General features: G+C 39.4%; 3 protein-coding genes across 3 annotated transcripts; all 3 read left to right on the forward strand.

The window, feature by feature from the left end:
- The first annotated feature begins 7,445 nt into the window (after window positions 1-7,445).
- pparab (peroxisome proliferator-activated receptor alpha b) lies at window positions 7,446-47,571 on the forward strand. The gene is made up of 7 exons (XM_042495547.2): window positions 7,446-7,683; window positions 25,085-25,336; window positions 28,194-28,357; window positions 31,954-32,092; window positions 38,367-38,566; window positions 42,407-42,860; window positions 43,678-47,571. Exons 2-7 carry the CDS (start codon window positions 25,129-25,131, stop codon window positions 43,920-43,922), a joined length of 1,410 nt encoding a protein of 469 aa, XP_042351481.2. The 5' UTR covers window positions 7,446-7,683; window positions 25,085-25,128; the 3' UTR covers window positions 43,923-47,571.
- Window positions 47,572-48,335: 764 nt separating this feature from the next.
- yars2 (tyrosyl-tRNA synthetase 2, mitochondrial) lies at window positions 48,336-54,291 on the forward strand. Its single transcript, XM_042496305.2, has 5 exons — window positions 48,336-49,163; window positions 51,257-51,424; window positions 51,543-51,698; window positions 52,458-52,628; window positions 53,894-54,291. Exons 1-5 carry the CDS (start codon window positions 48,376-48,378, stop codon window positions 54,051-54,053), a joined length of 1,443 nt encoding a protein of 480 aa, XP_042352239.2. The 5' UTR covers window positions 48,336-48,375; the 3' UTR covers window positions 54,054-54,291.
- Window positions 54,292-56,018: 1,727 nt separating this feature from the next.
- Window positions 56,019-60,441, forward strand: cdkn1bb (cyclin dependent kinase inhibitor 1Bb). The gene is made up of 3 exons (XM_042496643.2): window positions 56,019-56,975; window positions 57,224-57,346; window positions 58,880-60,441. The coding sequence occupies exons 1-2, from the start codon at window positions 56,534-56,536 to the stop codon at window positions 57,337-57,339; spliced, it is 558 nt and encodes a 185-aa protein (XP_042352577.1). The 5' UTR covers window positions 56,019-56,533; the 3' UTR covers window positions 57,340-57,346; window positions 58,880-60,441.
- Window positions 60,442-72,089: the final 11,648 nt, after the last annotated feature.

Consider the following 72,089-nt stretch of genomic DNA (forward strand, 5'->3'; position numbering starts at 1 on the left):
ATGGGAAAAAACAAACTTCAACTGTACTGTATCCGATTTGTCCAGACCAGTGTTAGATGTATTTGTATGTGGGCTGCACCAACTGCATAGCCTGTCCCCCGCCAGCCACCATATTGAATTGATTTGAGCCTTGGCCCTGGTGATGCAGCTAAGTGAGCTGAATATTAAGCCTGATGAGACAATGGCTCTGTGTGCATCCTGTCTCTGGGGTTGCATCTCTAAAGGCCTTGCTCCATTCTTCATCTCCTCCCACTTCACCGAAAACATTGCAAAAAGCTTTAACACTCACCTTGGGATATTATTTTCCCATGCAAAAAGGCACTAATGACTTTTGAGACTCCGTCTAAAACATGTAAGTCAGAATCCAATAAGATACTGTTGTTTTATCCAAAGTTGCCAGGAATTTGACGAGAATTACATTCACAGCGCCACTTTTCTAAGCCTTCATATGATGTCATAGCTTCATAAATGGAATAGTGTTATTGATCGAATGTAAGTGGATAGGATTGAAGGCTCTGTGTGGGCAGGCCCCTCAAATAAGCCACTGAGCAGAGTGCATTTGCTGAAATGAAGAAAAGCTGAGCTGGTGTTTAAATAGATCCAGCCACATTAATCTGTGCCACGGTGATTATAAAATGTATTATTCAGTCTGAAATGTAGGGCGAGGAAATGAAATAATTTGATTCTGATGCAATATTTTATCCATTTTCATACTTATATTTCTACAGTCATTTTAATACAGTTAATCGCCAATATAACTTCAATCACAGAAGGCCTCATTCATTTAGAGATATGGTAAAAGCTCCACCTAGTGGATGCACGTTCAGTGTTCTTCATTGACAGTATCTTTGCACCTTATTTACCTTACAATAGCAGGAAGTACTGAGGCCTATACGTTTGTAAAAGTGAAAATAACATGGCCTAAAAATACTTAATTACAATTAAAAGTTCTGATATCAAAATGCAAGTTTTATCAGCTAAAGGGATTTAAAGTATCAAAAGTAAAAGTACTCATAATGCAAAATGCCCCCTTCAAAGGGTTAAGTTATGTCGCTAGCTTATAGAGCATTTTGATGTTATAGTTCATCAATGTTTAGCCAGTTTTAGATATTTTGTATGCTACTGGGTAAAATAGGACTATAGTACTGCATTATATCATATCCACTAAACACATCATAAGTAAAAAGTAACAGGTAACAAGTTCTGTCAAATAAATGTAGTGCAGTAAAAAGTGCAATATTTCACTCTTAAATTTAGTGGCACATAAATATAAAGAATAAAATAGGAATACTCAAGTAAAGTAAAAGTACCTTAAAATTGTACCTAAGTACAGTACCTGAATAACTATATATAGTTGCATTCCACCACTGCCACTCATTAAACAATGATACAGGAATTGATTTCAATTTCACTATTGTTATTTTTACCTAATCAACCTGTAACCACCAATTTTTAAAATAATAATTGTTTCCTTGAGACCAGTGAAAAATGCACATCACAATTACCTGAACATTAAGGTGATGTCATCAAATCTCTCGTTTAACAGTTCAAAATCCAAAAATATTCTTATATAATTTAAGAACATCAAAATAGCAAATTCTTACATTTGAGAACCTGAAATGATTTTTGAAAAAAAAAAAAAAATTCTTTACTTACTTCTCTAGAAATAAAATAGTTCCATGTTGCACAAAAATGGGATATCAATTAACAAAGCATCTATTTTGTTATGGGTGCTTAACTGAATTGTTCCATAAGCCTAGACTATTTCTTGAATGAAAATCTTAAAATATTGTAGTGTGCCTAAAAACTGTTTCAAAACAGACTGAAGTAACCATCATCTGCAGTTTTTTAGCAGCAGGTGGCAGCAAAGATCTGCATGCTGTTAAACTTTGTTGACCCACTTACTGTATTTCAGTGGGTCATCATATTAACCCCTGTCAAACAAAGTGCATGCAAATTCCTCAAATGCTTCAAACGTATTCTATAAAAAGTGACAGTTTTATATGTGGCTAAAAATTTAAGTGATTATGATGGTTGAAAAAAACATTATCTTGTGACTCAAATGTTTGATTTGAAATTGCTTAATATCATACACTATTAATGTGCATTCATACTATTACCAGAGGACTTATTAGGAATAATTGTATGCACATCACATTGGTGCAAGGCTGTCAAAAGTCAGTGCACATATTTTTATTTTTATTTTTGTCATGAATGCTTGCTTAAAACATGCCCAAAAAAAAGTTTAATCAAGACAGTGTTTCAGTCCTGCTTAGATTTTTGTCCAGTCAAAATGTTTCCAGAGGATATCATGCAAAGGTTCTCTTAACACTGAGATAATTATATTTGCAAAAATCCATATTTTATAATTAAGGTTGAGGCAATACAGGCAAATCCATCTTGTTAAGCTCAACAGTGGAGCAGTATGCTGCCCCTGAAGCTGCAATTCTCAGGATGGGTGCCATTTTTTATCTATAAATTACTTCATCAAGTGTTTGCTTCTTCATAGGCTGTTATTTCAGAGCCAGGTTCACTTCAGGGACAGACATGTTGTAAGCGAACACGGCAGTTGTCATTATATTATCTAGATGTGGAAAGCATTCTGAGTCTCCCCTTAATTGGGAAACCAGCTGTTGTCCAGACAGAATGTCTTGACCGTAGCCCATTACTGCGGACTGTCATTCTGTCTGCTCTCTTGAGTTGTGTTGCAACGAGCCGTAGCTTCTGAGTCTAATGGTCCTCCACGTCCTCCTCACGTGGAGAAATCACCAGCGGCCGTGCAGGAACTCAATGCACTGCTGCTGACATCTGTGTGGGTGTTTTTGAGATTCATCTATTTCGACAAGATTTTGCATCAACTTGCTTTATATTTAATGCAGAGCTGGATTGTTTCATCTTGATGCACTGGTAGCAGTTACAAATAGCTCTTCATTCATAGCATTAATCAAAGTACTTTTACTACTATACTTTAACTGACTGTGCTTTACTTTAAAGTCCTCCCCAATTTATTTCTACTATGCAGATTAACATTTAAGATCCAAGACACACAACCAGCCTGGAAAATATGATTCACTGTTCCAGATTTAACCACACAACAGTATATTAAGTTTGATGAACCAATCCCAGCTCAGAAGTCCAAAAACTGCTGTAGATAAAATCAGCTTGTATGTCAACAGATCCATGACAATTGGGCAAAGGCAACCTGCTGATGAAAATTGTGGAATATGGCTGAAAGCTCCAGAGAGAGCTAGTAAGTGGACCTTGACTTTAAATTGTTTTAACAGAGCAAAGGGTGGTGTCTGGGGCCCCAGCCCTGAATGTTTTTCTCAAAAACTCCAAATTGTGCTATTCCCTAAAAAGAACTGTCCCTTTATTAGCCTAATATTAAATCCAGTATACAGTAGACATTGTTGTAGATCCTTGATTTGTGAAGAGCCTGCATCATTATGACATTGATTCAAAAGTAGCAGATTTGTCAGCAAAACATTCATTCTGTGAACTACAGCAAAGTACAATAAAATCCCTACCTGTTATGAAACTTGCAAAAACTAACATCAGACAATGTTTGTGTTTGTGTTTGAGTCAGTTGTAGAGCAGTTATACACAAGAAAGGGTGTAGGCTCTGTAGGAGGATTATTTTTCCCTATCAGTGTTATGATGTCCTTTACTGTTTCCAAGGTCAAGCATTACATTAATTTTTTAAGGTAGATTTAAAAAATCCAAGTATTACACTGAAATGCTGTAATGCACCAATAATACAATATATCACACTCACAAGAAGTATTTTTCTATATAGGTATTACTTTTATAAATCTAAATGATCAGAATACCTTCTCTACTCTACTGTATATCTTTAGTCTCATGTATATGTCCTCGTCACATGGACACTCTGACTTGTTACAGATTAAACTGCAGACCCCAGAGGCTCTGTGAACCCAATCTTACATGCATCAGTACTAATACATTGTACTGGTATATACTAGTAACAGTCACACTAAGAAGCTTTGAGTTAAGGTGATGCACTGCTGATAGGGTGCGGACGTTTTTCCTTTGCTAACTTCTAAATACATGCAGAGCAGAGCTGTCCACCCTGTCAAACAAAAGCACTTCAGCAGGCTGGATGCTGGCTGAAACAGGCTGATATCATCAGACTGACATTTCTAAACCGCTTCTCTCTACACATGTTAAGAGTCATCACCATGCAATATGTGAGTGTTTGAAAAAAACAGTACGTACAGGCTTCAGTACAATTGGAAAAAAAAAAAAAGATTTACTTGTGTATTTGAACAGTTTTGCGGACAATTCACAACAGTTCAGAAGGAAATAATGTACTTGATTTCTCCACACATTTTTTTGGGTGTGAAGCTTTAATTAGTGATTGCTTTGCACGTCAAGAATTTAGATGTAAATCAGATGGCAAGCTTTACAAAATATGCATATGTTGCCTGTAAATTATCAATATCAGCTTCACCTCAGCCAACTACCAATTTCTATTAGTTGTGCTCACATGATGACACATCAAATAAGGCAATGGTGGCATATCAAACATTTTTTTTCATTGTGGTATTTATCATTGTGGTATTTATCATTAGTCTTCTTTAATTAAAGCTTAAAGAAGACTTTAACTCCAGAAAAGTGTCTGAATACTCCTTCCAACACTCTGTATGTAAGTGCTGAGTGTGCCTGGAGGTCGTGAGAGGTCCACTGGGGTCCCAGGACTCATACAGAGCAGCCAGTATTTGCTTCCAGGCCTTGGGCCAGGCTGCTGAGTGACGCCCACATTGCTCTGCCAAAGACGTGGACAGAATGTGAGGGGGAGCTGGGACGTGGAACTGACTGGATGAGGAAACGAGAGCAGAGAGATGCAATCTGCAAGTGGGGTCGCACACTCAGCATCTGGCATGAGCCGAGAAAACAAAGCTGCTTCATTAATGGGCAGTTTATCGCAACAGTTTGACTGGAAACCCTCATGAGTTGGCCTGGTGTCAGCGTGTGCGACACAATGTTTTCTCCAGCTGTTCTGTGATTCTCCTGAAAAGTGCAGAGGTTTTCTTGCACACAATTAGCAGGACCATGCAATGGCCCATATGCCACCATCCTGCCGAGGCATCTGGGAATTTAGAGACGTGGTTCTTTATCTCTGAAGTGAGAGAGCTGTGTGATTGACAAAAACTTGTCAGGATCCTTCAAGTCTGTAGTTTTCATATGACAAGCAAAATATGTTAACTTCCCTCTACATTCAAACATATATTTTGAATATCTGATGCTTGTGCTACACTGTACACAATGACTTTGTGACATCAACACTAGTTTGGAAGCCAAACTTGGTCCAGATGCAACTTACAGAGGTGCTTGCCCTGTAAGCTGACCTTGAGTGCTTTGAAAGGTGCCTATAAATAAAATGTATTATTATTATTATTATTAACTGTGAAGTAGAAACTTGACGCATCCAGTGTGCATATTCCAAGAATGGACTTGTCAGTGAAGTTAGAGGCATCTGGCATCTAGCAGTTAAAAGGAACAGGGGTCCAACGTGTAAGGGAGCCTCCCTGGCCCTCACCTGCAAAATGTCACTCAAATAGATACTCAAAGATAAAGAAATAATTCAAAAATGACCACAAAGAGATATATAAAGAACCAACAAAGAGACACAAAGTGTTAAAAGAAACACAGAGACACAAAACCACAAAAAGGGCGAAGGAGACATTTCATTTTTCTAGTACCGAAAGTGGTCTGTGGACTAAACAAATGATAAAACTGTGTTAGACTGAGATATTGGGAATGTGTTACCACTGTTAATACATCAGCTACTTTTTGTATAAGATTTGGAAGTCAGTGTGTGTGAGTAATGGAAGCTGGCTAACATTACATCACAAAGTTGGGTTAAAAGTAAGCGAGTTTGGTTGGCACACTGATTTTGGGCTTGTGTCAACCAACGAAGAAAACTATTTTCAGTTAAATCGCATCGGTTACTTCATTATTTAAATCTATTGCAACACTTTACCAACCAGGCTTGTGATGGGGCTTGTTGGCACACATGCACAAAATGACTTTTATCACAACATTTATGTAGCCTACATTAAAATGTGTTTATTCAACTTTCATTTGCTGCTGGTTAGAATATTCTAACATAAATAATGCCAGTGAAGTTGGCTATGGCAGAGAGTCAGAAGTGTGTCAACCAACCCCAATCTTCCCCTAGAACAGAGATAATCAACTTGCTTTGCCCGGGGGCCACTTCTGCATAATGACAAGGCAATTTTTTAAAATTATTTTTTGGATAAACAAGCTTATTTAATGTTTTCAAAATGCAATCTTTTTCAAAGTAAATAAGAAACCCAGTGTTTTTATTTTCCATGTGAAGTAGCAAATTATTTGGGGGCCACCTGGCACCCTAACGGGGCAGCTGTGGCTCAGGTGGTAGAGCAGGTTTTCCTAATAAGAAGGTTGGTTGGTTCAATCTCCGGCTCCTTGGGAAAGATGCCTCCTGATGGCCGTTCCATGGGTGTGTGAATGTGTATGAATGGGTAAAGCACTGAGTAGCAGGTGACACCTTGTATGGTAGCCTCAGCCATCAGTGTATGAAAGTATATGTTAATGTGACTGGTAGTGTGAAAGTGTTTTGAACAACATGAAAAGCACCAAATGACTTGAAAAGCTCTATAAAAAGTCCAGGTCCATTCATAGCAGGCCAGATTTGGCCCGTGGGCCAGAGGTTGAGTTTTACTGCCTTAGCCACTGAAATCAGAAATGGATTTCTTTCTCCATTTAATTAATATTTTTAAAAAATCATTCCAATTATGATTTAACCACTTGTCGTTAAGCAAGAATCATGCATCAATCAGGACTTTCTTTAATTTATGGTTTTATACCGTAGGCTTTTATATTTTCCAAAATGCTCCTTCTTTATTTTTTTACAAGTTTTTAGTGTTTTGCAGTATCAACAATAACTAGCTGTCTCGTGTACGTTTATGTATTCATTGTATGTATCCCCCCCCCCCAAAAAAAATATATATATACTTGCAAACGTGTTCAGAGCTTAATCCCATTAAAGCTTCACCGAACTGAATCAGAGCGCACTGAATTGAGAGCAAAAGGGAGCGAAACTCTTGGGAGGTAGAGGGGGTCAGATGAGGATACTGTCAGAGAAATGCAAATATTGCCAGCCTGTATGCATTCAGCTCAGCATCACTGAAACTGATTATCACTCTGTATTCAATTATCAGTCATTCTCTCTGACTCTTTTTTCGGCGGTCTGCGCCACTGTGATTTATTTGTTGTAGCATTGAGCGCGTGCAGAGCACGTTTAGAGGAAGGAGTTTGTGTTCCGGTCTCTCTTGCTGTCACCATGGTTAGGGGGCGTCCGTCTCAAGAGAAACTCGCTGCGCTCTCTCCATTCGCTGAAACTATAGGTGTGTCAGGGGGTGTGCGCCTTCTCCGCTCCAGCTGTCAGTCATGAGGTCACTTCCTGCGGGTGTGAGCTCCATGGCTCTGCTTTGTATGGACATGGTGGGGGATTTTTGACAGCGGCAGCGCTGCTGGGAAACAAACAAGGACGTGGTGGTCGGGGGGACTATTATTTCCCTCCTCGCTCCTCTCCACGATCTCACACCGATCCGTTTTTCCAGCCAGCGAGATTTCTCCGAGGATATGGCGGCTTCGGATTGGGCTGTCTATTGTAAGGTAGATGTCTTCATTTGGCCTTTTATGCAAGAAATGCGCCCTCCTGCAGCAGCTGAGAGACTATCTGTGGGGGAATTTGGCTTAATGCACAGAGATGGTTGCAGACTGGAAACAGCGCTGGTTTTAGAAATAGTCCAGTTTGCAGCTTGAAACCTGCACACGATTGTTTATAGGCAACTGGGGCACATTAATAAATTCTTCCAGGATTATAGAACCATTGTTATTGTATGGGAGGCAGGCTAATCTGATTTCAGTTTGCACGCCTGCGCAGCTAAAGTGGCGCTTGTTCATCAATAGGCAACATCTCTATTCATTAGTAACCCATGCACTCAACACAAAGGCTATTTATTGGCTTGTTGGTGCGCCCTATTACACTAATAGCGGCTATAAAGAAGCTGCAGATTGCTTAATAGTCTGGTGTTTGTTTTAGAGGCCTCTGGTCAGCATCTTTAATGCACTGGTGACAGTAAAAGGTCAATAATGTGTGAAATTAAGCAGAATAACATCAAAACTTGATCAGTCAGATCTGAAGCTTTTAAAACATGGTGCTTTAATCGATAGAAGCACCTGCACAACGCCAACATGGCTTCTTTAGTGTAAATCTTGTTTTCAAAGTGCATCCAGAAGCTTCATATTAGGAGTTTGGGGCCATTTTTCTAATCTAAAATGTTTGTATTTAGGTATATTTTTGGTTTTATGGTATAGTAAACAGATAACATATGGCAGGAAATGAGAGGTGTCAGACAGGGGATGATATGCATCAAAGGCTCCCGGCTGGCCTTGAACCAGCCCTCCAAGACGGGCTTGTAATATTGCCTGGAAACCATGGATTTTTATGATTTCTTATGGTGGATGATCGGTGCTTTTGTAGCACAAAGAGCCTTACTGTGAAGTGTTAAATGGACAAATCGGTGAAGAAGTGGTTAATGTGTAGCTGCAGGTGCTGTGAAGTCATCACTAAAATAACCCTGAGCCACCTCTCTCTCGGTCTCAATGACTTCTCCTCATGTATCAGTGACTTCTCTCTCCTCACAGAAGTGTGCCACAAGAACTTGATTGCATAATTATTCATTATTTAATGCCTCTCAAAGACGAAATTGTAGTTGTTCAGCATGTTCGTGAAGCCCAGAGCTCACTCTACAGTGTAGCATGGAACGAATGCATTTATGCAGAAACACGTCCTCATATTTAGATTAATTTGCATGATCATGTGAATACTGATAATTTAGTCACTCATTAGAAAGTTGACGACCTCGCAGCACTAATTTCTCAGTAACACTTGTGTTCTGTGAAAGGGAAATTTGAGCCAAATCCTGTTGTACCTGTCCTGTTCCCCTAAGCAATATAGGAATGTTGCCTCTCTTTTCCCACAAGGGGCAGGATCCTATGTGTAATTGTAGTTGTTTACTCTTTTAACTGTCTGTTGCTTATTTGCTTTAAGTTAAAACACTCTTGGCAAAGGTCCAGGGGGACCAAAATGTTAGTGTAACCAGTAAATAATGATGCAGAGCAAGAACAGGTAACTTCTTGTCTCTTTTTTTCCGTTAAAATTCCTAAAACGGGGTAACACAAATATTCAGAGGGTATCTAAGTTAAAAGAACACTTCACCCACAAAATGACCAGTTGTAAATCAGTTAGTCGTGCTGTGATACCTTGAATTTGTGAAGAAAACTTTGTTTTTCATGCATGCCCCCGTGAAAACAGTGAACATTATCGTTTAATTGATTGATCGGGGGCCAAATTTAACAACATATCAATCTCAAATCATCCATTTGCAGTATAATCCACGATGCAGTATAATTCTAGTCTCATTTATCCGGTTGTGCTTAAGTACTTCCCAAATACATAATTTTTTTCTGAAATAACTTAGTATTGGAGTCTGGCTTTGAAAAGCATCGTGAAGTTTGATTTTCATTCAAGTTCCTAACAGCACAGTTTTAACAAGAAATGCTTGTTTTTGGAAAGTACTGCAGATACAACTTGAATCATCCGCATGGACTGTGTAAGAGCTTGTAAACAGATGTTTTGATATAGTTTTGCTGTTGTTAAATGTGGCTCCTAATCATCTATACATCAGTATGTATGCCTTTTCCATGGAGGCATGTGAGAATTTAAGGTATAATGGCTTGACTAACTGATATACAAATGGGCATTTCTGTGTGAAGTTTTCCTTTAAAGCCTTTAACTTCACAGTTTGCTTAAGTAATATTTCATTTTTCTCTTGTTCCGTTAATTGTATGACATTACCCCTAACTGGATACCATTGACTTCTGACTGATGGGTGGTGGTTGAGAGTTTGTTTTAGGGCTGGATGCTATGCTATAGGAAATTGAATATCATGATATTTTTGACCAAAAACTTTTGATATTGTAGTGATATTGTCAGGTTGACTGTTGGTCCTTTACCAAATATTTACACAATGGAATTTTGATAAATAATCCTCAGTAATGTGGATATAATGACTAAGTGGGTAAAGGCAAATGATTGAACATCTAGAACAGTCTGGTAAAAAATTACATCACTTTCTTGTAAAGCAGCTTTTAAAACAAGGAAAAGACAATACTTACAACATCCAGAATCTGTGACAATATCGTTTCTCATATCACAGTGTAGATAATAATACCCATATCTTTTCCAGCCATGGTAGGTTTATGTTTTTAAATGTGCATGGTTAAGAGACTTTAGTTCTCAGTAACGATTAGAAATCGTTACCGGCTCTTTGCTGACATGTTTCCTAAAGAGAGACTTTGAAGGTGATCTGCAGACAGCTGCTCCATTCTGCAGTCCAGTTCTAAACACACCGAGATACAACTCAGTCCACTGTGCACCAGGCTTTTTGCATCAGCCCCCCTCTATTTGCTAACCCTCAAAACCAGTCTCCACATCGACGTGGCAGTTACCTTGGGATCTTCACTCAAAACCACCTCGTCATTCTGGTGATTGTGTGGTTAGAAATCCATGAATAATTACGTAATGTTTGACCACACCTCAAAGTGACAGTGTTTTTTTATTTGTGTTGACCAAATAAAGCAAATTGAAAACATCAAGTTGAGTATTTAGACTGAAGAAATAATCACTTTATAGGCTAAAATGCTACTGGTAGGGATGTCAGTTTTACTTAAGTTTGCTTTCGAGAAGCCAACACCCATTAACTTGTTCGTTGATTAAAAAATATGCCTCCCAAACCCTGATCAAATAGTTAGCAAATGTGTTTTTGAAATACCAGATAGGTGCGTGGTACTGCATCAGGATGGTCAGATAGTGTCAGTTAAAAATGTTTATCCTCATGATAAGTTCCACCTATTCTTTCTGTATTCCATGCAGATTTGGATAGACAGAGGATGTGGATTTAGCTCTCTCTGCAGAACTTTTATTGCACTAGCAAGCTGGCATGTGTTTTTTATTCTCTTTTCTAAAGGTGTGGTCTGTCAGCGCTTGTAATTCATCTTAAAACTTCACTATTGTCGTCAGAGGGATACAATGCATTTAAGATACTCTTATCTCTCATGCACAGTACATTAATGTCTAAAGAAAACGAACTGCCCATGCTCAAACAAGTGTTTGTGCTTCTTTGAGTCACTCTTTAGGAAGCTTTACTTGATGATGTTTTTTCCTTAGTTAGTTTCTGTCGAGCTGTGCTGCTGCACCCCGACAGCTTTGTCTGCAGGAACCCGAGACCTGTAATCAGTTTCTTTTTGCTTGCATTAACAGCAGAGTTTTAGATGCAGAAGAACAGAGTGAACTGCACTCCTCAAACAGGACTTTCAGGTTTTGCTCTCAAGTGCACCACAGTCTGAAGAATTCATCATTAGTCACAGTTGCGGGTTCATAAAGAGATGTATTGTAAGTATGTTTAGCAACAAGAATCTAGTTCCACTGACCCATTTTTCAATTCCCTACATCACCGCTGGGCAAAGAGCAATGGAAAAAAAGTGAGCATTGGGCATAGTTTTCAAAGCATGTGATTTGAGAAGATGCCATTGTATTAGATCCAAGCATCCTGCAGTTGTTTTGTGTGCATTAACAAATGGTTTTAGTTTTGGCAAGGAACAATTCTACCACTGCCTTGTTATTGGCTGTTCAGGTTCAAGGGCACTTCTGGTATTTCTCATCTGTCAGAGCAGCCCCCAAAAAAATGAGTCTACAGGTTTTACCAAGTGTCTTCCAACCGCATTTAGTGATTGCAATAGCTCTTCCAGATGGTTATACTCGAAAGTGGACTGAAAAGTCTACCAACACACAGCACAGTGAGGCAAGATGTGATAATCATTCAAAGAGGAGTAACGTACTCTTTTGGGCTTTCTCGTTCTCTCCTTGAAGAAGTTCAGCGGCTTACACTCATTTGAAAACAGCAAAAATCAGACTTTGTTAAGGTGTAGAGGGAGAGGTTTTAGGCACTGTTTGAGGATCTGAGGGTACATCCGTACCAATACATTTTCAATTTAGACTCATAACTCTTGCTACGCTGAGTGTCCACCTGCTCCAGCGTTTTTGGTACCCATGAAATGGAGACCTTTGAAAACACTGCTGACCCCTTTTAGTTTGAAAACTCTGGGGTTCCATTCTAGTCTGGACAGGTGGAAACAGAGACTTTGGAAAACAGTGAAGCAGACACCCAAGCTCGTTTCCCAATCAGATATTATCAGTCATGGTGTATAAGCCAGAAAGGGTATAGCTAGGTCTACAAACCTTATTTGATCGTATTCTTATTGTGTGAATACCTCTCTACCATTCCTTCCTTCCTTGCTGCCCATGGCGTCCTCCAGCGATGGATAATGCTTGCAGTGTTGCTCTGATATGTTGCCCATATTTGGTCTGCAGCTACTCCCAGTCTTTTGATTGCTGTCTTAATTACCTTATATTTGTGTTACTTTCAGTAACAGACAGACAATAGCACTCACAAAAAGTCACCTCTCAGTTTGTGTAATCAAAGCCACTGAATGGGGGTCTGTGGATGCCAAAGTGCACTGCAACAACATCCTTCAAGGTTGTCAATCAAACACAAGCAAACATTCGTAGATGAGTTAGTAAAGGATAAAGTTTGATTTTGCTGTTTACATCGCAGTCACCGAGATGGGGGATATAATGGCTTCCCAAAGTTGTAAAATCCCTCTGCTGACCAGTCTGTTGATGTCTGATAAGCCCTCAACCTCATGGTTGTGTCATTATAACCAGTCTTCGTGGTTCAAATTTCACTCCTTCATTGGTACCTTTAACACACCTACACCAACACAGTGTTTTTCTGCAGTGCTATTTTCAGTCTAACTGTTGTCTTTGTGGCTGTTTGTCGTCACTTTTCCTGTCTGTTTGTTTTGCAACATATGTCCTTTATCGCTAAGGCTTGACCTTCACATGAGCCAGGTCTATTCCTTTTGAGCCTACCTTATGGTAAAGTCTTTCTGGGTTGAATAGGATTGAGGCCCTCCAGCCAGACTTACAGTTAAGCAGCTCTGGACAAGAGATTGACCAGGGATGGATGCAGTTGTATGTTGACCCATAAGGAGACTGGACAGGAGGATTTGATGAGACTCTTGAAGAAATGTCTTTCTCGCAACAACCTCTTACTTTCTCCTAATCCTGTGTTTCAGGTCTGTGAGAATCACATCCCTTCAATACCTTGTTTGTCTAAGACTGACCCATTGTTGTAAGACCTGCTTTTTTGTCAACTTGAAATTGAGGCAATGGAGTCTGATCCTCATCCTCGTGAGCTGCGACCTGTAGAAATCCTCATCAATGACCTATCCATGGTCTTATCTACTCTCACACTCTAATTCCATTACTGACAAAGCCCACTCTCTTTCAGCTCCACTCATAAGCTCAGACAGAGACATATTCATGGGCTTTAACCTCATTTTACCCAAGGTCTCGTCTGTATTCAGCTTTGTTTGTTTTGAGGTCTTTGACACCAGCATGGAAATACACAGTGCTTATTAACATGGCACAGCAGAGACTGTGGAGATCGCTATAAGACTGGTGGAGATTGCTATAAGAAGCATCATAACCATATTTGTTACATATTGTGAGATAACGGAGTGTGTTCGTATATATGAAATAAATAAATAGGTCCTTGGATTTCCAAAATTGTTTTCAAGATTTGCCAAGTGCAGCTTCTTTATGTAGGAAGCCAAGTGCCATTCTTTGCTTTTTTTGTTCTCACTACAGTAGCATATTAGTGTTGTTCTGTCACCAGGCCTGTGTGCTGCATGCCTCCCCACAAACACGTAGGCTGGTTTGGCAGCCAGAAAGGGGGAACTCAGGACTCCAGTGTCATGCTGGAAAATGTAATAAGATCCACACAGCTGTCTGAGCAGAGAGAAATGCTTCCAGCGTAATGTTGTTCTCTTCTCAGGTTTGGTGATTTCTCCATTCTGACACTCCCCGTTATATTGTTGTTCCAGTAATGCAGGAACTCCCTTAAAACATTTTTTGGAAAGTTCTTGATCATGCCTCAGTGCAAAGATTGTTGTGGGAAAAGATAAAGGTAGCATGGGATAAGATTGAAGATTGTCCTTTCGGGTGCCTTATTAAAATAGAGAATGTAATAGTGATTATTTTTAATGTTGATAAATCTGTAGATCATTGATTGGACCAATTGTTTGCTCATATCCATTAATAGTTGCCAGATTTCCAAATTACATCTTTAAATAGCTTATTTTGTCCACCCAACAGTCTAAAACCCATATATAAAATTTAAATAGTATCTCCAAGAGTGATCTAGCATCAACCAGTACTTTTTCAGGGCGTCAAATATGGCAACCTGCTCAGTGGCCCTGGGCTTACGTTATCTACGCACAAAGCACCTTACAGTGTCTGTATGAGACACATCTGGCTTTCTACTTAGGCCAAAGGCAATCCCTTCAAGAAGCTTTTGTTTCCTGTAGAGACAGAGGTTTATTTTGACACTGTAGCATGCACCAAGCAGAAAGTGACACAGAAAGTGACACATAACAAATTTAAGTTATGAAGTAGCTAAAGCACCATAGTTTGAAGGATTGGGCCACCGAGCAAGCAACCATATTTGACAGTTTGGAAGGGAGAACATGCTGCTAATTTTGTGCTTATAATTTAAGCACCCCCTGCAATGTAGCACATGAACAGTCCTCCTAAATCAGTATGTAAAATGTTCTATATTTCTTGGCAGCACTGTGCTCAAGGTGGTCTGTCAATGTTCCCAGAGCTAAAGACTGTGAGCTTTGTCTGTCCTGGTGTCCTCGTGTTACCCGAGGATGAGGTTGTTGTATCTTGGCAGAGTCTCAGGAGGCAGAGCAACTGGTAGAAAAGTACACACAACGCACTCATTTGAACATTCCCTTCTTGTGGCACTATAGCCGTGATATATACATTGTGCTCATCACGTGTAATATTTTTATTTATGGAAGGGAATGTGCACTGTCTGTACCTGTACATTCAAACTTGCCTGCCTCTGTATTCAAGTCTTGAAACTTCTGAGAATTAGAATTTCTTCCTTCTAAAATCATTTACAAGCACTTACATTTAAGTTGTGGAGAAAAAGCTTTATATACATGTTGTGTCAGCAGAATACATTAAATATTGCAGTCTTTTGAAATTTTTGTACAGCATTGTATTACTTTGGTTGTTCTGCCACCCAGCACAGTTGCTGTATGTGATATGGAAAGGGAAGAAGTCAGATTTAATAAACATAATAAACCCTGAGCAACAATTGTGTAGATCATATAAAAGGTAAAGGTAAGGTGTTTTGCATGCAACACAGGTGACTCATAAAGGCGCTTTATGGTGTTGTTGGCCCGCTTTAACATATGAAAGCGCTGCTTGCTGTCTTGTTACCCCAGCCCTACATCTGTCAAGTGATAAAAGCAGCTGGAACAAATTGCAGCAGTTTTCCCCCTCTGAAATTTACAGTTTGGATGTACTGCAGGAAGGTTTTGTAATGGTGGCCTGCTTGATCCTTGTGACTGATTTGGAAATAAGTGCAAAGTGGCAGCCAGGAGCCCGCATTTGGCTCTGAATCGAGGTGTTGCTTCAGGACAGCGTTGTTAGTGATTGTTGATTTTAGCAGCTGGGAGCAATGAGGATGGAGTCTTCCATTCATTCAGCTGCAAATACATCCAACACACTGGGATAGCTAGTTAGACTGTGGCTATACTGTGGGTCAAGGTTACACAGCAGCTTGGCTTTTCTTCATAGGACCTCAGTGTTGTTGCTGGCACTCAGTCCAAAGCAGAAAACATAGCCTATACGCTAAGGAACAACTACCAATATATCATGACCTCTTGCTCAAATCCACTCAGACAAAGATGCCCAGTGCTATTAAATTAACCTCAAATCATATGCTTTTAGACATAATTTCTCCAAAGATTCATCACTCGATGCTTTAGCATGCAACATTATTGCCATTTTGGGGGTAAGAGTTTATTGGACACTAATATTTATCTAATTTTTAGGGTATGAAATGCTTAATGTATCAGCCAAGAGAAAGGCCAAAAATGAGTCATGGCTTGCAGCTTAACGAGAAACCATATTGAGATAATGGCAGTTTACACTTTGTGGAGAGAATTTTCACTGCTTTACCTTTCGGTCAGACAGCCGGCTTCGGCAAAGCAGCTGTTAATGGCTTCAGCTCTTTATCTATACCATCATCAGCACCACCAGACTCCGCTGACAAAAACAGTGATTTTAGCTTGCTGAACACAGGAGCCACTGTTCAAGTGCCACTTCAATCAGTTAGTTAGTGTATGTCTTTGTGTGACTTTAGTGAATCCAATCTAACCCTTTCAAAAACCAAAGTCACACAATAATACAAAATAACTGATATAGGCGGCCGTATGTTTAAGAGTATATCACTTCATTTCTCAATGGAGTCTGGCTTTGAAGAGAAAATGCTGCCTGACAATAAGGTAAAAGAGTGAAAATATTCTAAATATAGGGTACACTTAAACTGATACTGTTTTTTTTAGGTGGACTTTTTTAGATAGCTTAAATACTCCAGCCCCGTTCATAACAGTGGATTTCTCAGCTTCCATGTTGGAGCTTTAGCTTGCTTTTCCAAACTGTGAGCACGCCAACAGACATCTATTGTAGGTAATACACTGACTATGGATATGTACAACTCCACTTCCAAAAATGTAATCTATTTTTTAAACTTGTTCAAGCAAAACCTGAACCAAAACATTCACGATTAAACAAGTTACCGTGAAACATCTTAGGGTATTGGAAGTCATGACAACAGTGAGTGAGTCTGGCATGCAGTCAGCACACCCAAGTCCATCTGTCTAAATTCAGAGTTTGGAAATCTCTGTGTTGCCACCTGTTTACTGACAACCACAAGTAATGATTGTTTTCCCTTCATAGAGTTTTTTTGTCATCATATGTAATGTCAATTTAAATGTCACCATGAATTTTTATGTGCTTGTTTTGACTGCAACGCATGCACACTTTCCACCATGTAATGATGTGCTATAAACAGCCAGTATGAAGGGTCAGGTCACTGTAGATCTTTGAGGTAACGTGACACGCTGTCAATGCAGAGGTCAGAGTCTACCGGGGCTTATGTAACATACTGTTTTATTTCTCAATTGAATGCAGCAATGGATGTTTCATGTGCTGACAGCCAAGAAGACCTCATCTTGAGTAACACTTGTCCTCATAAAAATCACAATTTCTCTCCATTTGGTAGAATAAGTGAGAAACATGCAAGTTTCAAACTCCAGTAGTTGAAAAAGTTTTGACACATACTTTGTAAAATAGCCTCCGGTAACAAGCAGCCATTGTTCCCATTCAATTCCAAACACTATGGAAATCTCTTAGCAAACAGTTAAAACGTGTCTGCGTTGTGTAATCATTCACATCAAATCTCATTATTTTTAGAGCTGTGTAACAGCAACATCTGGCAATTCGATACCACAAAACCAAAGGTTTCGATAAAGTAATCAAGGCTATAAATTGCAATTATTTAGAAATCTAATTTTAGGAAAACTGTCAGTGCAAAAATGGCGCCCTTTATGACTTTATAATCTGTGTTCTTTGTGTTTGTAGAGATATGCTGGATGCTATGCCATTGTTCTTACAGCCAAAAATTCCAAAGCCATGTTAGTCTGAAAATTGTCCTATTAGACTGAAATCCCATGTCACCGACAGGTCGTTATACCAAAAACATACATATATTTTTAAAATACAGTTAGTTTTTATATCCCTGTGGCATTTGAGCCACAGATCCCAGGTGTTTTAACTTACCCTTCACAGCATGTCTTTGCTGCGTTTGAGCCACCGCCTGTGGGTGTTACAGATTCTTTGCAGTGTTTCCCAGCTGCGTTTCAGCCACCAATCACAGATGTTTTTACAGACCCATCCCTGCTTTTCCAGCAACTTTTGTGCCATCAGACATGGGCTCTTCAAGCCAAAGCATGATATTTTTCTTACCATAACCAAGTGTTTTTCTGCCTAAACCTAACCCCACATTCACCACAGCGTTGTTGCAATATAAATACAATAAATGCAATATATTTTTGGTTTACAGAAACGTATGGTGCAAACATTTATATTGGTGATTGGGTTGTCTAACTACAGGTATGTATGTATTTTTGGAGAACCAGAACTTCAGAGAAATGTGTTGTCACAGAAATGGATTTTCTTTCCAATGGGAATTTTTTTCAGATTACAGGGGCTTTGGGATTTAGGGCTGTTTACCCATTTGTTGTTATGTTGGAGTGGAAGAGTCAGATATCACTGTTTAAACACAAAAAACAAATTGCTGAATGTAAACAATTCATAAAAAAATCAATACATTATTACAAAACACGATATTGCCATACTCATGTATTGATATTTTCTCACTCTAACTTTTATTTCTTATTTTTGTCAATATTAGATCACTGTAATATACGAGGTAATATAGGACATGCATTTCAAGTTAATCTGCACTTGAACTGCATCACCTCATAACAATAATGTAACATTGTGAAAGCCAAGTGTAGGCGTAGTATTCATGGTTATGGATAAAGCAACTCAAGCAAGTTTTCTTATAGATTTTTGTTGTATACAAAAATGAATGGAAACAAACTAAAATATGGATTATGTGATTATTTTAAATAAAATGAGTGAATTAAACCTTTATTGTCCTTAAGGGAATTTGTCTTGCACCGAGAGCATAAAAATATAAATGACAAAAGACATCAACATCCATACTGGACAGCACATAATAACATAAAACAAATCATCAGAAAAACATCACTTTAAAACATAATTACAGCATCGCTTGACTACATGCAAGAAATGTCAAATAACATGTTCATTAAAGTACAAAGTGCTGAATGCGTACAAGCAATAAAAAGGTAAAGCATGCATGATTTGTGATTAAGGAGCTAAAATTTTCAAACACAGTTTGGACCTTCCAAGTCTTTAAATGGCAGGCAAAAAATGCCTCCTGCTGTACATTTAAAGGTCACTGACCCTGAAGTGACAAGGTGAGCGACCTGATAACAGAATGACTGAACTGTTAGCTATCACACGGCTCATCTGTCGCAGACTACAGCTAAAGTCCAATGTCAGTCAATTCCCCTGTACTTTGGTCCATCTCCATAACGATAAAGAGGGCGCCGGCCAGCAATATCAGTCCTGAGTGATAAGGGCTCACTCAAGTGTTTACACTGCGGGCACGGTCCAGACTTAGCTCATAGAGTGAACTCTTCAAACAAATGGACAGGCGGAGCTGACAGGTCAGCCCCATCAGCCCATATTCCTGCTCTAAGACCACCGTTATGCCCCCTGGGGCCCTTCTTCTGACAGGCCTGTTACCACTCAGACCACATGATGGGTGGATTAAACATTAACCTGTAGTCTGCTCTCTCTTACCGAACACACATACACACATGGAATGATCATATAAACTATTGAAAAGAGCTAGATGTCATGTTGTCAGGGACCAAAATTGCATGGAAGACTCCATATTTTTTAATTAAGAAAGGTAGGGCATTTTGTGTACTTAATATTGGCTTTTATCATATTCTGTAAATTATACTTACCACAAGTCTTTGAAGAAAACAAATTTATAGACTGGTAGCAATTCTGCAGACAGACAAACAGTATATGAGCAACTCATCTATCCTCTATCTTCTATCATCGCCAAGGTATGTTGTCCTGTCCTTGAAGGAACTTCAATGTTTTCAGTTATATTTTCTTTTCCACACCTTGGCAAGACAAGCCCATACACACCTTTTTTGTCCATGTCTGCTGCCAGCTTTATCTTTTTTTTTCTTGTCATCTCACTCTCTGCTGTTTGTTGTCCTCTTTGTCAAGAGATGTGGAATGCGTAGAGCTTTATTAGATGCCCCACAGATAGTAGTTAGCCACGGAGGCTGTGTGTTTATTTCAGTTTTCGGCTGTAATCTGTGTGGATGTAGAAATGCAGAGGGATCAGATAACATGATCAACTTCAAGAACACTACATCTAGAGTGATTGATATCACTACTGAGACTGACAGCTCAATGGAGCAGGTGATATAAAGATCTTTTTCTTGAGGGTCTCTTACGGCTGTGTAAACTAATCTCATGCTGTTCTATGTCCTTTCCTGTTGGGAGAGTAGGAGGCCGTCTGCATGCCTGGGACTCATTCAGAGCATGTTTATCTGCCTCAGCTGGGGCTCACTAAGCTTCATGACCTGTCTGTCTAATGTGGGTCTTCACTGCGATGGATGAGCATAACAAGGGGGGCTGGGCGAACATATCCACCGGACAGTATGGATTATTTATGCTCCACTCATACATCCGGCCTCGCTGGGACCACTAGTTCAGACTCACTAATACACAAGTCTGCAATGGGATTTATTGATTTTGATGATGAGAGATTGAATTCTCGTAGTCGTATGTTGGAGCACATGCCTGCTGCCCGCTGCTGATTTCAGAGTGCCATCAGAGCGCTGGTCTTGCCATGGCATTGCCATGGCGACCTTGGTGGCTCTTGGTACGTGGTCTTTTGTCATTGTAACCCCTCCCTCCTCCCCCTTTTGGACCCCAACTCCAGCCCCAAACCACACAAACACATATGACCTTGCTCATCTTCCTCTCGGTGTGCGCGTTGCCCTCAGCAGGCTTGGTTGAGTGAGCACAAGAGAGGTCTTGACCTAAAAGACAAAGGCTTGCTGTTACCTTAGAGACCGCTGTTTTCTTTCTCTCTCTGCCTCACTTGCTCACTCTGTCTCGCACATTGCTGATAAAGACCCTGTAATGTAGCTTAACTGACATTCCTGACCCCCCCTCCTCTCTGTCTCAATCTACAAGATGTCTACAACTAAGCGGCTCTGTGTGTTTACATTGTGAGACTGTGTGTTGGTGGAAACACAAGGTTAGCTTGGTCCACTTCAGAGCTGCTGGTAGGAAGTCATGAGTTCAGAAAAGGACACATATATGTTATTTGAAAAGAAAGTCATGCATGCAGCGGGTGGGTGTTGACATAATGTTTTTTTTTTTTTTTTTTACAATACTCTGCAAGTTCAAGTCTTTTTCATTGCACAACTACATAATTACTTGCCTGTGTTATTGGAGTGTGATGCAAATAAACAGCATGGAGCTTAGTCAAGCTGTAGCCAAGCGTCTTCTGTATTTTTCGCCTTGAAGCATAATTATGATGAGACAGTGCTGAGTGAAGTGAGTGTATGAAACAGGATGTCCTCTAAAGGAAGACCTGAGGGTCAGGAGCTAGAGGCTGAATGCTAAAGAGGTTTGCTTTATCCTAGCAGAGCTAACACTAGCTCCATTCAGAATTACAAGTGTATTGAGAAGTGAGTAGCACAGTGAAGCGGCCTGCTCACATGCCAGGCTTCTTTTCATGTAGAGTAGTGTTCTGGGAATCTTCATGGGTTTTTACTTTTGGATTTAGTTTAGCTCCTCTGAGCCGTGGTTCTTAAAGATAAAATTTAGTTCATCTTATTTTTTTGTGTGTGTTTTAATATGAAACATAATCTAGAAGTTTTACTTACTTGATTGTTTTGCTGTATTGCCCAATGGCTTCAGCTCTTCAAATGTTTGTATTCATATCTGTACATTTGCCAATAAAAAAGGCACCAATACATTACCAATTCTCAAAGTTTTCAATAGAAGTTAGGACATTGTTTTTCCCAAATTCCTAACCTCCATGTGCCAGGACAGGCATACAAAGTTACCACTAAGTTCCCTCATTAATATATTTGCAAATGATGGCATGTGCTGAGATATAAGTTCCAAGTGCAAGAGCAGCAAGACTGGTTGTTTTTCCCACCTTTTCCATGTAAATGGCGATTTCGAAAGCCATTGGCTCTAGATCTGATGAAGATAGGTCTCTTGGGGAAACTGGCCAATATTTCGGGAGATCTGGGCTTGGGCTGCAGGATATACAAAAAAAAAAAAAATCCATGATTACTTATGTTGCAATTGCAATTTTATTTGTGATTTCAGTGGGAATGGTCATTTTTGGCTTTTTTTTGTTCTAATACTAAAATCTTGTCCTGTTGCCTACAGGTTTTGCAAACATATGCAGATATCTGTTTAAATAGATTATGTAATTGGACTGAGCTGTATTGGACAATGTGCTCTGTGGCTTTTAAGGACGACTTACCACTTATCCATATCTGTCTTTATTACATATTTGTCTATATTTCAGTTAGGCTTTGGCATTATCTGTTTTTTCATGCCATCATACCTTGATGGAATTTCACTAGGGTATACGGTATATGACGATATCAGCGTGCAGCATACCCCCCCAAATAATGTCACATTTAATGTTGTCAATCTTTTTCATTAATATTTCCCAACTAAGACTAGCTTAATCGCCTTGTTAAATTGTTCAACACACTTCATTCAAACTCAACAGAAACAAAATAAAACGCACCAAAATCGTGTTGTTAATTGTCAATATGAAATCAATGGAAAAATGTGGTTCTGACAGTATTTAAAATCATATAGTTGTGATTTCTAAATACCCTGGTATACCATAATACCATGATACCGTCCATGCCTAGTTTCAGTTACATAATTGGTCTTCTTTTGGTGATGCCAGCAATCTTATAGTGTGGCAAGTTGTTGGGGCCTTTTTTTTTAAAGATTCTTCCATTATTTCTCTTCTACCTGAAGGATTAAATGGCCCCTGACAGTAAGAATATTTAACAGCTAACTAACGCATGGGGTAATGTTTATTTCATCATCTTTTTGCAGTCTGCACTTAAGGCGAGCCTATATGCAACTGATCTTTACTTTCATTTGCTGCTTCAATGGAATACCACTCTATCCTGGGAACCACATGAATCTGCGAGCTCATGTTTTAATAGCTTGCATCTGTGATTGGATCTGGCAATGTCAGGCTAATGCCATTCATGTCTGTCATTAGACCATTTTAAATAGATGCACAGGGGGCACTGAGGGCATACACGTTTGAGGCATGCAGTCAGTGTGTCTTCTCAAACAGCCTACAGCACATTGCTCAGTAAAGGAGCAAGTTAAGGTTAAACTAAAGGTAGTCATGTGTAAAGGTGTTGAATGGCTGAGAACAACCAGCAGCTGCTATCTTATAGCCGTATAGCCACCCTCACAGCCCACCTCCAACCTCCCATCCCCCACAGCCCACCTCATTTGATGTTCTTAGCGGGGCCTGATGGAAAGGCTTACTGAAGATTGACCCAGTTTACATGCAGATGTATGAAGTTCTAATATGTGATGTAAGGCCTATTCCCTCTGCTAGCTATAAGCTTAAACAACAAGCTCCTCCCAGTTCCTACTATGCAATTCAGCAAAATGTCACCCATCCACTGTACAAGCCGGTCTGTTGTGTCTCTTTAAAGCCAACCCCAGACCGAGCCTATCACAGCGCAGCCTAAGCCAGCCTAGTGACCTACATTCATCCCTCCACATGTCCCTGTGCTTCACTCTCTGTCTCTCTGTCCTCTGTCTTTCTCTTTCGGCAGCACTATGAGGTTTACAAGGATAAGGTTACTGTATTTGGAGTGAGCGGAGGGGCCTGTGTTATGTCACAAGATACTCTGTGTCCTTCATTCCATTACTGCCTGCTGACCTACTATAGGAACATGCGGCACCTGTCAGTGTGGATGCACACATGTTGCACCGACACTACTCATTAGGCCTGCATATACATGCATAATGTGTGCAGTGTTGAGTTATGGGCACTTAAAGATAATGCAATACTGCTCTGTGGTGATAATGATGTTATTAGTTTTCAGCCATGCTAGTTGCATAACTTTATGGATGCATTGTAGGTTAGTCAGTCCAACATTTCAATCCAGACTGAAATATCTCAACAGCTATTGGATGGATTGCCACAAAATTGTGTACAAACATTCATGGTGCCCAGAGGATAAATTCTGACAATTTGAATGATTTCCTAGCTTTTCTTCATCTATCTAGTAAAATTATTATTTATAATGACACAGAATGACAGAAAATGTCTTGACTATTGGGTAGATTGCCAGGACCTTTTGTACAGATATTGATGTCACCCTCAGGATGAATTGTGATAACTGGTTACCCCCGACTTAAGATTTTGCATTGTCATCAGGTCAAAATATGAATTTGTCTAATAGTATAAGCTTTGCCGCAAAGTTTAATTTTTGTCCATATGCCTGTCACCCCTTCTGATGTCACATGTTGGCATGCAAGAAGTATTTCACCACTGCAAATACTTTTGAAATTGGTGCTACATGACCAGAAAAGAAAAGAAAAGAAAAGAAAAGAAAAGAAAAGAAAAGAAAAGAAAAGAAAAGAAAAAGACCAGGACATTCATTTTTGCCAAGCCAAACAGGATACTTTGTTATGTTTCTGAAGACATTTTAGGTGAAAAAGAGGCAGTGTGGTAACACAATCTTGGTTAATATTTGATTGGCAATACCTAGTTTTACTGTTTGATCAAAGTTTGTTCTCAGTCTGAGACAGAGAGAGAGGGGCGAGTTTGTGTCTTGATCCACCTTTATTCTCTTTGTGTCCGTGGTGGCGGCATGGGTGGTGGGCAATGGGAAAATGCAGAAGTATAGCCTGTGGTTCGAGCAACAGCCTGAGAGCCAGCAAAACGCCACCAGATGACGCATTTTGGTCATCTGGCAGTTTCGCTGGGAGGGGAACAGGAAGATGTAGGCACTGGTTAGATGGAGAGAAGTTAACCACAGTTTATTAACACATACAACCCACTTTGTTGTGAAAATTGCCAAAGTATCCCTTTAACTAAGATAGTGAACATGACAAACATTTTACCTGCTGAACGTCAGCACGTTAGCATTGCCATTGTGAGCATGTAAGCATGCTGACACTAAAAATTCCGATCGAGGCGACCTTAAAGATGAACTATCATCTTGTCTTCCTCTTGTCTGCCTGTCTGCGTTTCCAAATCACCTCTTTGACCTATTCGTCTTTTTCCCCCTCCACCCTCTCCCTGTCCTCTGTCTCCAGTCTGATGAGTGAGAGTGCCGGCAGCAGCCTGCTCCTCCACCACGATGGTCGACATGGAGAGCCACTACCATCCCCCTTCGCCTCTGGAGGACTCAGTGCTGGGCAGCCCCTTGTGCGCCAATGATGACTTCATGGGCGGCATCCAGGAGCTCCAGGACATCTCCCAGTCCATCGACAACGACGCTCTCAGCTCCTTTGATGTCCCTGAGTACCAGTCCTCCAGCAACGGCTCTGAAGGTTCCACTGTTCTAGGTGAAGTCTCATCATCATTGAATTGAAATTTATATTATTGAGAGGACAGTGATGAAAACGTGGGGTTTGCTCCCATACTGTTATCTTGCGGTTTACAAAGTGTCCCCCAACAGCTCAGTGTAATCTGCTTGTCATTGTTGTTGTCAGAGCATGGGTTTCTCAGTTTACCATCCTTAATCCCTTATTTCCTCCAATTGAATGTTCAGAGAGGACCTACTGTACACTTTGGCCAATTTAACCCCTTTCCTTGACCCATAGCAAAGCTGCGCTACAATCCTTTAACAGCCCTTTATTTCCTCAGTGTCTGTTTCGCCCACTTTACCCTTTTTGCCAGCAGTCACTTGATCTTAATTGGTTTGGCCTTTTCTTTGATTAACTGAGTGAGATGAAGCATTTCCTGGCAATTTCTTTCCCTGTTTCATCCTTATTTCCTCTTTTGCTCTCTTACAGTCCTTTCTTACAGTCTTTTCTCTACTGTTGTTGTACCTCTCTATTCTCCTCCAGCCCTTCTTTTCGCCCCATTTCCAATGAGGAATTCACACATTCCTCAGCCACTATGCACCACCTCTCAGGAAACATCCATTTTGCTGCTGGCTTTCCCTCTGAATAAAAGTCACATGGACTTGTGGGAAATTTATGTTGCTACCAAATTATGCAAAAAGTGAAGAAGCAGTGAATAGTCCAGAGAGATGAACATTAAATGGAAGAATAGAGAGTGAGAGTGAGGGAGAAGGCATGAAAGGAGGAATGTGGGGGAAGAATAGGGGGGACGGCATCATGGAAACATTTGATGATGTCATGGAAAAGCCAGTGAGAGGGTGTTTAGGATTTATGGGTGTTTAGGAGTGCTAACAGTGAGAGACAGGAGAAACACTGACATGTTTTTTTGTCCACAGTCAGTTGAAACGTGTACTTACACTGGGCAGGAACACAGCCCAGGGTCTGCTGCCAAATGCTGCTTATCCCTGTTCTGGCACAGCTCCATCAACTCATGTGGCTTGACTTAGTGCCACTGTTTGTACCTTTTCGTCTTTGCTATTTGTGTACCAAGCAAGATCCACCAACCATGTTGCCTTCATAAGGTGGAAATAGAAAAGTGTTGATGACCCCATGACCTGTCTATGACGAAGATGAGTAATAGTACTCCAGCGCTATTATTCATATGACGGGCAACACACCACAGATGGCATGCTAATATCTCTGAATAAATAGTTGCTGTGATGGAACAGACTGTCTTTGTTGGGACAAAGAGGTCAAGCTCTTTGTCAAAGGGAGGTGAGACAGTGGGAATTAATTTTTTTTTTTTTTAATTTATTATGCAGAGGCGGCTGCAAATATTTATTTTTACTACTCAAGATGTCTCCATATGTTGAATGTTTGTGGTACCAGGATCAACTTGTATACTGTGTACCGTAGGCTATATAAGCTATACAAGTTAAAGTTCCTCTATACTTTCTCACCTTCACACCATACGTGGCAATCCTCCTGATACTCTGTTTTTTTAATGCCCTCTCATATTTTTCTCCCACCCTCAAATTTATCAGTTATTTCTACAGATTTATGACAAATTTTCATGGGTTTTTTTTGTCATCATAACCTGTTTCTGGCACTTTACAGCATGTATAAGCCTTATGGCTCTAAAAGTCTACTATTTCCACCCAGACAACAATGCATCCACACAAAATGTTGTTTCCTGGCATGCCATGCCCTTCTTAGTGAGGGAGATGTGCTCTAGCAAATCGCATTTGTCCCAGAAAGAAGAATTCCCATTTCTTACGTAAAGTTTTAAAGGAGAGGGGCATGCATTTTGTAAAAACTGCCTTGTAGATTTCTTAATCAGAAGTGCTTTTAAAAGCAGTTTTACAAACACAATGCAAATATACAATTCTTGAATAACTTCACACATTCTCTAAACATTTGCAGTTCAACAACAACAATAGTAATAATACATACTGATGTATTGAAGTCTGTGTTAATGCCCACTTTCACTTCAGACACAATTGCACTGTGTGTAGGGACTAATAAGAGCCATTGCCTTGTCCAATTAAATGTGCAGTTACGGGTGGCAATATTGTTAACTTTAAAGTGGCCAGAATTGTTGAGAAATTGCACAAAATCCTTAAAAACAACTCCTAGGGTGCTCTTGAGTATTGTGTTGTTAAACCACCAAATCTGCTTGTGCACTGTAAAATTTTACAAATTAGTTAGTAAAAAATCAAGGAAACAGATTTTCTCGAAAAAAATGAATACATTTAACTATTTGTCTTAAGTTATGCTTACTTTATAAGTTAAAGTTACCTTTATCAAGGCAATTATTTTCCTTTCCAAGTAAGAATAAACTTGTCAGATTTTATAGACCAGAAAAAAGGTGTTAATGGATTTGTTGTCTAATATGGCAGAAATCTACCTTCAATAAAAAACAAACAAACAAAAACAAATGAAAAAGATAAGGTTGGTAATAATTTGGATTAACAGGAGTAAATAGTGCATTTATCAGGGCATTACTTTCATTATTTCCAGCAGCAGGACGGTGCATTTGGGACTGACTCCAAATAAACCGCATTGGCTATGTCCATCATAAAAAGGAATAATAAAGGCATTCAGTGAATTAATGTGACTCATTATGTGTTTTTAGTTGAACAATTGTGGAAGTCAAAGGCACAGCAGTATACTTGTTAGTAAAGAAGGATCATTTCATGGCTGGTTTTGGTCTTTTTAATAGGATTTGTTGACAATGAGGAAAACTATCACTGGCCTTACTCATTAATTGGCTATCAGTGTAGTGGTTAAGATGTGTATTTATGAGGTGCAGTAGTGCGATGCCAAGCATTTAATCTCATGTGCTTTTTTTTTGTAGATGCCCTGACGCCAGCATCTAGCCCGTCGTCTGTTGTTTACGGGTTGGCAGCAAGCCAGGAGGACTTCTCATCTGCTTCCTCATCGCTTAATCTGGAGTGTCGAGTTTGTGCTGACCGCGCCTCGGGCTACCACTACGGAGTCCATGCCTGCGAGGGCTGCAAGGTGAGACGAACATTACACACAATTATACAGCTAAGCAAGTGATTCTTTTTACATTACAATATACATGGGTCTCATACATGGGTTACTGGAAATACAGTTGTTAATGGACATTATTGCGAGAATCTCTTATCTTCTCACCCTACACTGTGTTTATCTTACCACGGCTTTCTCTCCCTCAGTCAATATTTCTGTCAATATCCATCAATTGCTTCCTCCCAGAGTCACCCACACTCAAGCACAGACACGCCAAGAATCACAAACAGCCTCCTTAATACACATTAACTAAATTTCAAGAAACTGTAGAAAGTAGGACATGCCAGGCCAGACATCCAGAGGCAACGTGTCTTGTGACTATCGACAACTCCGAAAAGCATCAGAACTACCGGCTCGGCCTTTACACGTGGTTGCTCAGTGATCTTTGAGTTAATTGTTTACCAGTCCTGTTGAAGAACAACCCAAGGCTGTTTTTAAAGAGGCACCCAAGGACAAAGATAGTTTAACTTGAGGTGTGTGTGCATGTGTTGTTGAGCCTGTGTTGGTGTGCCTGTATTTGTTTAGATGATATTTCTTTGATATCGCTCGCTGAAGAGGAAGTAGCTGAAGCGAGAGACTTTCTTACACCTCCGCACTGCAAATCCACTTAGTGCGACTAAATGTATCAGGCAAGACAGCAGTGGGAGTATGAATGTCAGGAAGTGTTACATGGGGTTCTATCTTACGCTTGGCGCAAGGCGGTGCACAGCACAGTGCAAGTGTCATCGCTAATGTCAGACCGGCACAGTTTTCATTTTCACGCATGGTGCCCACGTCCTTTAACTAACAAATGTACTTGCGCCCATCTGTGCGCCCCTGGACGTGTCGGTCTTCAAGTTAGGTGTGATCTGGCGCACTGTTGGTGGATGCTGTTTTGAGGCAACAGAAAGCGAATGCGCCATTGACCAAATTAAAGCTGGTCTGAATTCAAAGGCGCAGTCTGTTTCCTGCTATTTAAATGGTGGATTTTTCAGATAGCAAGATGCGCCTGCATGCAGTTCAGATGTTTGCATCTTGGTCAGGTGGGACGTTACAATACAGCTGTCAAAGTCAGAGCATTCTTTGTGGCATGTTGTGTGTTGCACAACATTGATATGTGTCATGGATGTCTCTTGGACATAAATGAGGGCACATTACAGGACCAAATATGCCAGCAGCAACACGCGCACTGAGTGATCAGATGGCTCCTCCTGTTTTCGCTTGATTGGACCTGCACTGCCACGTCTTCTTATGCCTACTTTACCTCTGCTGCTTTTGGTGGATGTCTGCTGCTTCTGCAAATTATCTTCTTGCACACTTTCACCTCACGCACAAGCAGATGGGTTTCTTCAGCGCAACACCTCTCATCTGTAATGCCCTAAACGCATTTGCGCCATGCGCTTTAGACCATGCCCTATTGGTCGTCTCAGTAGTGCCCATAGACTCCATCATGTCAACACGCTGTTACATAAACATTCACATCGAGGCAGGAGTGCACTGAAGTGTATCTAGATTAGGTTTCAGATAATGCAGTAGTGGATATACTTTATGTGTGTCCATATATCAATCAAAAAAAATCTTCTCTTGACAAAGGCCTCAGTCAGTCCACAGGGCAGAGTCAAAGTTATCTGACCTGTGCACATAGCGCTGTAAATCAACAGGTTATCACAAGAGTCAAGGTAAATTTGTTTGGCTTTTTCTATCCTTGAGAGGAAGTTAATAAAATGCATGTATCAGAAGTGACCTGTGAGGTGCCATAGGGTAATTGTGGAGCCCGTCTTGTGGCCTAATCAAGCCATGATGTCATAATGGGCCAGCAAGAACGCTTACGTCATATTTCAGTGGCTACTTCAGCAGCCCCCATCTTTAAAAAAAAAAAACAACAAAAAACAGAAAAATTTTTAAGCCTCTGTTAAACTGTGACCGAAGCAACATTTTTGGCACAAAATGATCCTTTAAAGAACCCTTGAAATGTGTTTTTTCCCTACAGCATTAAATATTTGTGACCAAATGTGGCTTGCTCTATCAAAATCAGTTGAATGTCACAACAGCTTATTTCTAGATAAACATGGATTCTGTCAACATCTCAATATTTGGCCATTTTCGGTCTTCGTCTGATTTTAAATGGAAGAAGTCAGAAAAATAAATGTCTTAAAACCCACTGGGTCACCAATGACCCGATTGAGCTTAATTTTGCAGCTTAGCATTGCAAAATATAGCATTAAATATTTCATCTGTTGTCAAAATGGACATGCTACACATCGTTGGCTTGGTTAGATTTTCCCCAAATTAGTCATTCAGTTCAATTAACAAGAACCTTGAGAACCAAAATATAATTCATTCAGAAAAACAACAAAAAAAAGTGCTGACTCCCTACCTTTGAGGTGGTCCTAAAGTCCAAATATGTGTCCAATCATCACTATTTATAGTCCTTTAGTCAGTTAAAGGTGCACCGATCAAAAAAATCTAAGGGTTTTCCTGTGTCTACTTACTTTGTTCGTCAAATGGCCTGCAGATTTTCAATATTTTCTTGTCGTCTTGCACCGTGTTGTGTGCTTATTTTTACGACCTCATTGGCTACAAAAGAAAAAAAGTCCCTGAGCTATAGTGTGTATTTTCAGGGTTTCAGGGTTAGTGTGATTGAAAATGAGAAATCCATAAATCAGCAAAAATCAAAATCATTTGACATTTGAGATTCTTATTTGAAAATACCTGGCAGAACCAGGCTCAGTGAAACTACTGAGAAGAGCACAAACAAAATCTTACATGTGAAATTAATGCAGTTGTTTTAATTTTCTCTTTAAGATATTCTTGTATAAAACAACTTCACATGCACACACTCATGCTGTTATGCACCTTGTGCAACTCTGTCTTGGTCATGGAATGGTAATAGGAGGAGGCTGACCTCTGTGCTATAAAGAGATACAACACACTGATCTTTAGGACATTGGAAACACGAAGTATCGGCATGAGGCCCATTTGGCCCGAACTTCATATCACTTTTGTTTTATGAGCGTGTGTGTGTGTGTGTGTGTGTGTGTGTGTGTGTGTGTGTGTGTGTGTGTGTGTTCACGTGAGTTTGGAGGTTAGTGGGTGAGAGTCAGTCAGTTACTTAACATGTGCTCACGTGGTTGTAGGGTATCTGTGTATTATATGACTGTTAATGTATCCCTCAGACTGTGTGAGTGTGTTGTTTGGTTTTTCTGGCAAACAGGGTGATAGTCTGGGAGAAAATTGCAATTTCCTATTAAGTAAGGCTAAATATATTATTAAGCAATTCCCCAGACAATTTCTACCCTCCAGCCAACCGCAGACACACCATTTGCTTCTTCTGTTCCTTGCCAGAGTTGAATGTTTTGGTTTTTTTGTCAAAGTTGTGTAAGTGAGGAGAAAGTGATGGTGAAACTGTGCCTGATATTGTCACGCGCCATTCACTGGGGAATAAATAGCTGACTTTCTTCTTTCTTAATGAAGACTTTTCCTCTGGATCCTGTAACTATTTTCCTAACAGCTGAGTTTATTAAAAGCTAATTTACTTGTCTGACTAATCTGCTCTTAAAAATGTTTTCCCTTCACTCCCTCAGGGTTTTTTTCGGCGGACCATCCGTCTGAAGCTGGAGTATGACAAGTGTGAGCGCCGCTGCAAAATCCAAAAAAAGAACCGCAACAAGTGCCAATATTGCCGCTTCCAAAAGTGCCTGTCGGTGGGCATGTCCCACAACGGTGAGTCCTGCGAGGCAGGTCTGGGCAGTGCTTCAAGCCCAGCACACACACATGCATGATTTTCGTTACTTGTAAACACACGGTAGATGCCAAGAAAGATTGAACAGGCACGCACACACATAATTAGCCTGAATAAGAAATCTAACACTACAGTTGAGTGTTAAGTTGCATGTTAAGGCAAGTCTCTAACTGAAGACTAATCCAGAGTGTCAGACAGCTTTCTCAAAGTTACCCCTTTAAAGATGTGGACCATATATATTTTACTTTATTTTTTTTCAAAAGACCAGTTAGACATGCAACTCATTCATGTGTAGTACATGGTCTATCTGTGTCTGTGTATACTGCAGCCTTTGCAGGACTGGAGTCATGCTGAACTGTAATGGGTGAACCCACTAAACCCTTTTAGCAGCAGATATGTGAACAAGAAGGGAAATCACATGACCAAGTTAGTCCATCCACCTGCTAATGTGACTCACAAAAGCCCTGATAGCACACTAATAGTTAGCTTGCTGCACAAATAGATCGGTAAGATCAACAAGGCACATTTTTAAGAGTTCAGAATGTTAAACTGTATTATCATTAATGCAAAATAAAGTGCGTTTACTTTTCAGCAGTAGCGATCCAAGCCCAGGCAAAGAAACACATCTAACCCCCCTTGCTTAATAAACATGGGTTCACTCAGAGAATGCTTCTGTAAATCCTGCCATATCAAATATCATTATCATTTATTTAAAAATAGTGAATAACACCATGCACACACACGTCTCATTATTTAAACATCCAGCTGTAGTACAGAAGCTAGAAGCGGCCCCACTAGGAGGTTTTTAGGGAGGTGGCAGTGCTATTTCTAGTATCTTCATAGGAGGTTTAAGGGGGTTTGTTGTTGTCATTGCAAAATGGGGCCCTTTTCTCACTCTTTTTAGGAGGCCCCAAACATTTGCCTGGTTTGCCTCTCCTGAAAGTGAGCCCCTCTTTGTCAAATGTTCTTCTAACACTTTCCCCTCATAACTACTTTCCTCATGAGAAACCTTTTTGTAGTAGTAGTTGAATATTGTTACTTTATTCCCAGGCATTGCAGCATTTTCTAAATCTAAATCTTGAGATTTTCTTGAATGCCAAAATACTTGAATTTTTGACTTACTACAGATATTTTTGGGTTATTATATTTTGTGATATTAATGCAGCACATGCTTCTACATTCTGGGGTTCAGTCTTCACCATCACAGCGAAAACACCCGCATATAAAACATCTGTACACCCTAAACAAAATTTTGGCTGTCTTAGAAGCCTACATCAGTTTTCACCAGCTGCTTATCTTTGTTTGGAATACAGGATTACTGTGGTCAGTGTTTGTCATTCTGGTGAATGTTGTTGACTCTGTGTAAACATACAACGTGGCATGCTGACCCCTGGTCAAGGTCAATGTGCTTTTTGGGAAACAAGTATAGATTGAAGAGATGAGGTGATGAGTGTATTTTTAGTAGACGGATAAAAAAATGTCGATGTGAATGTCAGTTCAATCTGTGGGGTTTTTTATAGACTGTGCACACTGTGCAGATATTTCACACTGCTGGCTGTGAAATTGAGGATGCAGAGGTGCCACTTTATTTTGTCCTGTGGGGTAAAAGATGCTTCCTTTTGGCATAGTCTAGATTTTGATGACGATACAGTGGTGCCTTACAGTAGTAGTATTTCTGTCAGCTCCACTTCCTCTAACGGTATATGTGGATTGAATTTCATGAGCTTAAATGTAACCGTAGAAGGGGAGGAAGGTGATTTGAGACCAGTGCAATTTGATCTTTTGGTGGTCTTAGAGACTACAGGACGACAGCACTGCTAATTTTGTAACTTTGTCCCTCTGTTTGTGTCGACGAACAATTGATATCAAAGTTGAATCCAAAGATACTTGATATACCGTACTTAAATGGTTCCACAATGTGAACTTTTTCCCCTATTTTTTATTGCATTTTTACAGGTTTATAGGCATACACAACAAAATGTACACATGGTTGTGCCCCCCATGAGAACCAGCCCAACTAGTAGTTTTAACTTTTACAAAAAAATAAAATGAATCTATCAACAAACATTCAGACATTATCAGAAAAAGAAAGACCTGCTTACTCATCAAAACTACGTTGTTTACAGTGAAACACAGTGAGTTATGTTGGCCTTTTAACTCAAAATCCTGTAGATCTGTCCAAAGCTTGTTGATAAGGGGCAATCATAACAAAAATGCATCGCTGCTTCTGGCTCAGTATCACAAAGTAAATAAAAATGTATTACTCCTGATACCTTTCATGCCTTTATTCTGAAGTGGAGTGTTGACAGGTGACTTACACGTTTTTCAATTAATTTATTACAGGGGAAATGATTGTGTTTGTTAAAACTTCACATGTAAAACTTAAAACGGCAGACCCATGGGTTAGGCTAGTGGTTCCCAACCTTGGGGTCCTGACCCCTTATAGGTCACCAGAGCTTCACAAAAGGATTTGTGACCGTCTTGATTTTAAGTGTACAGTAGGCTTATATCACAGCATTTTATTTATTTTGTGAAGAAAAAAAATGAAATTGTCATGTTTTAAGTTAATATTCATGTTTCCCAATATTTCCCAATATTTATGGGAAACAATCTTTCTCTTTTACATGACAACTTCCTTCAGGGTTTACATTCACAATTTGGATTAATTGTACAGTTTAATAATTTTTTTTCTGTACTGTCATTGTTATGCACTGATTATTATATGGAATATCCATAACATATGTCACTTAGTCAGGGACTGTCAGTTTACAGAATGATAGAAAAGGGGCCCCTTCAGGAAAAAAGTTTGGGAATAACTGGCTTCTTTTTTGGTGTATGCTATATCAACATCCTTTTCCTGCTTTTGCAGCGGCATCAAAGTGTTTTTTTTGTCCCACAACACACAAGTGATTGCATGTTTCTTGAATCCAGCAACCTAATAATACCTCAGAGTTCATGCACTGACAAGATGCCCTATAATAAACACATCTATGGATGTTCTGGCAGTTTGTGAGGCAATAAAGATCCAGAGCAATGATTATTTTCGCCGTACTGAGGGAGGTGTTTAATGGCTGGAATCTTCCACAAATGAGCCATTGGAACAGATGATTTAATAGAACGACAGACTGTCGAGCTCCCACCTTTAGCCCCCTCCCCAATCGAGTCACAGACTCATCGCCTCACACTGGATCTTAGGAAATGGACTTACGCTAAGCTTAACATCACTCACTTCCTCTCATCTTAATTAGACTTGGCTCCTGCCCAGGCGCTTGCTGCAGAGCTTTACCAGTTTCAGATGATCCATCCACTTTGCGAGCAGTAATCTAATGGGTCTTCATGCTGTCTGCTAGCTCAGTATCTCATCCCGGCTCAGTCCTGCTCTGTTGGCCTGCATTTGTTTCAACTGTGGGCGACTCGTTGGAAAACAGGGAAATCAGATCTCCGTTTATGTTTTTATGGTCTCGTAAGTGCAGGTGGTAGATGCAGCTCGATGTTGAGTTCTCAGAATGGTGAGTGTGAGTGTGAGTGTGAGTGTGAGTGTGAGTGTGAGTGTGAGTGTGTGCGTGTGTGCGTGTGTGCGTGTGTGTGTGTGTGTGTGTGTGTGTGTGTGTGTGTGTGTGTGCGTGTGCGCGCATCAGCTTTTGCCCATTTAAATTGGTGAAGAGAGGTTAAAAACAGTTCACCTCTAATCTCATTAGTCAAATGGGATCAGGCAGTCTGAGAGATGTTGGCTTCCTCTTGTAGAAAAACAGCTCTTGTAATGTTGAACCACAGTGTGCACGCACCTTGTAATATGTAGTAACCTGTTGTGCTCACCCATATGAATAATTTCTATTGCTGTAATGCATAATATTTTTTGTTGAATAGATGCCAATAATGTTTCCATTCTTATTGTCTTCTTATACTGGTATGGAAGTCACATTATGCTACAGAATGCTACAATGCTACAATGCAACAAGACAAAGTGACAAAGTGCAGGTGCCTTTAAAGGAGAGAATTTAAATGGGTCCAAACATTCAGTGCATCAAGTTGAACTATTATAGCTTAATGGACCCCCTACTTTGGTTTTTAATGTCATTTATTAGGATTCCAGTTGCTCCAACTGATGAACAGTTGTCTTTTAGGGACCAAAATAAATAAATTTCTCTTGATTGAGACACAATATTTGGACTCAGATTTAATCAAAATTTGTATGTTATGAACAGTGGCTAAGTCAGATAAAAAATATAAAAACTTAAAACAGATCCATGGATTTAAATGTGCTAAAAGACTGAATAAAGCAATCTTATGTTACAAATTACTTTTTTTCTGAAGCTGCTTATCACAGATGGACTTCTAACTATGGTGGCCAACACAAAGACACAAAAAACATGAATGGCCTATCCAGAGCCAGTGTTTGGCCTGTCCGTTCATGGCGGTGCAACATGGCGATCTCTGTGGCCAAGAAGGCGTTCCCTATACAGATATAAACAGCTCATTCTAAGGTAACAAAAACATAATATTTGTTCTCTTATATACTAAAGAAAACATTGTTATTGTATGATATTCTATTCCCGCCAATATATCCTACTGAATCACACTGGACCATTAAAAGCTTTGTTATATTGCAGGAGGTTGTTATTTTTATCGACATTGGTGGGCAGATTTCAGGCATAGTTTGACATATGAGTTCATTTTGTGAGCCTTATGCAAGATTCATAATATTTATTCAAGGTAATTTTCTTGCTAAACCAATTTCTGCTATCCATATTCACATAACAACCATTGCTGATGACTATAAAGATTACTGTTCATACCATGAAGCAAAGAAGCGCATTGCATTTCAAATAAAAAAAACTACAGCAGCTTTGTGAAATTCCTGCCTTCTTGCAGCAAAAATAACTTGACTGCAGTGTACAAGTTGTGTCAGGGCAGGACTGACAGCAAAACAAGCAGCCCGCTGACTTTAGCCTGAGGTGACCAAGCTCACCTCAGGACACCTCCTGGCTCCGCCAAGTTTTCTTTTTGTTGGACAGAGGACTCTTGGAACTCATTTTATATACATTCACTGCCAGGATGAGACTGCCTGCGTGTGTGAAACTGAAGTAGTCAGATGATGTTTCTGTCTTTGAAAGCACCGTCTATGGAAAACTGGTCTGTGTTTTCCTGACCTTTTGGGTCTCTGCTTGGAAGATAGTTTTCACTAGAATTAGTGTCTGTGTGCGTCTGCAGTGCTGGCAAGTCCAGTTTGTAGATCTACTTTTTTGCCTTAATCCTTTTTTATAGACAAAACAAATGAATAATCTGAAAAAAATAACCTTACTCTTCTGATTTTGTTACTTATGATCTGGTTTGGCACTTTGTTTTGGCTGTAATGGTAATTTATGTATATTGACATAAACAAATGCCAGATTCAAGTAGCATCAGTGGTGGACATCTTTGCGGATATCAAGTCTTTTGTTGAGTTTTACTGATTATTACATTCTATTTTTAAAGCAAATGTCAGATTCTGGATCTCCATAGTCACTGAAAATCTGGAAAAGTCATGGAATTTCCCAAATCACATTCATGAAATTGGTAAAAATCATTGAAAGTTTTGAAAAGTCAAGGAATTTCTCAAGGAGTTGTGACATGAATCTTGCATGGATAACCTTCCATAGAATGTGAAAAATGTATTTGCTGTAGCTGAGCTGTCCATGTCACAAATCTCTAATATGTGTCGATGTGTAACGTTTTGTTTACCATGACATACGTGTCTTCATTTTCTCCCTGTGTTTTATCTCTCTTTCTGTGATGCTATTTTTGGAACATTTCACCACCACTGCTCCACAAGCTTTCTTTGCACAGTTTTAATAATTTCTGGATACATGAAATGTTTTTTTTTTCTCTGCTGATTTATGTTGGCTTGGATTCATTTCACATAGTGGGATTTTTTTGTAGATCTTTTGAAAATGATTCCTCCAGATGTCAGCATCAGAAGCAGCTAAAGATACTTCACATGGTCCAAAATTGGGTTTGTTGTAAAGCACTCCATGTCCTTACACAGCAGATTTCTGTGTTTAAAATTATGCAAAAAAAAATTTAAAACAGTATTTAATTTAATATTTAAAACACATTTTCTGCAATTCGTGTTTGCAGAAAATACATTGTAAATAATAGATTAATAATAGATCAACAGATAGTGGTTACACTGTAACTTTAATCTGTGATTTAACAGATTTTTACCGGCACAAATTCTGTAATCTTGGTCTAATTTTTGGTCTCCTTTCCTTACAGCCATCCGTTTTGGTCGGATGCCCCAATCAGAGAAGCTAAAACTAAAAGCAGAGATTATGACGGGGGACAGGGATGTGGAAGACCCCCAAGTGGCCGACCAGAAGACGCTGGCCCGGCAGATTTACGAGGCCTACCTCAAGAACTTCAACATGAACAAGGCCAAGGCTCGAACCATTCTCACCGGCAAGACCAGCACCCCTGTACGTTGACTAAAAGTAGTGGGTTGATGAGTGACAGGTGTTGCGTGTGCTGATTGCATGTTCATGGCTCCTCTCATAATTTGCTCACAGGTCAAGGTCATGTTGTTTTGCAACTTTTAATGTATTTCTTCCCCGTTGGAGTGATTTTATCCTCATTCTGAGCAAAATTTGCAATCATACTAATGTCTCAATATGACCTGGCAGCCTGTGCCTCAGAGATTATGTGCAGCCAGCCAGTGACAGCAATAACTTGCTCAATCAGTAGTGCAGGCCAACACACAAGCTGGACAAGGAAACATCTGTATCTGTATAAAGAGCCAGTGTATAGGCCTATCACTTCTTCCTCTACTGCCTGGGACACTCCACGCCTGCACCTTCTCCACCACCCGTCCCCAATCTCAACAGAAAATGCCTAGGTTTTGTTATTTTCTTTTCATGGGTAAAAAGGGGCCGACAAGGGGAGGGCGGGCGACTGCAGCTCAGAGTTGTTGTGAATTCCGTGCATGGATGTGTGTAGGTGTGAAATAGGTCAAGAGGGACAGGTCAGTCCAAGTGCACATCCATGTTCAAACAGAGACCTCCCCCACCGCTTCTGCAGATCAAAGCTTTCGGATGGATAAGTGTCCTGTTTGAGTTCACAGGCACTCTCTGTGGTTTGCAGCTATTGAAAAGCAGTCAGTTGGAAATGCACATTTTGTTTGATCCACCCTTTGATTTGAGTGTTCATTCATTGTGTCAGAGCACTTTTATACAACAGGGAACTTGTCATGAAAGTCATACAGTAGCATTTACCACAGCTCTGTACAAATGCTGACAGGTTGCATAACTTTTTATTCTAAGAATGTGAACAGTATAATATTAAAAAAACACCTTTCTAATGTTGCGTCTCACATTATTCAAAGACTAAAAGATAAATTACTATGAAAGATACTGCGTTATGCTACTCCTTTGACACAGAAAACATTCAAGCAACTTAATTATTGTATCAAGAGATAAGTCACCTTTGTAGAAAAAGTGGATCTTACATCATCAACTTATTTGCATCTGGAACTGAGCCAGAAAGTTTTCATCAGGATTGATTCATCAGTCTCGATGTCTGGGGAGGAAAACCGAGCTGTAATTATGTCTGATTTGTGTGCTACCAATATCAGTTTTATTGTCTGACTTAACAGGTTTTGACATGATTCATCTTCAGAGTACATATAGTCTTGACTGGATGACCAAGATCCTAAAAACCAAGTGGCTACAGAAATGTCAAGCTCTTGCAGCTGCTCTGGGCTACACAATACATTGATATTTCCTAGTCAATACGGGAGTGAAATTGCCTTTTTAGAGGGTCTGTAATTAATGATTATTTTCATTATTAGATGATTCTGTCATAAGCTAATCCTACTGAGTTCTACAAGACGGTTCAGCATTGCAAATCACAACTAAGGAAGTGTATGCAGTGTTCGTAATTTTAGCCATTCCAACAGTGAGGCTCTCACAATGTCATTGTTGGTCAGATGGTCTTTGGTTGGTCCACGATTTTGATCAAGGCTGAACTATCTCAACAGCCATTAAGCTGGGCTTATACTGTATGATTTGGGCCTGTTTTAGAAATGTTGCGTAATTCCAACTGCCACTTAACGTGTAAATCACCTGCAATGTTAAGCCAAAGATCACGATTTGTGCGCTCACACTGTGCGGTCCGGTTGTCAATCCACGACCTGAGTGCTCATACTGTATGTGTAAAATATACAAAAAAACATCCATCTGCCACTGCAAACTGCTCTAGATAAAGACTCTCTTTGAAAGTTTGCAGGTAAAAGTTTGTTCTGAGGTAGGGTCACAATAATGTTCAGACAGTGGTCCCAAAAAGAGATTAATTTAGATTAGATAGATTTCTGCAGAAATGGGTTAAAGTTTTGATTCCCTCTCTCTCTCTCTCTCTCTCTCTCTCTCTTTCTCTCTCTCTCTCTCTCTCTAACACACAAACACACACACACTAAAACACACAAGGTTGCAACTTTGTGCCAACAAACTAGCTGGGTTTAATCCATACTATCCAAATGATGAAAGACAATCAAAATTTTGTGATATATCAGAAATTCATCCAAATGTCTGACGGTCAATGGGAGCAGATGATCAGGTCATGATTAGTCTTCGCTCCTCCCTGTGTATTGCACAGCAAAATATGTCCGAGGAAACTAAAATTTGATTTATCTCTAAAATGATGTTAAATGATGCTAAAATGATGCTGTTCAAAAAAAAGTTCAGAAACAGGTTTAAATTGACAATGTGTTTAATAAGTTTAGATTGATTGTCATATTTTGTACAGAAATGCATGGTCCACAGAGGATTAAGCCTACTTTGGTAACCTCCTGAGTTTTCATCTAGTTCCATTACCAGGTTAAAATGTTTATGATTTCTGGCTAAATACCCACAGTGTGTAATGCATTACCATCAGCAATAGCTGTACTCAGCAAATGCTGGAATGTTAACATGCTACACAAAAACAGGGAACATGGCAAACATTATACTTGCTAAATTGATCCACTTTGTATTGTCAAATGTGTTGCAGCAGTTAGCCAGGTAACATGTTGTGCTTTCAGTCTAGCAGCCGTTGTTCTGCTTACAGTATAAACTGTATGCATATTTATAGAAAAGGATGGTCGAGCATTTGTAAGGTCGTAGCTGCAGGGTCAAGGAGGGTAATTATGTCGTCATGGAAATCTTTAGAGTCAACAAGGGCTATGGGCTTTGTACCTTTCTCTGCCCACTGAAGTACGAGTGCCTGAGGTTATAATGACAATAACACAGCAGTTGTGGCTTCTGTGCTTCTGCAGAATCACAGAGCATCTGTTCAGGCAGTGATCTCCAAAAGAGGCAAAGCGGGTCTATTAAGAAAACCTGAAGACATTAACCGTAAATGCATGTGCACAAAGGTCAGCTCAATGTTGTTCTAGTTATTCTGAACCCAGATTATTAACTTTATGAACAAAATATAGTTTATAGGACTATAAAAATCTATATACACCTCATTCAGACATACATCATAATTTTTATATTGATTTATTCATTGTAACTGATCTGTTACAGGTTATCTGATGATCAAGTGTTGGATTGACATAGAAGTATTTACCACAAAATCTCTCAGTGTCACGTCTCTCATATCTTCACTTGTTGCTCTCGCCCACATTTTGCACAGCACTTGTGATTTGGAGCTCATCAGATCTGATGTGCAGCAGCAGGTGTAGCTACTCACCACACGCTGTGGGAATAGTGACACAGCTAAAAACTATAAGCAGGAATCAAGGGCTTCACTGCTAGCATGAGCTTACACAAGTGCTCACCTTTACATACCTGTGTACCTCCAATGACATAATAAGGATTGTGTGTATGAAAGAGAAATGTGTCATATGTGCTTTGGTTTCAAATGACTTCCCTTCTTATTTTTGACATGTGAGTTTGCCCCGGTTTGCCCTCTTTGCTCTGACATTGCCTTACATTCATTTCTAGTGAAATTATTAGCATCTGAAACCTCTTTCGAGCATTAAGAGTGACATCTATAATAATGTAGGTGTGGGGTCAAGGAGAGTATGTCATCGTGGAAATATTCAAGAGTCAATAAGGGCTCTTGGTGTAGCCTCTTCTTTCAGCCAGGATTATGGGTAAACACCACACTCACTACACTTTTTCAGGTTCGCTGACCCAGCTTTTTCCATATTTATGAAGTCAGGTTTATTTATGTAGGCCAAAATCACAGTACACACTGTACTGGCTGTTCTGTGTGAACAAGAAAGACATTTTAAACATACTTTACACATATATCTCATATGAAATTGTTGTTCTCCACAGCCTTTCGTCATCCACGACATGGAGACCCTCCAACTTGCTGAGCAGACGCTGGTGGCAAAGATGGTGGGCTCAGCGGGAACATTGAAGGACAGAGAGGCGGAAGTTCGGATTTTCCACTGCTGCCAGTGCACGTCGGTGGAAACCGTCACTGAGCTCACAGAGTTTGCCAAGTCCGTCCCCGGGTTCTCGAGCCTGGACCTCAACGATCAGGTGACTCTTTTGAAATATGGTGTCTACGAGGCCCTCTTCGCCATGCTCGCCTCCAGTATGAACAAAGATGGGCTTCTTGTAGCGTACGGCTCAGGCTTCATCACCCGGGAATTCCTTAAGAGCCTGCGGCGGCCGTTCAGTGACATGATGGAGCCAAAGTTCCAGTTTGCAATGAAGTTTAACACGCTGGAGCTGGATGACAGTGACCTGGCTCTGTTCGTGGCCGCTATCATCTGCTGCGGAGGTGAGGATGCAAAAAAAAAAAATACTGTTTTTAATTCAACTTCTTTTTGTTTCTGGGATTTAATATGTTCTTGCTCTATTAGAATGTTTAATCTATTTTAAAGCAAATGCTTCAATATTTCATAAATTGCAGAAATTTTGAAGGTGTTCAAGTGCTACCTTGCTATTGATTTTTAAAATTTTTTTATTAGGGAGGGGGTGTTGCAAAATCGGGGTGGCGTGTCAAATATTTTTTAGGCACTGGGGAGGGACTTGTGTTTTTTTATGTTGGCTCAGGGGAGACACATGCACCTTTAAAAGGTTGTATTTTGTATCTATTTAAAATACTCTCTGAACCCTAAATCCCTTTGGCAGGTTTGAAGGACATGTTTTCTTTTAAAATCACCAAAATGACACCATTTATCATTGCAAGAATCATCACATTTTTACATTCCTGACGGCCCTTCAGCATGTCATTTTTAAGGGGGACTTGCATTTTGCTTAAAAAAATAAGCTGTTTTGATGATAATCCACCTGCTGTTTGCTTGTTGCATTGGCTCCAACGATACATATATTTGGTGTGATAATTTCAGGAAAAAAAGGGTAATTTATGGAAAAATAGGGTCATGCATTTTCCCCCAGGAACCTGAGGAGGCCCAATAAAAATATTTGTAGCTTCAGAAAGGTTAATTGTATATACAAAAAATAAATTAATTAATTAATTAAAAACAAACAAAGTCTCACCCCAGACACCCTCTCCTCTGATTAATAATATACAGTCCCTTATGGTAAAGAAGTCTCACTTAAGTTTATTTTGCTTCCTCTGTGACTGTGATTAGACCGCCCCGGCCTGGTGAACGTGGGGCACATCGAGCGAATGCAGGAGAGCATTGTGCAGGTGCTACAGCACCACCTGCTGGCCAATCACCCCGACGACTCTTTCCTCTTCCCCAAGCTGCTGCAGAAACTGGCTGACCTCCGTCAACTAGTCACTGAGCACGCACAGCTGGTGCAGGAGATCAAAAAGACAGAGGACACGTCACTGCACCCACTCCTGCAGGAGATCTACAGAGACATGTACTAAAGGGGTTGTGGAGGAATAACCAGATAATGCACTCTACAAACCATCTCCTTTTTTTCAGGGACAGAAGAAGAAGAGTCCTCCATAAGCTAGGTTGAACCACTTAATAATGCAGCAAGAGTTGGCTCTGGCTTCTGGTCAGCACAAGAGGTCCTGTTAAGGTCCTCTTCTCTTGTTTTGGCACAGTGCTCTTTCACTCCATTTTATGGACCTTCATTGACAGAACAGTCATGTGTGCAAGGATGTGATGTACAGCTGACTGAGCCCCAATCTAGATACCAATCTCTGACCAAACACTTGGATAAAAACATGCTAATCTGGAGTATTTGAAGTGATCTCTATGGTTATCCCCATCCCAACCCTTAAAAAAGCCCTAAAATGAGAGAGAAAGTGAACTTGATAGTCACCACTCCAGCAGTATGCTTGAAAGTAGATTTTTATAGAGTTGTCAAAGAGCCATATATAGCTTCACTGCTAACAACACCCAAATGACTTCAGTGGGCAGTGACAGCAGTGATACACTTTTCAAGCAAGGCAGCTTCTGCCAAACTGGTTGTCAATAACAGATGGTGATGCTTATTAATGCATCAGCTCCCATATATTATATTATATATTTCTTCACCTTTTTAAACCCAGAGACACAGATGTGGTGCCACCAGGCTCCTGAACATAATCACTTATTTGTACTGTAAAACTTCTAAGCCATACTGTGTTTGCAATGATATTGGAAATCATCAGTGTCTTTCATCTTCCTAAAAAGACATCACCAAGACTTTTAACATCACTTATGACTCAGCAAACTGTACAAGCAATAGTATTTTTAAACTTAGGAATAAGATCATAAAAATCTAAGTTTGTATGAAAAGTTTTTCAAGACTGAAATGATCGCAGGCACACATGTACCACAGTGCACATCTGAGGCACAAACACGCTTGTGATATGTTGATAGTGTGACACTATTTTATACTGGACCTCTGTTAAATGCCTTTTTCACAATGCACAGATATTTGGCACTCCATCCTGTATTGGGTCCTGGTGTTCAAGGGCTAACGCCAAGATAAAGCTCATTACAACCTTAATATGGGCAGACTAAAAATGGATTTACCAGAAATTATTTCATCTGTTTCTTAATTTCTCACTCAGTGCAGCCCTGTTCTTATAAAATTACATCTCATTCTATATTTTACTCTCAGTCATATTATGTTTCTTCTCCTTCGCCTGCCAGTGTTTCTGCCTTCTGATGTGTTTCACTGGCTTTTTGTTCGTCATAACACATGCAGTTGATTGAGATTCAGGGGTCTTATGTGCACGTTTTTTATATGATTATGATTTTCATAGTGGAAAGTCATAATGTGATTGCCCCTTGCTCTTGCAGTTCCTCTATAATTGCCTGGCAATTTTTGGCGAGTGGAAAAATCAAGAGACAAAGGCAAACACAAGCATGTGGCCATCTGCCATCTGATGATGGATGAAGACCAAATGCATTTCCACAACATGTTTTTGTCCTCTATCATGACAATAACATGTGCATGTGAATAGGCCACTCCTGTATTCTGTTGTATTACTGCCTTTTGTAGAAAATGAACATACTACAATGACATCATGCATGGCTAAGTTTGGATGATATAAATGTAACACCCCCATCAGCTTATTTGACCAAAATCACCTAAAATCATCATGAATTTATTGAAATTGAGTCACAAGAAATGAATCTTGTGTTTATGATGACATCACATTGTATAAACAGAGAGTGCTGTACATAGCTGAATTGATCACCGCGACTGCTCGCCCCGACTTTTAACTCAAGAGGTATACAAGGTACTAATGATGATCAACTTTGGTATTCCTCCGTTTGGTAAATACTTTTACATGTTTTGAAATTTTACAGTAAATGTAGGTAATGTACTGTATGTTCTTTTTGCTTAAATGCCACATACTTGTGTTTTGATTGAATTGGATCATATTTTTATACTAAAGTATATATGTGCAACTAAATCGGATAATTGTGTATTTGAAATGGCACGGTTGAAGAGTGCAGTGTAAATAGACTTAAGGGTAACAGGGCAACTGGTAATCTGAATATCCGTAGATCTGAATCCCATTGGGGACATTCCTTTTTGTTGATTGCTATTTTTAGATTGAGCACCATCAATGCTGCAGCATGCATTCAGTTAATTTCAACTGTATTTCTTTTATTTGTTAAATTAAGCTCTTAAAGTGAAAGCATATGTGGGCTGTGCAGGGCTGTACTAGCTCACAGCTTTTGGTGGTTGATTAAAACTTGACCTCCGTGACCTTTTTATCATTTGAAAAATCAAGCTACAGCCCGGCACTGATCACACTATATTGGTCTCCTCTTTTTGTACTCCGTTCTCAGGTTGCATATTTTTAAAAAAGTGGGTAATATATGCACAGATTTTCATCATTATTATCCCAAATCATCCATAATTGCCTCCTGTTGTTGAACATACCAACTTTTTTTCTCTGTTGATTAAATGGAGAGTGCACTCATGATTTGTGTCACATCACATGCTATTACAGTAAAGATGATGCAGTATAAAAATGCAGTATGTACTGTTTTATAATCATTTTTTTGTCACAAGTTTTGTCTGACTTTCCTCTCCTCACTCGCTGCTATATTGTACTAACTCACCAAACATTATGCCATAAGTAGATTACTGACCTTCAAGCTGCCTCTACTATATCCTCTCACAGAATGTCAGTTCCATGTGCAGAATTCATTCAACGCAGCTCGGGTTTTCCCCCCTCGCAAAAATTCTGGGACTTGTAGTTCCCAAGTACGCGTCGGGATTAACCGCAAACAATCTGTGCCTTAGCGTATGCCCATGCCATAAAACACTAGAGATTCAGAAAAAAAAACTTGACTTGTGCACACACTTTTAAACTGTTTGTGTTGTCAGCTAGACTTAGCTGACACAACAGGGCCACGCAGACAGGAAATGATGTCACAGCAGATTTAGGAAACAATCCTATGTGCAGCAAGACAGCGGCTCAAATGTGCATTTAACAGTACAGACTATTAACCATGAAGGATCTGCTTGAAAAAAAGACAGAAAACACAAAATGGTTGAAACACTAGAGCCCTCGAGGAGAAGTCGTGTAAATTTGTGATGTCTGCTTACCCTTAGGAATGTCTGTTTTGTGTTGAATTGACAAGGGACTTTTTAACTTGTATCAGGGAAACCTAGTCTTCCTTCGTTGAACTAGCTCAGGACCTAGAAAGATGCTGTTCTTCCTTCTGTTTCTCTTTTTCTCTCTGGAAGGAGATTATAGTGCTCTGCCTTACAGCACACCAACACCAACAACAATATTGATTAATATTGATATGACCTTTTATTTTTATTTTTATTTTCCAAAACTGACAGAAAAAAATGTTACCAGGGGGCAGCAGTCATAGGAATTTAGCTATTTGATTTATTTTATTATTTTCTTCCTGGATTTCACGGAGTTTGTTTTTGTGGCTATAGTGTCATGCAAAGAGACATCAGAGACTGTCTTTGGATGTGTTGTTAATGTGTACTGTGGCTTGGTAACAATGCTGTAAATGTTTGATGAATGTATATCTAGTCATTTAAACAATGGAACAAGTTGATATTGAATGGATTTCAAAATAAAATGATTTTTAAATCCATCGCATTTTGCTTGCTTTAATTTAAATGGACAATAGAGTTAATATAACAGTTAATGGCCATTCACTTTTCATTGAACACCTAAACTAGGTTTCTGTAGGCTAAGATGTGCTTTTGCTGGATAATAATGTCCAGAGACAAACGTGTATATTAAAATGCCAAATCATCTTCAGGCTGTAGCTCTGGGCTGGTCAGGTGGACCTGATGCAAGTTTGCCATCTATTGGTGTAAAGTTAAACATGCAACTACAGTGTTCTTCCTTTGAACAACTGAGTGAACTATTTAATAAAAAATACATATTTTTCCTCTTATCTATTGAATTTGTCTATATTGTTTAGGTGTAAGAAGCCAAGTGTAGTAGAGATTGGCTTGTGCTCAAAGCCTCAAAAAATAAAATTAAATAGATAAAACTTAACAGCAACAGTGATTCAGTTGGCAGACGTAGTTTGGCAGAGAGAAAATAGTTCCTACATTTTAAAAAACCCACTCACAACAAGGTTTGTGGATTATTTTTTATTATTATTTAGTAACCAACAAATTTTTTTTTTTCTTTGGTGGTAGTGTCAAGGGGCCCATAGTTCATTTTTTCACTAGTAAGCCCAGAGCTTTTACGCCCCTGGAGATCTGGGGTCCCAGGACAGTTTTTTTTTTTTTTTTTTTAAATCCACACGTCCTTTTTATTTTGGGAACCGGTCATGGATGTATTATATTGAAATCGGAACCGATGCACAAGAGGCGCTATACTCCTCCAAACTCTCCATGACCCCCAGCTCCTCCCCCTCTGTGTTCTTGTCACATTGTCCAACATGGCTGCGTCCATGGCGAGGACCTGCTGTTATGTATCGCAGCATGGATCCTGTTTTTTAAAAAGGCGAACTAGTCTTTGCCTCACACCCAAGTCTAAATTTCACTGTTCCTCGCGTGCACACAACGGACTGCTCTTTTCCTTAAATAAACGCGGTATTCTGAAGGACTGCTTCCCAGAAGGCGCAGCGCAGGACCAGCTCCCCAAGCTGCTGCAGTCCGGTGCTCAGACTGTGTACTGCGGCTTTGACCCCACGGCAGACAGCCTCCATGTGGGGAACCTGCTCGCTCTCATCGGCCTGCTGCACTTCCGCAGCGCCGGGCACGATGTGCTGGCTGTGCTCGGAGGGGCCACGGCACAAATCGGAGACCCGAGCGGGAAAACGCGCGAGAGGGAGCGAATGTCCGCGGACACTGTGGAAGCGAACACCCACAGTATCCGGGAGAGCATCCAGAGGATTTTCACCAACCACGAAGTGCACTTTCACGACAGCTCCAGGAAACTGGGTACCGTGACTGTGCTGAATAACCTGAGCTGGTACAAGGACTGGGGCGTAGTAGCGTTTCTGTCGGAGGCCGGGAGGCACTTCAGGATGGGCACCATGCTCAGCCGCCACAGCGTGCAGTCCAGGCTGAAGAGCGCAGACGGTATGAGTCTGACAGAGTTCACCTACCAGGTGTTTCAAGCTTATGACTTCCACCACCTCAACCAAATACACGGCTGCAAGATTCAGCTCGGGGGCACCGACCAGCTGGGCAATTTGATGTCTGGCCATGATTACATTCACAAGTAAATGTCCATCCTACTTAAAAACAGAAGCAGTAAATCTTGTTTTGCATGGTCAGGGAGCATTGCTTCCAAAACTCGTTGAAAAAAGTGCTGATTTAAGATATTATTGATCGTAGGTAATTATTTGCACACCAGCAAATGTGACTGAGTGTGCTGTGCGAATTCTTAGTTCACACTCTGCAATTCTGCATACTTACCTTTCCTCCAAGCAGTTACTCTTCTCAGTACAAACACGTTTTATATTTTCAAACTCTGACACACTGTCACACACAATATGACACATGAGGGATGCCCCTGGATTATTTATTTATTTATTTTTTTTTTGCTGATATCTGATATGCCAACTCATTTGGCCGATACAGCTGTCAAGTGGGCATACACTGGGTAACTCGTTGAAAAATCTGTAAATTTAACATAACTGATCCTTGGTTATGTATACACACCAACAAATGTGACATAATGTGTCTTGTGTGAATTGTTAGGAGCCACTCTGTAATTCTGCATACTTGTTGCACACTTACCAACCTAACAAACAATTATAATTCTCAAAACACATTTCAATAATTTCAAACATTGACACACTTTCCACATGTTTTGGCAAGGCAAGTTTATTCATATAGCACATTTTGGCAACAAGGCAGTTCAAAGTGCTATACATAAAACATCAAAAGCATAGAGGCAAAGTGCAAAAGAACGACAGTATAAAAGGACATCTAAATAAAAATTAAAAACACCAGTGAAGAGCTAGAGAATAAAAATAGGCTGCGACAAACAGAAACATTTTCAGCCTCGATGTGAAAGAACTTAGAGTTGCAGCAGACCTGCAGTTTTCTGGGAGTTTGTTTCAGATATGTGGTGCATAAATACTAAACGCTGCCTCCCCACCTTTGACTTTGGGGACAAAAAAAAAAACTGTCCCAGATGACGTTAGAGGTCTTGATGGTTCATATTGTAGCAGAAGGTCAGAAATGTGTTTGGGCCCTGAATCATTTAGTGCTTCCTAAACCAATATAATTATTCAAAGTCAGTTCTCTATGAGACAGGAAGCCAGTGTAAGGACCTCAGAAGTGGAGTAATTTGATCTATTTTTTTGGTCTTGGGACACATTGATTCCTCCTTTCGTGAACACTTGTCAAATTCTAGCCAAGAAGATGTGATTATGGGCCTCAGTGACTCAAAAATGAAGAATGTCACCCGAATCTTTAGAAAAGCTCACAACTCACATTTTCTAGCCTGTCAAACTAAAGTTAGCCAGCAAAAGCTTATCTACAAACTGAACCAAATATACAGCTGCAAGATACTGGAAGGAACCAACCAGCTGGGAAATTTAATATTTGACTATGAATTTATTCACAAGAAAATGCCCTCTATGACTACACTATCAGTTTAATATCAGTTGTTTTTCGTGCACTGGTCAATTTTTTGAGAGATTTGGGGCCTGTTTTTCTTCCATAACGGTGTTTTATATATATATATATATATATATATATATATATATATATATTATAATTTTTTATAAGACTATTGAAATGAAGATGCCCCCAAGATATGCATTTAAGTGTTTATTTCATTTCAGATTTCTGTTTTGGTAATGTATGCAAAAACCAAATGTTTAATTAGACAATGCATATGTGCACATTTAAACATTAAAATCCAGAAGAGTTGTGATACATAATGTAATTTTCTTAACGTAAAAAAATCAACAGGGAGAGTTTCGTGGACATGTCTATGTGTTATTCCCCTTAATTATTTTAATGAGAATGTTTTTATATCACCACATTCCAAATGGCATATATGTACACAGTGAACTATGTTTTGCTATTAATCAGATCAGACAACTCATACATGTAAAACAAAAACACCAGTATCTATTTTGTCATTTTTTTCATTATAATTTGCTTGAAATCAAAAAAAAAATCTATCCGATCGATCATATCAGTCCTATTTGCTAACACTGAACTTTAAATTGTTGCCCTGCCTTACAATTTACGGTAAGCGTGCAAAAAACTACCAGCAGTTCACCAACTCACACATTTTGAAATCCTCACTCCAGATATGCAACACTTGGTTCATAAATCCTGATTCCTCTGCAGAGTGAGCGGTGAGGAGGTGTACGGCCTGACCATCCCGTTGGTGACCAGCTCTGTCGGGGACAAGTTGGGAAAGACGGCAGGCAACGCAGTGTGGCTCAATAGAGACAAGACGTCCCCTTTTGAGCTCTACCAGTTCTTTCTCAGGCAGCCTGATGCCAGCGTGGAAGGGTGGGTGAAGATGAAGCCTGAGGGTTTTGGTTATAAGAGTATGATGAACAGTGCAAGATCTGAAAGCAGCTCACAAATGGTTGTCTGTAAACCCGTCACCTCATCTACCTTTTCACAGGTATCTGAAGCTGTTCACCTTCCTGCCTCTGGCAGAGGTGGAGAGGTTGATGGAGCAGCAGAGAGAGGATCCAGGTAAACGCCTAGCGCATAAACGACTGGCCGCAGAGGTGACGAAACTGGTGCATGGAAAGGAGGGCCTTGAAAGTGCAAAGAGGTCAGAACTTCCTGCAACTGTTTTTACTGTGTGTTGTATTTAGTGCTCTTTTAAATTAAAAGGCAGTTTAAATTAGGGGTCGACTGATATTAGTTTTTCAGGGCCGATACCAATTATTGAGTAGTCAATGAGACCGATAGCTGTTATTTGGAACCTAAATGTATCAACAATAAAACTGGAAATCTTTCTGTCAATATTTAGAATTTGGAATATAACAAACTCCAACACAAAACTTTGTTTAAATGCCTTTCGCAAATGCTTCATCAAAACTAATACTTTCAATATCATATACAGAAAGTTTCCTAGCAATTTTTATACAACTTTTTTATATTTTCACTTTTAAAAAAAGTCAAGTGAAAATTTAAATAAAAATGAATAAGTAAAAATAGCTCCCTGAGGTTTTACAAAGTCAAAGTTCCTCCCATGTTGACACTTTCTTTGCACTTTTTAATTAATTATTTTAACAGTCATCATTGAAATAAAACGCAAATACAGATAATCGGCAAAATGAAAAATATTGGCCCCAGTAATTGGCCAGGCCGTTAATCTGTCGACCCCTAATATAAATACTGTTTTCTAGGTGTCAGGTTTTTATATTGGTTAAAGGCCACAGGAATTAATTCAGTTGGAGAATAAATCTGAGAAAGGAAGTCAACAGGAGTCACTGTTCTGTAGCTGTTTATGACCTTTGACTTCCTTGCACAGGTGATAATCTACCTACTCACACAAGAAAAGTCATATTATTTATTATTTTTACAGATGCACCAATGCACTTTACAACAGCAGCGTGCAGGCGCTGGAGGAAATGAGTGACGAGGAGCTTCAGGAGCTCTTCAGGGAGGCTCCTTTCCACGAGCTGCTGTTGGAGCCCGGTACCACTGTGATCGATGCATGCCGCAGAGCCAGCGCCATCCCAGAGGGACCCAGAGGGTAAGTACTCCCGGTAACATCATCAGTCAAAAAGTCATCTGCAGTGGAAAATGCTCCGCTACCATTGTGTGGAAGCTAAAGATTATACTGTTGATAAAACTGACTTTGCAATCTGCATCTTAAATCAATTCACTTTAAATTTTGGGGTCAACTTTGGTTGAATTCAGCAACTGCTGCAGCAACAAAGTGTTTTGACCTCACTATCGCTCTGATTTTTAGCTCTCACCGGATACTTCTTCCAGGGTAGACATAACTATAAGAAATTAAACTGCATTACCACAGAGTGTTTACATGAACGTTAAATGGCCAGTCCACTCAAATTACAAAAACATATTTTCTTTCTTACATTCAGTGTTATTAAGCCATGTACGTAGTTTTCATAGACGTTTGTTCAGAGGGGAACGTGGTTCCAAAGAAAACTGTGGACAGAATGTTCTGTGCATTATTAAGCATAAATGAGTCACTATGTTTGGAAACAGACGTAACTGTTGAAATACCTTTGAACTGCATAGTATTGGAGCACAAACCTTAACAGACAAAAATACACAAATCTGTCTGTCTGTCTGTCTGTCTGCTGGTGACAAACATGTGGAATAAGTATGTAAAAAAACACACACAATCACAAACAGCAGTGATACCAGGCTATTTCTAAGAGAAAGTTGAAAAGAAAATAGACCAGATGACAAAATTCTTGGTGCTGCAATGATAGTTTCAGCTTGCTGGTCCAGCTCGCTGGGCTGGCTTTGGGCGCTTCGGGGTGCTTTACATATTGACCCAGATATGCTCTGAGTTACCAAAACTTGTCACTAATTGAAACATGAATCAGTACTTGGTTATACCAACATCATTCAGTCTGTAACATTAAAATCGGTAAAATCGGTATCCCACCCTATTTGCCAGTTTTCCATGATAAAAGGCTTAATTTTTGACTGGATGTGCCAAAACTATTGGCATTCATTTTCTATTGACCAATATACCAATATTGCCATTAATTGTCTCATGTGAGTACAGTGCACAGTGTCATCTGTCAGAGGTGTGAATGTGATGCACGGCACCTTTGATATTGTTTTTAATTTTCATCTTTTACATCTACACTTGAATTAGATTGTAGGTTTTACAAATACAAAATAATACAAAGTGTGTAAATTTGGTTGACAGTTAGATACATGTGTTCTTGCTGCGTTTTGCGAGGAATAATCTTGACTGTTTTGAGAGATAACGCAGGAAACTCTGCTCTAACTGACTGCTAAAATGTTTGTATGCAGCTATCAGATGGTTTCAGATGGAGCTGTGTGGATCAACCATAGGCGGGCAGACAAACCAGAGCAGGTACTGATCCCCAAACTCCATATCCTGTCAAATGGACTTACCTTGCTCAGAGTGGGCAAGAGGAACTTCTACATCATAAAGTGGCTCAGTCTCTGAGGCTGTCTGCCAGGACTGGACTGGACCAATTTGATCCATGAAAGGCTGACTGGTAAGGTAGGAGACTGCACCTCTGCAGGATCAGTGAGGATATGTGGATGGACTGATATTTTGGAACATACCGGGATTTTTGTGTAGTCTAAACCCATAGTGATTGCTGGTAGTTGGCTTATAAATATGTATATGTACAGATGTGTCATTTATCTAAAGTCATGGTATTAAATGACGTTGATTCAAAGATATTTTCCTGCTGGCTTTTTACCAGAGAGCTAGGAGAGTGAACACTAGGGGGCAGCATTGTCCCAGTCTTAATGTTGATGCTGCAGGCACCCACAGCTGCACCACATACCCCGCTGTGACCCCATAGGTAAATAATTACTCTCAGTAAAATTAAATTGCATCATTTCTCGCAAACAAGTTATAGTTCTATTTTAAGGTAATTGTGTCTTTTCAATTTGATGTGAACATGAGGCCAACATCTGTCTGAATGTAGCTGGTTTTTCCTCTCTTTGTGGTGGAAGGTGTAAAATGTACCAGAAAGAAAAGAACAGGGTTTTGGATGAAATTCAAAATAGACTTATCTTGCTCACAGTTTTTTTTTTTTTTTTTAGATTCCATACACTTGATATTTTAATTAGTAAAATATTTTTTTAGAGATTGGCATTAGATTATTAGATTTGGCAGTTTTTATTGTGGTGTAAATAACTATGAATAACTTTGAAGATGCAGGGCCTACTAAACTTTATTTCTTTTAAGGCTTTTGGGGTGTTTTTGCATTTGCGGACATCTAAGTTTGGAGATGTGTGTAGCTCTCTAGTCCTTGTACATCTGTTCTTCTCTTCTTCTCCTGGGGCTGGTGGAGTCAAGGTCTTGCGTGTGCTGACCTTGACTTACCCCTCTCACCTACAGAGAATTTACCATGTCAAAAACATATTTACCTAATTTACATTTTTTTTCTTTTTGGGCCATCCGTAAATAATTTTGACATTAGGAGGGTGTATCTACTTCAACAGAGGGCTCACACCTTGAAGCATTAGTCCATATATTTTGAGGTTATCTATTTAAGGTGGAATAATTACAAGCAAATACTTTTTTTAAACAAATTTATTGTAAACTGCCTCCACAGCTTATTTGATCCAAATCTGCTGCATAATATTTTGACAGTTGTTTATTTTTTATATAAATAGTTTTGTAAAAAAAAAAATTCTAATATTTTATATATGTATTTAAATATATTTGGCTCAGGTTTTTGGCCTGTAAATGTATAAAAGGCTGTTGGGTCATTTAGCTTTACAATAAAAAATGTATGACTTAACTTAATGTCTCAAACTCTGCCCTGAAATTAAGTGTAGATTGTGCTTATTAGAATACAATTTTTAAAATTACATTGTAAATGTCTACCAGTTAATATTAGAATTTTGGGAAAATTGATTGTTTTTTCTCATTTGGCAGCTGAAATGGAAAACCAGTTTTAAAAAAATAAATAATGACAACATATTTTCATGTTGGACAACAATAAGATTAGATTGGATCAGCCTTTACTGTCTCCCTTGGGAAAAAATTGTCTTGAAAGAACACAGGCGACATAGCCACACACACACACACACACACACGTATAAACATGTATAATAACCAAACAGTATCACCCCCAGATCCATACACCCCAAAAGTGTTACATGCAAGTCTTGCACAGATGCCTTACCTAAAGTAATTGCACAAATATACAGAATTGTTACATGAGTGCTCTACTCACAGAGTAGACATTACACATTTTTTAATTCACATTTCACAGAGTTTTTTCACAGCACATGCCCTCCATCAAATTCTTTTACAGATACCCTACACATTAAAACATGTTTATTATGAAAAAGACACAAAGAAGTGTTGTGTTGAAAATGATTTGAGGGAATGCCTACAGTTGTTTTAGTTTTTAATATCCTAGCTGTGGAAGCAGTCTTAAATTAGACGAAAAACTTGGATTTAGTGTAATATGCAGACGTGCTGGATGTTTGAAGCATGCTGCAACTCTGCTGGTCCACCTTAAGAGAAGTAGGCGGGCTTAAGCGCCTCGACCAATCAGTGGCCTTCTCTGCATTTAAATAGCTCTGTGTGTCAATCATTTTTTCCTCCCCCCTCCCTTAGTCAGGCTTTACTCTCAATCCCAAGTACATCTCTCAATCGCCATATTGGGTACTGAGAAGGTTTGTCCGCAGTTCCTCTCACTACGGGACTAAATTGACAGAGCGGCTTCAGTTCCTGGGCACTTTGTTTTGATGCTCCGCGGAGACTACTGTCGGCTTCAAAACACCGCGGCCGTTACCGTTTCCACCCCGACGTATGCATGGCATAAGTCGTTTTACGCTTGTTTTGGATCTTGCTCAGCGACGAGGAGATACCCGTTGTCTTTGAGCGCTGTGTTTTTCTTTTGAAAACTGGACGCTCCCGGCTGTTTGAAAAATTTCGCCTTTCTCTGGGGGAAAATGTCAGATGTTCGACTATCAAACGGGAGCCCGACTCTGGAGCGGACGGACTCACGGGTGTCGGATCACCCGAAACCGTCAGCCTGCAGAAGCCTCTTTGGCTCGGTGGACCGCGAAGAGTTAAAGAGGGATTTAAAGGGACATTTGCGGGAGATGGAAGAGGCAGCCTCCGCCAAGTGGGGCTTCGACTTCGCCAATCACACGCCGCTGGCCAACGGCAGGCTCCAGTGGGAATTAGTGGACTGCAGAGACGTCCCGAGTTTCTACAGCAGGCAGCCGCGGAGGGAGAAGGGCGTCTGTTCTGCTGGGAATAACAATGTGGATCTAAATGGAAATCATAATTGTGTTGTTGTGGCTCCGAGCGAAGACACCGACAGGTCTGACGGGCAGATGGAGTGCACGGAGCAATGCACCGGACTGAGGAAAAGACCTGCATGTCACGGTACTAGATTTCCATCAAAATAAACACCTTTATCACTCGACTGTATTTCATTGTCAAAAGCTGGTGCTTAATGCAACATATGGATCATCAGGCTGAAATGCTCTGAAATTATTTTTTTTTTCTCCAAAATTGGGATATGATGGCAATTAATGGACAAGCAAACACGCAGCACCACACTAAAATTAGATATACTTTTATATTTATTTCTTCTTAGGAGTCTTTACTGACTGCTCACTTTGCCTTTGCAGACCCCTCGGCCCAAAATAAGAGGTCACACACCAGCTCGGATGAGGTTTCTTGTCCAAGCCTGGGCCACTCTACAGAACACACACCCAGAAAGACCAGTCCCAAGAGGCAAACGTGAGGAAACGGTAAGAAAGTATTTTTTGTTTTTAAATGCAACTTTTCTTTAAAATGTGATATATATTCTAGATGAGCTTCTGTGTGCTGATAAGTTGTTTACTGGCGTTAGTGTAGAAAATGTGGACGACGTCCCTCTCTTCCAGCTGTTTTTTGCCCCGAAAGATTAAACTAAACACACTAAACAAAAATTGTATTTTTTAAAAACAATATTTATTGTTTTATTTCAGTGCTATCAGTTAGTGTCATTAATGCAATCCATTTTGCTGTTAAAATAGATTTCAGTTTAGATTTCAAACAAGTGTACAGCTTTGACAAGCAAAATACTCTTTTTGTGTTTGTGTACTTCTACGGTGTTTTCAGGCTTGTCTCATTCATTTGCTAGTAATAGTAATGTGAGTATAAGAGGTTACCGCAAGCTGGGAGACTTCACCAAAGCTTCCAGTTGCACCCTTTGCACTCAAACGGTTTCGATCTACTATGATCGACTGCGAGATGAGTAATAAATAAAACCAGAGAAAAACGTGTCTGCACATTTACACCTTTTTTTTACTACAACCGCCGCCTGCCTCGGCGAGCCCGAGTTTCCGACTAAACTGTAAACAACAAGTGAGCTGAACAACAGTGTAGTAGTAACACGTCAGCAGCCACTGCCCTCAGTGCAGAGCAGGGACGGGAAGGGGCTGGTCTCTATCCGTGTATGTGTGTGTGTGAGAGAGTGCTGCACACACTTTGCACACTAATGTTACAACACACACATCTGTCTCTGCCGGCAGAGAGTGTGCAGAAGAGCCGCGCAGCTCAGAAATTAAGTGCGTTTGTTGGCCACGGCCGAGGGAGAGTGGGCATGAAATCTGTATTGTGGAGGCAGGATGTGAACTGTCAAAGCTTCAGTTGAGGGGAAAAAAACAACATAAACTTGCATATTTCCTTTTTTTTAAATTTGTGGAAACTGATGAACACTTTTTATGGATTCTTAACATTGATTTAGTATAATTAACAATATGTAAAACTTTTTTTTTTAAATGATGAACATAAATTATGTTATAGTTCTTATATGTAGTTTACATGCATGCCAGTTGTTCTTTTTGCCTTATGGTAGCCACCTCCTAAAAAATCCATTAAATTATTATAAGTGTAAAATTCAAGACAGTGTCAGAGTTGGTGTACAATCATACCTTTTGTTATTTTTACACCTGTAGTATTTTGCACAGTCATATGAATGAGTGAGCAAACAATTCTTGCATCAGTTCAATGTCAGTCCGTGGAAGTTGCAGTGCATTTATGTTTTTCATAGTATAGTTATGAGACATGCTGTTGATTTCATGTTTATCCTCCTCCTAGTTGTTAAAGTGCACAAGGACATAAGCAGTACAAAATTTCCACCTTTTTTAATACGTAGAACTATGCCCCAGTGTTCTGTCCATTCTTACTTGTTTGTAACTTTTCTGCAAGTGATGCATGAAGCTCAATGTCATGAGTTCGTCCAAACAGTGCAGCCTCTCATTTTGTTTTGTTTTTCTTTCATCAAATTTTCCCCACAGAGCCGAAGATGTATTTCCCCTTTTACGTGGGAAACCTCAGTGTTGGCCGATTTTTAAAAATTTTTTTTTTTGGAAGAGGAACTACACAGCATCAGAAACATATCAGCTCTCCTGAAGACGGGGGAGGACGCTGTTGAAGCACTGAATAGAAACACTAAAGTTGTGGCACTCAATTAAAAAGTTACTGCCTCTAAAAGCAGTCAATGTAGCAGTGTGCAATTAGGTTTGATTTCCTTTTTTGCTCCTTTTTTTACTACCTGTGTGTAAATAAATATACATATTATATTATATTTCTCTCCGTATGTAGCACATAAGAAAACATTATGATTTGAACACAAATCCTTTTATGTAAAAAGGTGTGAATTTTTGATTTGACTTGAAGAATTGCAGTGTAGTTTGATACATGTTTCCAAAATGCTGTTGTTTTTTTTTTTGTATTTTATTTTATTTTCTGAAAAGCAGTGTGACTTTGACACAGTCCCTAATTGCTACATTTAAAACAAAATCATGGTTTCTCACAGTTTCTTGACAGTGCATCTTCACTCCGTCATCTTCCTAACTCAGCAGTGAAGAACGGTACATATGTAGCTCATCTGTTTTATATTTTTTCCTTCCTCTGGTCACTTCAGTATCACCACATGCAGGTTCTCCTATATGATCCATTTCCCCAGGAAAACAACACAGGAGAAAAAAAACTGATAGGACTTCCTTTACACCACCCGGTATTTATTTTGTGAAAGGTGCTCTCAGCATCAATTGAATCCTGGATTATGATCCCTTTTTTTTTTTTCTCAAGTTCTCCTGCACACCTCCGCCACATTGTAACGGTATGTTTGATTTGGAGTTGTGAGGTACTCAGATATTGAAGGACAAAGACCATACAAACTGCACAGGTCGTGTTAAGTCTCCTTGACTATATTCCTTTTGTTTCATCAGCCTTAATACTCTTCAGAGAGGGGGTTTTCTGAAAGCGGTTGAATGTCCTACAATACCAAATACATGGTTGCTTCAGTATGGTTGCCAGAACTGCCTGTGCTCCTTAATCGACTTCACATTTTTTTGTGATAACCTAGACTTAAATTTCCATTTATGTTTGTACTTGTTTCACCAATGTTGTTAGCCTGCTGAGGATGCAAAATGTGAGCATCTAAAAGCTTCCCTTTATTTGCCCTAAAGTGTGGGTTATATTCAAAGAGACCACCAGGATGCAGAGCGAGAACAGCTGTTCTCAGAAATGCAGTCACCGTGCCTGTGTATTTGTGTAAATCTTTGCAATGTACCTATGTACATAATTTTGTAAAAACACTGAGAAATTATACTAACTTATTTATGTCAAGCTTTTTTTTTTTAATGTAGGATAAAAAAATGGGTTTTTGATTACGGTTATCCAAAGTGGCATTTACTTTATTATAATTGTCTTATTTTGTAAAAGCATATTTTTTGGTAGTTTTTTTTCTTATCAATAAGGTTGCAAACTGAGCCTGATAAAATATTTGATGTGCATTTTGTAATGTGTGGTTATTAAATGTGTTGCAATCAATTAAAAGAGAAAATTGAATCTATCCTGACTTGTGGTTGCTTTTTTTTTCTTTTTACACTTGGTGTAAATTTACCATAGCACACAAACATGGTTCAGCTTAATCTATTAAACCTTAACATTTGGCAAAAGAACCCCAAGAAAATAATTAAAAATTTTCTCACACAATTAAAATCCAAAATACACCACTGGAAGTGCAGCGTTTGCAACAGCTGTGTGCACTGCTGTACATGGAGGCATCCTGGTACAATGCAGTGACACTCCCAATATGAATCCAGCAGCGTTTTGAGAGGGTTGATGATTGACACTTTGGTCATCCAATGAAAAGGAGAGTGTGGAAAGCACACCACTTGTTGCAGCCAGTAATGTTCAGTAACTTATCATGGGAATGGCTTTCATAGAAAAGAAAGAACTTTGAGCTCAGAATACGACCCTCAGCTGTAAGGTAAAATATGGCAACTTAAAAAACATTATTATTAATTATTTATATATTTTTTTACTATTTTTCTGGCCTCAGTAGCATCTGTAATTCAGTGTGTATGTGTGTGTGTGTGTGTGTGTGTGTGTGTGTGTGTGTGTGTAAGCAAATGAGTGTGTGTGAGAGAAGAGTAAGAGTGACTGTGCTTACACTTAAAAGTGGAGTGGTGTGCTTTAAATTCTATTTTATATTTTATTTTCTTAGTTTTTTTGTATTTAGTAGAATTTGTTTTTTGTGAAATGTGCCATGCTTTGTGGTCAAATTGCATTCAACTTAGGAAGTGTATTTTGTATCTCTTAGTTAATTATGAAATTGGGAATTAATGTTTTTTAAAAAATTATATTTTGTTTAATTTTTGTTTCAAATATTATATTTTTTCTTATATTTAGTGGAGATCCTGTTATCAATAGAAAACTGAAAAAAGTAACAGAAACACAACCTCAGTCACTTAACCACTTCAAAAAAAAGTCCATATTTGTTCTAATAGAACTTGTAATATTATTTTAATTTTTATTTTATTTTACTTAATAATTTTTTGTCATTGTGAGTGATGTATGAAAGCAGCAGAGCCCTGACCTGTGGCTAGACGTTCTTTGACCTGAAGTATCTTTACTACGCGTCTCGGTTTCTGTCATAGCACATCTTCTGCTGTAAAACCCAAATTAATGCTTTCACTGCACGCTATCCTCCTGCTTCCTCCTTGTGCCACTGACACAGGAAGACACCTGTAGCAGCTCTTTAAAGCTGGATGGGTGGGACGAGGGAGGAGGGGTGGGGGGTCCGGCCCTGAAGTGTGCAGGTGGGTAACCTCAGCTCAGCCATCCACCCCCACTCTGAGCCTGGCCCATTGTCCCAGTGTGTGGGCTTTTGTGTGGAAGGCCATTGTGAGAGGCCGGGGCCGGCCACTGTTGTGTCTGGGGCTTCTCTGGTCAGACAAAGAGCCCGTCTACGAGCCTCCACCCTGCCCAAACAGCAGACTGACTGACTGACTGACTGACTGGGTGTCTGACTGACTGCTTGACTAGGTGTCTTGCTAGCTGACTAACTGACTGAATGGCTGACTGGGTGTCTGTTCGGTTGACTGATTGATTTGATGCAGGCAGAAGAGGAGGAAGTGTGTGCTTCAGCCAATGTGCAATACTCAGTATAGCTAAATGTTAAGTATTTTGAATAAGAATAATTCCATGCAATTTCGTTTTACTATTAAAATGTACTTGCAACATTGTATTCAAATGTAGTATTTTTCATTGTGAAAATAGCAATAATTCTAGTGTTTTTCCACAACTAAAATTGCTTCAAGAATCTTTGAGAAAATATAAATTAAATTGAGACATTGTGGTTGCAGTTAATAGAAGTGTGTGTGTGTGTGTGTGTGTGTGTGTGTGTGTGTGTGGGTGGGTGTGTGTGTGAGAGAGAGAGAGCATTGCATTGCTGCAGAGGGCAATCCCCTGTACTCTACAGTACTTCAAGAAAGCATTATTTTGCATCTATACAGTGAGTGTATGCAATGCGAGTAATGTGAATTGTGTTAGTAACCTGTTATTACTCCAGTGCAACATGAGCATTTTCTTATTTCTTCCGGCAGTGGAAGGTATAATCTCACCACACTGATGTAATGATTGTACAAAAAAACCCTCAATGGATTACATACGTTTTTCTGAAACTTTTTTTTTGTTGAATTTTAGAAATGGAAAGAAAGTGTCAATATTTTGTATCTTTTTGTCTTGCATGTGACTTTCATGTAACCCATTGACAGACAGTGCCTTACCAGTCCATGTTATGTCTCTCTAAGTGGCTCCCCAGCACTGAGTCACTGCTGAACAACTCCTTGTGGAGTATGTCTGCTTAAACTAGAATGTTTATAAGCATCACAAACATGCCCACAGATAACAAGGTCAGTTATTCAAGAGGACATTGATAAGAGTACACTGTATGGCCTGCTGCTATGATGCAACAGTTTCACTTCTTGCATAAGACACACCTTTCTGTTACAGTAAGAACGACCCCTAAAGCATTCCTGCACCACTCCATAGCCACCCAAACAAAACCACAATGAACTCGAGGAAATTCCAGTAAGCCAGTCAATCAGAGACGTGGAAGGCATCATAGGCCTATTCCTCTGCAATGTCTCGCATGTGCCAAGAATCACACTTCCTTGCTATATCAACAGAAACAGGTTATCTTTTCCTGTTAACCGCCCCGGCACTTAATATAAAGTCACAAGTTCCTCCCCATGTTTCCTGCCCAGGCCGCAACCCACGTCATTGAGATATTCCCTTGGCACCTCAGGCTCTGAATAAGGGGAAAGCAAGTGGCCACAAACAAACACCTAACATCCCTCTCTGTCTTTCTCCCCGTTTCTGTCTTCCTTGAGCATGCCTCTAACAGACTGTGCGCAGGCCAAATTGCATCTGAATTACTGTATTTTTCTTCCATTTGTCTCAGCGTTTGTTTTAGCGTGCCTGGAATGCCCCGAGTGGGTGGGGTTTGGATGGTTTTTTTTTTTAGGGCTGCTCAGTTGGATTCAGTGAGCTAGGAAAGCTGTATCAATACAGGAAAACTATTTCATTGAATAGCCAATCTCTGATGTCATTTGGTTGCTCAAACGTGTGTGATGCGTGGAGCGTGTGAGATGTGTGTGAGAGAGTTTGGGGATGAGTGACAGGCAGGGAGGAGGGGGAGGAGAGGTTACGGAGATGCTGCAGAGCATCGAATGACAGATGTGCAGATGTGCATCTGTGGTGCGTTTTCGCAGGGAAGAAAGGGCGGTATGGGGGGGGTTGGTTGGGGTGGTAATGCTCATTAAAGCAGCGCACCTGCAGCCTATCAAAGAGCCTTTATCTTTTATCAAGGCAAATCTGCTCAAGCACGCAGCGCGAGACGTGAAAACAAGCAGGCTGTGCTGCACGCTCACTCCAACTCATTCTCTCTTTATCTCTCCTGACCAGTGGATGGTACCTGGCCCAGTAATCCCGTCAGGAATGCTCAAGGATGCATTTGGCCGAGAAACAGAGGCAGAGCTTCCAGCTGAAACATCTGTGGAGAGCAGATAGACTTTATTTTTTCTTTTTTTCTCTCTAAGTTCACAGTTTTATCTTTTGTCATTAAATGTCATAAATATACAATCATCTTTCGTCAGAACAGCAACAGAAGGGAGTTCTATAAAGCTGTCCTCCAAAAACTGCCCAACTATCTCTGCTCTCTGATTACATCTAAATGCAGTCATTGAAATATTAGGTAACAGGATATTTTCACTTAATCTGTCCTGCGTCCTAAAACAAAATGTGTAAAAGCTGGTCTATGTTTCTCATAATTGGAAGGAGTCCCAAAAAGTTTTGAAATGAAAATCTCTTATCTCTTTTGAAGATTTAAAAAAATCTTTAAAAAGAAACAGCCTATGTTGACATCAGCATAATGTGTGGCCCAATTAATTAATTAGTATCATTATTGTCAGCTGTTGGCAGACTAAACAATTAATTGACTATACATTTCAGCATTGAAATTAATTAACGAATATCCACCCTGACGCATGTGAAGAAGTCACATGACTTATAATGTGGCTGGGGATATTTTGTGTGCACATAAGCAGTCACTGTGGGGGAAAAAGGTTCTACACATTTAAAAAGAGATTTGCTAGTGCAGGTGTGCTGCACTTTTGAGAGACCTGCCCCTTTAAGTCTCATGAGTGTTCAGGTGTGCCACCCATTCAAGAGATTCACTGTGCAGCAATGCCTGGCCATGTGCACTTCTCAGTGTTTACACAGAGAATGTGTGTTGCTGCTGTTTTATCTCTTCTCCCTCACTTTTCTTTGGTAACCCAGAAGAACATATGTTTGTAAGTCATGTGTGATTTTCGATTTACATACTTAGTGTCCTTATGACACTTACCTGCTGTAGTAATGGGGAAAGGCTGTAGGTCTTCTCTAAAATAATTTGTGTAAAATGACACTATACATAATGTTAAGTGACTGTGTGTAAACTAGCAAAAGAGCTTTCCCACATAAATGACAGAATGGATGTGTCAAGATGTGACATGAAGCTAAATATTTCCATATGATGCAACTTTTTGTACCATTTGCAGACATACATGTGGCAATAATTTTATTTAGGTCAGTACCTTTTACAACACAAATCAAGGTATGCATCAAATGACATTCATCAACAAATCTTGACCACCATGATTTCTGAATGATAGTTTCTCATAGTGCAGCCCGTGTGCTAAAGGAGTCCCTCAAAAAACTTTTTTTGCACCCCTTTAATGTGATGTGAAATGTGTGAATTTTTCCTGTGCAGCCCTCAATCAGATGTTGGCTTCCTAAATGGGTCAGAACCCCTGAAAATGAGTATGGCATGCCATAAAGAAATAATTTTAAAAAAATCAAAGTATGGCATGTAATACAGAATGCCATAAAACATTTCATGGTATATATGTCATAAAAAATTTATAAAAATGGTGTAGTATATTATGCCAACAAAATATTATTTATTAATATAATATAAAGAAATATTACACCATTTCATTAAAAAAGTCATATTAGCATATGCCATGAAAATGGCATAAAAAAGGATACCATGAAGAATGACTAAGGTCAAAGTACACAATGCCTTAAAATAGTATTAAAAAAACCCAAAAACTTATGACATGACAATGTCATAAAATGTCGAGGTATACTATGCTGAAAAATGTCATAAAAAAAGTTAAAAAAAAAAACATCAATCACACTCCGTTGGCACTCACACTGCTTCCACGGGAGTGAGGTGTCATTGCAAATGAAATAATCGATATAGGGTTTTATGAATTGATATTGAATAGGCAAAAACATATTGCAATGCATTGATGAATCAATTTTTTTACCCAGCCCTATAGCATATCCTATAGACCAAAAACGTCATTAAATAGCAAGTCGCAAAATGACTGAAAATGACACAGTATAGTATGTCAAAAAACATCAAATTTTGACATGTCAAAAAAAGGCTGAAAATGACATATTATAGCTTGTAGAGACATGTCATAGTATAGAATGGTGAAAAATGGCCCAAAAAGTCATAATATAACATGTCGAAAACATGGCTGAATACCAAAAGTTTAGCATGTTGAAAAATTTCAAAATTTGACATATCGAAAAAATGGCTAAAAAAGAGTTTGAGTGTTGGATCACTGGTGCTTCATTTGAATGCTGGTTTTCAGTTTCATGTGTGTCAATCACTCTCATTCTGAACTCATGAAATAGCGCCGCTCTGTCAGTGCTTTCAGGGTACGAGTGTGACACCAAAGCCCTACTTTCAGATGAGAAAGTCAAGGGACAGAATGGGTGGCACTGTTATCATAAGCTGGCAGACAGCCGGATGGCAGCAAGTGCGCCCACATGCAACGCTCATGGGCGGCGTCACTTGACAACGCGGCAGGACAAAACTGGTTGCGTGTACTTGAAACGCTGAAGGACAGTGTCAGGTTTTAATACTGCTGGTAACCACATAACATAAGGAGTGCAGGGGTTCGCTACCATTCGCTAATGGTTCGCTAACATTTTGTGACTGCCTAATCCCAACCATTGTGACAGTCCGCCTTGCTGTATAAATATAAGGACCGTGCAGCTTCATCCCAGCATGTGCATGTGTTGACATCAATTTAACGGAATCCCGGTGCGTCAACAGCTGACACAGGATACCAAAAACATCATAGGTTGACATGAAGGTCCTGTCACCTGTGTCTTTCGTGATGCAATCAAATATATTTGATGTTAGTTGCATTGTATTGCAGTTAAATTGAAGAGAAAAGTGAAAACCATGATGACTGGTATGCTTTTGAACAATACATATACCTAGATACACAATACCAAAATGTCATGTTGTCATGGGAATCCATAACGGTACATTGTTGCCTCAAGGCAACATTTGCAATTTACCATTTTATTCTATATACGATAACGTGTCTAGACATGATATACCATGATTTTCAGCTGTGTTTGGGACATGTCATATTTTGAATTTTTTTAACAAGCTATACTATGACCTTTTCCGTCATTTTTTCGACATGCTAATTAATGATGTTTTGGGCCATTTTTCAACATTCTTTACTATAACGTGTCTCAAAATGTTGTTTCATGTGGTTTTCAGCTGTTTCTTGGACATTTTCGCCGTATGGCATTTTCAGTTTTTTCCAACATGCCATATTATACAGTTTTTGGCCGTTTTTGCTCTAGTCTATGCTGTGATGTGTCTTGGCACACTATTTTATGCTGTTTTCAGCTGTTTTGGGGAAATGTCATATTTTGACATTTTTCACCAAACTGTTGTATGGCATTTTTCGGTTGTTTTTTTGACATGCTATATCATGGTGTTTTTGGCCGTTTTTACAGCATTCTAAAGTTTGGCGTTTCTCGGAACGCTATTTTCTGCAGTTTTCAGCTGTTTTTGGAACATGTCATTTAAAAAATGTTTTCATTATAATATAGTATTTCATTGTCGGTCATGCTATCTTATGGTGTTTTGCAACATTCTATGGTATTGCGCGTCTCGGCAAGCTACTGTTTGTAGTTTTCACCTGTTTTTGGTACATGTCATATTTGGACATTTTTGCCATACTATAGCCTTGCTTTTTGGGTCATTTTTTCAACATGCCGTATTTTGGTGTTTTTGGCTGTTTTGGCAACTTTCTATGCTATGGCGTGTGTCAGCAGGCTATTTTAGAGGCTTTTCAACATTTTTCAGCTGTTTCTGGGATGTGTAATATTTTAACATTTTTGCCTTACTATAGCCTTGCTTTTTGGGTCATTTTTTCAGCATGCTATATATTGGTGTTTTTGGCCATTTTTTGCAACTTTCTATGCTATGGCGTGTCTCAGCAGACAATTTAAAGTGGTTTTCAGCTGTTTTCAGCTGTTTTTGTGACGTGTCCTATTTTGACATTTTTGCCTTACTATAGCCTTGATTTTTGTGTCATTTATTCGACATGCTATATTTTGGCGTTTTTGGCCATTTTTGCAACGTTCTATGCTATGACGTGTCTCAGCAGGCTATTTTAGGTGGATTTCAACATTTTTCAGCTGTTTCTGGGATGTGTAATATTTTCACATTTTTGCCTTACTATAGCCTTGCTTTTTGGGTCATTTTTTTAACCTACTATATTATGTAGTTTTGGGCTATTTTTGCAACTTTCTATGCTATGGCGTGTGTCAGCAGACAATTTAAAGTGGTTTTCAGCTGTTTTCAGCTGTTTCTGGGATGTGTAATATTTTCACATTTTTGCCATACTATAGCCTTGCTCTTTGGGTCATTTTTACAACATACTATATTATGTTGTTTTGGGCTATTTTTGCAACGTTCTATGCTATGGCGTGTCTCAGCACGCTATTTAAGATGCTTTTCAATAGTTTCTAGCGGTTTTTGGGACGGGTCCTATTTTGACATTTTTGCCTTACTATAGCCTTGCTTTTTGGGTCATTTTTTCAACATGCTATATTATGCTGTTTTTGGCCATTTTTGCAACGTTCTATGCTATGGCGTGTCTCAGCACGCTATTTTAGAGGCTTGTCAATAGTTTTCAGCTGTTTTTGGGACGTGTCATATTTTCACATTTTTGCCTTACTATAGCCTTGCTCTTTGGGTCATTTTTTCAACATGCTATATATTGGTGTTTTGGGCTATTTTTGCAACTTTCTATGCTATGGCGTGTCTCAGCACGCTATTTAAGATGCTTTTCAATAGTTTTTAGCGGTTTTTGGGACGTGTCCTATTTTGACATTTTTGCCTTACTATAGCCTTGCTCTTTGGGTCATTTTTTCAACATGCTATATATTGGTGTTTTTGGCCGTTTTTTGCAACGTTCTATGCTATGGCGTGTCTCAGCACGCTATTTTAGAGGCTTTTCAATAGTTTTCAGCTGTTTTTGGGACGTGTCATATTTTGACATTTTTGCCTTACTATAGCCTTGCTTTTTGGGTCATTTTTTCAACATACTATATTATGTTGTTTTGGGCTATGATTGCAACTTTCTATGCTATGGTGTGTGTCAGCAGACAATTTAAAGTGGTTTTCAGCTGTTTTCAGCTGTTTTTGTAACGTGTCCTATTTTCACATTTTTGCCATACTATAGCCTTGCTTTTTGGGTCATTTTTTCAACATGCTATATTATGCTGTTTTTGGCCATTTTTGCAACGTTCTATGCTATGGCGTGTCTCAGCACGCTATTTTAGAGGCTTTTCAATAGTTTTCAGCTGTTTTTGGGACGTGTCATATTTTCACATTTTTGCCATACTATAGCCTTGCTCTTTGGGTCATTTTTTCAACATGCTATATATTGGTGTTTTTGGCCGTTTTTTGCAACTTTCTATGCTATGGCGTGTGTCAGCAGACAATTTAAAGTGGTTTTCAGCTGTTTTCAGCTGTTTTTGGGACGTGTCATATTTTCACATTTTTGCCTTACTATAGCCTTGCTTTTTGGGTCATTTTTTCAACATGCTATATATTGGTGTTTTTGGCCGTTTTTTGCAACTTTCTATGCTATGGCATCTGTCAGCAAACAATTTAAAGTGGTTTTCAGCTGTTTTCAGCTGTTTTTGGGACGTGTCCTATTTTGACATTTTTGCCTTACTATAGCCTTGCTTTTTGGGTCATTTTTTCAACATGCTATATTATGCTGTTTTTGGCCGTTTTTGCAACATTCTATGCTATGGTGTGTCTCAGCACGCTATTTTAGAGGCTTTTCAATAGTTTTCAGCTGTTTTTGGGACGTGTCATATTTTCACATTTTTGCCATACTATAGCCTTGCTCTTTGGGTCATTTTTTCAATATACTATATTATGTTGTTTTTGGCCGTTTTTTGCAACGTTCTATGCTATGGCGTGTGTCAGCAGACAATTTAAAGTGGTTTTCAGCTGTTTTCAGCTGTTTTTGGGACGTGTCCTATTTTGACATTTTTGCCTTACTATAGCCTTGCTTTTTGGGTCATTTTTTCAACATGCTATATTATGTTGTTTTTGGCCATTTTTGCAACGTTCTATGCTATGGTGTGTCGCAGCACGCTATTTTAGAAGCTTTTCAATAGTTTTCAGCTGTTTTTGGGACGTATCATATTTTGACATTTTTGCCATACTATAGACTTGCTCTTTGGGTCATTTTTTCAACATGCTATATTATGCTGTTTTTGGCCATTTTTGCAACGTTGTATGCTATGGCGTGTCTCAGCACGCTATTTTAGAGGCTTTTCAATAGTTTTCAGCTGTTTTTGGGACGTGTCATATTTTCACATTTTTGCCTTACTATAGCCTTGCTTTTTGGGTCATTTTTTCAACATGCTATATTATGCTGTTTTTGGCCATTTTTGCAACTTTCTATGCTATGGCGTGTGTCAGCAGACAATTTAAAGTGGTTTTCAGCTGTTTTCAGCTGTTTTTGGGACGTGTCATATTTTCACATTTTTGCCTTACTATAGCATTGCTTTTTGGGTCATTTTTTCAACATGCTATATATTGGTGTTTTTGGCCGTTTTTGCAACGTTCTATGCTATGGCGTGTGTCAGCACGCTATTTTAGAGGCTTTTCAATAGTTTTCAGCTGTTTTTGGGACGTGTCATATTTTCACATTTTTGCCTTACTATAGCCTTGCTTTTTGGGTCATTTTTTCAACATACTATATTATGTTGTTTTGGGCTATTTTTGCAACGTTCTATGCTATGGCGTGTCTCAGCACGCTATTTTAGAGGCTTTTAAGCTGTTTTCAGCTGTTTTTGGGACGTGTCATATTTTCACATTTTTGCCTTACTATAGCCTTGCTTTTTGGGTCATTTTTTCAACATACTATATTATGTTGTTTTGGGCTATTTTTGCAATGTTCTATGCTATGGCGTGTCTCAGCACGCTATTTTAGTGGCTTTTCAGCTGTTTTCAGCTGTTTTTGGGACGTGTCATATTTTCACATTTTTGCCATACTATAGCCTTGCTTTTTGGGTCATTTTTTCAACATGCTATATTATGCTGTTTTTGGCAATTTTTGCAACGTTCTATGCTATGGCGTGTCTCAGCACGCTATTTTAGAGGCTTGTCAATAGTTTTCAGCTGTTTTTGGGACGTGTCATATTTTCACATTTTTGCCTTACTATAGCCTTGCTTTTTGGGTCAGTTTTTCAACATGCTATATTATGCTGTTTTTGGCCATTTTTGCAACTTTCGATGCTATGGCGTGTCTCAGCAGACAATTTTAGAAGTTTTCAGCTGTTTTCAGCTGTTTTTGGGATGTGTCATATTTTCACATTTTTGCCATACTATAGCCTTGCTTTTTGGGTCATTTTTTCAACATGCTATATTATGCTGTTTTTGGCCATTTTTGCAACTTTTGATGCTATGGCGTGTGTCAGCAGACAATTTAAAGTGGTTTTCAGCTGTTTTCAGCTGTTTTTGTGACGTGTCCTATTTTGACATTTTTGCCTTACTATAGCCTTGCTTTTTGGGTCAGTTTTTCAACATGCTATATTATGCTGTTTTTGGCCATTTTTGCAACGTTCTATGCTATGGCGTGTCTCAGCACGCTATTTTAGAGGCTTTTCAATAGTTTTCAGCTGTTTTTGGGACGTGTCATATTTTCACATTTTTGCCTTACTATAGCCTTGTTCTTTGGGTCATTTTTTCAACATGCTATATATTGGTGTTTTTGGCCGTTTTTTTGCAACTTTCGATGCTATGGCGTGTCTCAGCACGCTATTTTAGAGGCTTGTCAATAGTTTTCAGCTGTTTTTGGGACGTGTCATATTTTGACATTTTTGCCTTACTATAGCCTTGCTTTTTGGGTCATTTTTTCAACATGCTATATTATGCTGTTTTTGGCCATTTTTGCAATGTTCTATGCTATGGCGTGTGTCAGCAGACAATTTAAAGTGGTTTTCAGCTGTTTTCAGCTGTTTTTGGGACGTGTCCTATTTTCACATTTTTGCCATACTATAGCCTTGCTTTTTGGGTCATTTTTTCAACATGCTATATTATGCTGTTTTTGGCCATTTTTGCAACGTTCTATGCTATGGCGTGTCTCAGCACGCTATTTTAGAGGCTTGTCAATAGTTTTCAGCTGTTTTTGGGACGTGTCATATTTTCACATTTTTGCCTTACTATAGCCTTGCTTTTTGGGTCATTTTTTCAACATACTATATTATGTTGTTTTGGGCTATTTTTGCAACGTTCTATGCTATGGCGTGTGTCAGCAG

Source organism: Plectropomus leopardus, chromosome 7, assembly GCF_026936395.1.
Source record: "Plectropomus leopardus strain MGB_pleo_1.0 chromosome 7, ASM2693639v1, whole genome shotgun sequence".
Taxonomy (NCBI): domain Eukaryota; kingdom Metazoa; phylum Chordata; class Actinopteri; order Perciformes; family Serranidae; genus Plectropomus; species Plectropomus leopardus.

Coding starts and splice junctions, on each gene's coding strand:
- pparab (XM_042495547.2), top strand. CDS start 25,129: ATGGTCGACATGGAGAGCCACTACCATCCCCCTTCGCCTCTGGAGGAC. Junction 25,337..28,193: donor TGAAGGTTCCACTGTTCTAG/GTGAAGTCTCAT, acceptor TTTTTTTTGTAG/ATGCCCTGACGCCAGCATCT. Junction 32,093..38,366: donor GGTGGGCATGTCCCACAACG/GTGAGTCCTGCG, acceptor CTTTCCTTACAG/CCATCCGTTTTGGTCGGATG.
- yars2 (XM_042496305.2), top strand. CDS start 48,376: ATGGCTGCGTCCATGGCGAGGACCTGCTGTTATGTATCGCAGCATGGA. Junction 49,164..51,256: donor GGCCATGATTACATTCACAA/GTAAATGTCCAT, acceptor ATTCCTCTGCAG/AGTGAGCGGTGAGGAGGTGT. Junction 51,425..51,542: donor CCTGATGCCAGCGTGGAAGG/GTGGGTGAAGAT, acceptor ACCTTTTCACAG/GTATCTGAAGCTGTTCACCT.
- cdkn1bb (XM_042496643.2), top strand. CDS start 56,534: ATGTCAGATGTTCGACTATCAAACGGGAGCCCGACTCTGGAGCGGACG. Junction 56,976..57,223: donor GAAAAGACCTGCATGTCACG/GTACTAGATTTC, acceptor TTGCCTTTGCAG/ACCCCTCGGCCCAAAATAAG.